Genomic DNA, 72,089 nt, shown 5'->3' with positions numbered 1-72,089 from the left:
ATGGTCATCTTGTTTGTTAGTAGAATTTCATGTACCATCACTTCAATATTGCACTGGTTGCATGTTCCTAACTGTAACAGTGCTTAAGATATTGCAATTATGTCTATAAAATGAGGTCACGTGACCATATAAAAGAACAAAAAAATATGAAAAAACATTCTAAAATCTTCTTTTAAAAAACGGCTTTTCGCCTGGACTTCCATATTTTGGAATTAAATACTATGTCATATGATCTTTCAAAGATATTCAGGGTTAGTTGATTTGTCGAAAATTATGCAAATGAGATGCAAAACAAAATTTCAAAAAATTCTAAAAAAAAAAGTCACGTGACCGCTAAAGTTTTTTTTGATGATATTTGTAGCCCTTGTCGCACTGCTACTATCATAAAAAAATTGGAGCACTCAGACCCTCAGAAAGGTGCGCAATTCGGCATTGAAAATTTCGCCTTTAATCCAAGATGGCGGCCTGGTCATGTGACCTATGTGTCTGAACTTAGGATATGCACCAGATCTCATACAGCTTTACCATTGTGGCAAGTATGGAACTGATCGGTCCAACGGTGTTGACATAAAGCGTGACCAAAAATTTAGGCGGAAGAATAATAATAATAAATATAGCTGCGTTGCAGCAATGTCGGGTTTCGAGCCCACTGACTTATTAGCAGCGTTCCAAAATCAGCATCATTGACAATAATATATTAAAGGAAATTGGATGGCCTTCATACTAAACATGTTACATGTTCCTGTCTGTAACAGTGCTTAAGGTATTACAATCTTGCATATATAATGATGTCACATGACCACATATGGTCATCACATTAGTTAATCACATCTCTTGTTCCGTAGATTCGATATTGCGATATTGAACAGGTTGCATGTTCCTGTCTGTAACAGTGCTTGAGTTATTACATTTATGAATATTTAATGATATCGCATGACCGTGTATGGTCATCAGATGTGTGAGTCATCTCTCTTGTGCAAGACCTTCAATATTGCACTGGTTGCATGTTTCTATCTGTAATAGTGCTTGACATATAAAATTTATGCATATTTGATGAGGTCACATGACCATATATGGTCATCACATTAGTTAGTCACATCTCTTGTCACCATAGCTTCGATATTGCACAGGTTGCATGTTCCCGTCTGTAACAGTGCTTGAGTTATTACATTTATGAATATTTAATGATGTCACATGACCGTGTACGGTCATCAGATGTGTGAGTCATCTCTCTTGTGCAAGACCTTCTATATTGCACAGGTTGCATGTCCCTAACTTTTACAGTGCTTGATATATTACATTTATGCATATTCAATGAGGTCACATGACCATATATAGTCATCTTGTTTGTTAGTAAAATTTCATGTACCATCACTTCAATATTGCACTGGTTGCATGTTCCCGTCTGTAACTGTGCTTGAGTTATTACATTTATGCATATTTGTTGAGGTCACATGACCATATATGGTCATCACATTAGTTATTGATGAAGTCACATGACCATATATGGTCATCACATTAGTTAGTCACATCTCTTGACCCATAGCTTCGATATTGCACAGGTTGCATGTCCCTATCTGTAACAGTGCTTGATATATTACATTTATGCATATTTAATGAGATCACATGACCATATATGGTCATCTTGTTTGTTAGTAGAATTTCATGTACCATCACTTCAATATTGCACTGGTTGCATGTTCCTAACTGTAACAGTGCTTAAGATATTGCAATTATGTCTATAAAATGAGGTCACGTGACCATATAAAAGAACAAAAAAAATATGAAAAAACATTCTAAAATCTTCTTTTAAAAAACGGCTTTTCGCCTGGACTTCCATATTTTGGAATTAAATACTATGTCATATGATCTTTCAAAGTTATTCAGGGTTAGTTGATTTGTCGAAAATTATGCAAATGAGATGCAAAACAAAATTTCAAAAAATTCTAAAAAAAAAAGTCACGTGACCGCTAAAGTTTTTTTTGATGATATTTGTAGCCCTTGTCGCACTGCTACTATCATAAAAAAATTGGAGCACTCAGACCCTCAGAAAGGTGCGCAATTCGGCATTGAAAATTTCGCCTTTAATCCAAGATGGCGGCCTGGTCATGTGACCTATGTGTCTGAACTTAGGATATGCACCAGATCTCATACAGCTTTACCATTGTGGCAAGTATGGAACTGATCGGTCCAACGGTGTTGACATAAAGCGTGACCAAAAATTTAGGCGGAAGAATAATAATAAATATAGCTGCGTTGCAGCAATGTCGGGTTTCGAGCCCACTGACTTATTAGCAGCGTTCCAAAATCAGCATCATTGACAATAATATATTAAAGGAAATTGCATGGCCTTCATACTAATCATGTTACATGTTCCTGTCTGTAACAATGCTTGAGGTATTACAATCTTGCATATTTAATGATGTCCCATGACCATATATGGTCATCGGATGTTTTTGTCAGCTCTGTTGTGCAATAACTTCAATATTGCATTGGTTGCATGTTCCTATTTGTAACAGTGCTTGAGATATAACATTTCTGCATATTTGATGAGGTGACATGACCATATATGGTCATCACATTAGTTAGTCACGTCTCTTGTTCCATAGATTCGAAATTGCACAGGTTGCATGTTCCCGTCTGTAACAGTGCTTGAGTTATTACATTTGTGCATATTTAATGATGTCACATGACCGTGTATGGGCATCAGATGTGTTAGTCACATATCTTGTCTCATAGCTTCGATATTGCACAGGTTGTGTGTTTTTATCTGTTACTGTGTTTCAAATATAACATTTATGCATATTTGATGAGGTCACATGACCATATATGGTCATCACATTAGTTAGTCACATCTCTTGTCTCATAGCTTCGATATTGCACAGGTTGCATGTCCCTATCTGTAACAGTACTTGATATATTACATTTATGCATATTTAATGAGATCACATGACCATATATGGTCATCTTGTTTGTTAGTAGAATTTCATGTACCATCACTTCAATATTGCACTGGTTGCATGTTTCTATCTGTAACAGTGCTTGAGATAATACAATTATGCATATTTAATGGAGTCACATGACCATATATGGTCATCACATTTGTTAGTCACATATCTTTGTCTAATAGCTTGAATATTGCACAGGTTACATGTATCTATCTGTAATTCTGCTTGAGATATTACAATTATGCATATTTACTGAAGTCACATGGCCATATATGGTCATCACATTTGTTAGTCACATATCTTTGTCTAATAGCTTGAATATTGCACAGGTTGCATGTCTCTATCTGTAATTCTGCTTGAGATATTACATTTATGCATATTTAATGAGATCACATGACCATATATGGTCATCTTGTTTGTTATTAGAATTTCATGTACCATCACTTCAATATTGCACTGGTTGCATGTTCCCGTCGGTAACTGTGCTTGAGTTATTACATTTTTGCATATTTGATGAAGTCACATGACCATATATGGTCATCACATTAGTTAGTCACATTTCGTGTCTTATAGCTTCGATATTGCACAGGTTGCATGTTCCCGTCTGTAACAGTGCTTGAGTGATTACATTTATGCATATTCAATGAGGTCACATGACCATATATGGTCATCTTGTTTGTTAGTAAAATTTCATGTACCATCACTTCAATATTGCACTGGTTGCATGTGCCTATCTGTAACAGTGCTTGAGATATTGCAATCATGTCTATAAAATGAGGTCACGTGACCATATAAAAGAACAAAAAAATATGGAAAAACATTCTAAAATCTTCTTATAAAAAACGGCTTATCGCCTGGACTCAATATTTTGGAATTAAATACTATGTCATATGATCTTTCAAAGTTATTCAGGGTTAGTTGATTTGTCGAATATTATGCAAATGAGATGCAAAACAAAATTTAAAAAAATTCTAAAAAAAAAAGTCACGTGACCGCTAAAGTTTTTTTTGATGAAATTTGTAGCCCTTGTCGCACTGCTACTGTCATAAAAAAATTGGGGCACTCAGACCCTCAGAAAGGTGCGCAATTCGGCATTGAAAATTTCGCCTTTAATCCAAGATGGCGGCCTGGTCATGTGACCTACGTGTCTGAACTTAGGATATGCACCAGATCTCATATAGCTTTACCATTGTGGCAAGTATTGAATTGATCGGTCCAACGGCGTTGACATAAAGCGTGACCAAAAATTTAGGCGGAAGAATAATAATAATAATAATAATAATAATAATAATAATAAACGGAACAATTACAAAAGGGTTTCGACCAAATGGGCTCGAAACCCTAATAAATATAGCTGCGTTGCAGCAATGTCGGGTTTCGAGCCCACTGACATATTAGCAGCATTCCAAAATCAGCATCATTGACAATAATATATTAAAGGAAATTGCATGGCCTTCATACTAAACATGTTACATGTTCCTGTCTGTAACAGCGCTTAAGGTATTATAATCTCGCATATTTAATTATGTCCCATGACCATATATGGTCATCTGATGTTTTTGTCAGCTCTGTTGTGCAATAACTTCAATATTGCATTGGTTGCATGTTCCTATCTGTAACAGTGCTTGAGATATAACATTTATGCATATTTGATGAGGTCACATGACCATATATGGTCATCGGATGTGTTAGTCACTTCTGTTGTGCAATAGCTTCAATATTGCACTGGTTGCATGTTCGTATCTGTAACAGTGCTTGAGATATAACATTTATGCATATTTGATGAGGTCACATGACCATATATGGTCATCGGATGTGTTAGTCACTTCTGTTGTGCAATAGCTTCAATATTGCACTGGTTGCATGTTCCTATCTGTAACAGTGCTTGAGTTATTACATTTATGCATATTTGATGAAATTACATGACCATATATGGTCATCACATTAGTTAGCCACATCTCTTGTCTCATAGCTTCGATATTGCATAGGTTGCATGTCTCTATCTGTGATTCTGCTTGAGATATTACAATTATGCATATTTAATGACGTCACATGACCATATACGGTCATCACATTAGTTACTCACATCTCATGTCCCACAGCTTCGATTTTGCACAGGTTGCATGTTCATGTCTGTAACAGTGCTTGAGATAATTCAATTATGCATATTTAATGAAGTCATATGACCATATATGGTCATCACATTAGTTAGCCACATCTCTTGACCCATACCTTCGATATTGCACAGGTTGCATGTCCCTAACTCTTGCAGTGCTTGATATATTACATTTATGCATATTCAATGAGGTCACATGACCATATATGGTCATCTTGTTTGTTAGTAAAATTTCATGTACCATCACTTCAATATTGCACTGGCTGCATGTTCCCGTCTGTAACTGTGCTTGAGTTATTACATTTATGCATATTTGATGAAGTCACATGACCATATATGGTCATCACATTAGTTAGTCACATCTCGTGTCTTATAGCTTCGATATTGCACAGGTTACATGTCCCTATCTGTAACAGTGCTTGATATATTACATTTATGCATATTTAATGAGATCACATGACCATATATGGTCATCTTGTTTGTTAGTAGAATTTCATGTACCATCACTTCAATATTGCACTGGTTGCATGTTCCTATCTGTAACAGTGCTTGAGATATTGCAATTATGTCTATAAAATGAGGTCACGTGACCATATAAAAGAACAAAAAAATATGAAAAAACATTCTAAAATCTTCTTACAAAAAACGGCTTTTCGCCTGGACTTCCATATTTTGGAATTAAATACTATGTCATATGATCTTTCAAAGTTATTCAGGGTTAGTTGATTTGTCGAAAATTATGCAAATGAGATGCAAAACAAAATTTCAAAAAATTCTAAAAAAAAAAGTCACGTGACCGCTAAAGTTTTTTTTGATGAAATTTGTAGCCCTTGTCCCACTGCTACTATCATAAAAAAATTGGAGCACTCAGACCCTCAGAAAGGTGCGCAATTCGGCAATGAAAATTTCGCATTTAATCCAAGATGGCGGCCTGGTCATGTGACCTATGTGTCTGAACTTAGGATATGCACCAGATCTCATACAGCTTTACCATTGTGGCAAGTATGAAACTGATCAGTCCAACGGTGTTGACATAAAGCGTGACCAAAAATTTAGGCGGAATAATAATAATAATAATAATAATAATAAATATAGCTGCGTTGCAGCAATGTCGGGTTTCGAGCCCACTGACTTATTAGCAGCGTTCCAAAATCAGCATCATTGACAATAATATATTAAAGGAAATTGCATGACCTTCATACTAAACATGTTACATTTTCCAGTCTATAACAGTGCTTAAGGTATTACAATCTTGCATATTTAATGATGTCCCACGACCATATATGGTCATCGGATGTTTTTGTCAGCTCTGTTGTGCAATAACTTCAATATTGCATTGGTTGCATGTTCCTATCTGTAACAGTGCTTGAGATATAACATTTATGCATATTTGATGAGGTCACATGATCATATATAGTCATCACAATAGTTAGTCACATCTCTTGTTCCATAGATTCGATATTGCACAGGTTGCATTTTTCTATCTGTAACAGTGCTTGAGTTATTACATTTTTGCATATTTGATGAGGTCACATGATCATATATAGTCATCAGATATGTCAGTCACCTCTGTTGTGCAATAACTTCAATATTGCACTGGTTGCGTGTTTCTATCTGTTACTGTGTTTCAAATATAACATTTATGCATATTTGATGAAGTCACATGACCATATATGGTCATCACATTAGTTAGTCACATCTCTTGACCCATACTTTCGATATTGCACAGGTTGCATGTCCCTAACTCTTACAGTGCTTGATATATTACATTTATGCATATTCAATGAGTTCACATGACCATATATGGTCATCTTGTTTGTTAGTAAAATTTCATGTACCATCACTTCAATATTGCACTGATTGCATGTTCCCGTCTGTAACTGCGCTTGAGTTATTACATTTATGCATATTTGATGAAGTCACATGACCATATATGGTCATCACATTAGTTAGTCACATCTCTTGTCTCATTGCTTCGATATTGCACAGGTTGCATTTTTCTATCTGTAACAGTGTTTGAGTTATTACACTTATGAATATTTAATGATGTCACATGACCGTGTATGGTCATCATATGTGTTAGTCATCTCTCTTGTGCAAGACCTTCAATATTGCACTAGTTGCATGTTCCTGTCTGTAACAGTGCTTGAGTTATTACATTTATGCATATTTGATGAGGTCACATGACCATATATGGTCATCACATTAGTTAGTCACATCTCTTGTTCCATAGCTTCGATATTGCACAGGTTGCATGTTCCCGTCTGTTATAGTGCTTGAGTTATTACATTTATGCATATTTGATTAGGTCACATGACAATATTTGGTCATCACATTAGTTAGTCACATCTCGTGTCTTATAGCTTCGATATTGCACAGGTTGCATGTCCCTATCTGTAACAGTGCTTGATATATTACATTTATGCATATTTAATGAGATCACATGACCATATATGGTCATCTTGTTTGTTAGTAGAATTTCATGTACCATCACTTCAATATTGCACTGGTTGCATGTTCCTATCTGTAACAGTGCTTGAGATATTGCAATTATGTCTATAAATTGAGGTCACGTGACCATATAAAAGAACAAAAAAATATGAAAAAACATTCTAAAATCTTCTTATAAAAAACGGCTTATCGCCTGTACTTCATATTTTGGAATTAAATACTATGTCATATGATCTTTCAAAGTTATTCAGGGTTAGTTGATTTGTCGAAAATTATGCAAATGAGATGCAAAACAAAATTTAAAAAAATTCTAAAAAAAAAAGTCACGTGACCGCTAAAGTTTTTTTTTATGAGATTTGTAGCCCTTGTCGCACTGCTACTATCATAAAAAAATTGGAGCACTCAGACCCTCAGAAAGGTGCGCAATTTGGCATTGAAAATTTCGCCTTTAATCCAAGATGGCGGCCTGGTCATGTGACCTATGTGTCTGAACTTAGGATATGCACCAGATCTCATATAGCTTTACCATTGTGGCAAGTATTGAATTGATCGGTCCAACGGCGTTGACATAAATCGTGACCAAAAATTTAGGCGGAAGAATAATAATAATAATAATAAATATAGCTGCGTTGCAGCAATGTCGGGTTTCGAGCCCACTGACTATTAGCAGCGTTCCAAAATCAGCATCATGACCATATATGGTCTTCTGTTGTGCAATAGCTTCAATATTGCACTGGTTGCATGTTCCTATCTGTAACAGTGCTTGAGTTATTACATTTATGCATATTTGATGAAATTACATGACCATATATGGTCATCACATTAGTTAGCCTCATCTCTTGTCTCATAGCTTCGATATTGCATATGTTGCATGTCTCTATCTGTGATTCTGCTTGAGATATTACAATTATGCATATTTAATGACGTCACATGACCATATACGGTCATCACATTAGTTACTAACATCTCATGTCCCACAGCTTCGATTTTGCACAGGTTGCATGTTCATGTCTGTAACAGTGCTTGAGATAATTCAATTATGCATATTTAATGAAGTCACATGACCATATATGGTCATCACATTAGTTAGCCACATCTTTTGACCCATACCTTCAACATTGCACAGGTTGCATGTCCCTAACTCTTGCAGTGCTTGATATATTACATTTATGCATATTCAATGAGGTCACATGACCATATATGGTCATCTTGTTTGTTAGTAAAATTTCATGTACCATCACTTCAATATTGCACTGGTTGCATGTTCCCGTCTGTAACTGTGCTTGAGTTATTACATTTATGCATATTTGATGAAGTCACATGACCATTTATGGTCATCACATTAGTTAGTCACATCTCGTGTCTTATAGCTTCGATATTGCACAGGTTGCATGTCCCTATCTGTAACAGTGCTTGATATATTACATTTATGCATATTTAATGAGATCACATGACCATATATGGTCATCTTGTTTGTTAGTAGAATTTCATGTACCATCACTTCAATATTGCACTGGTTGCATGTTCCTATCTGTAACAGTGCTTGAGATATTGCAATTATGTCTATAAAATGAGGTCACGTGACCATATAAAAGAACAAAAAAATATGAAAAAACATTCTAAAATCTTCTTATAAAAAACGGCTTTTCGCCTGGACTTCCATATTTTGGAATTAAATACTATGTCATATGATCTTTCAAAGTTATTCAGGGTTAGTTGATTTGTCGAAAATTATGCAAATGAGATGCAAAACAAAATTTAAAAAAATTCTAAAAAAAAAAGTCACGTGACCGCTAAAGTTTTTTTTGATGAAATTTGTAGCCCTTGTCGCACTGCTACTATCATAAAAAAATTGGAGCACTCAGACCCTCAGAAAGGTGCGCAATTCGGCATTGAAAATTTCGCCTTTAATCCAAGATGGCGGCCTGGTCATGTGACCTATGTGTCTGAACTTAGGATATGCACCAGATCTCATACAGCTTTACCATTGTGGCAAGTATGGAACTGATCGGTCCAACGGTGTTGACATAAAGCGTGACCAAAAATTTAGGCGGAAGAATAATAATAATAATAATAATAATAATAATAATAAACGGAACAATTACAAAAGGGTTTCGACCAAATGGGCTCGAAACCCTAATAATAAACGGAACAATTACAAAAGGGTTTCGACCAAATGGGCTCGAAACCCTAAATATAGCTGCGTTGCAGCAATGTCGGGTTTCGAGCCCACTGACTTATTAGCAGCGTTCCAAAATCAGCATCATTGACAATAATATATTAAAGGAAATTGGATGGCCTTCATACTAAACATGTTACATGTTCCTGTCTGTAACAGTGCTTAAGGTATTACAATCTTGCATATATAATGATGTCACATGACCACATATGGTCATCACATTAGTTAATCACATCTCTTGTTCCGTAGATTCGATATTGCGATATTGAACAGGTTGCATGTTCCTGTCTGTAACAGTGCTTGAGTTATTACATTTATGAATATTTAATGATATCGCATGACCGTGTATGGTCATCAGATGTGTGAGTCATCTCTCTTGTGCAAGACCTTCAATATTGCACTGGTTGCATGTTTCTATCTGTAATAGTGCTTGACATATAACATTTATGCATATTTGATGAGGTCACATGACCATATATGGTCATCACATTAGTTAGTCACATCTCTTGTCACCATAGCTTCGATATTGCACAGGTTGCATGTTCCCGTCTGTAACAGTGCTTGAGTTATTACATTTATGAATATTTAATGATGTCACATGACCGTGTACGGTCATCAGATGTGTGAGTCATCTCTCTTGTGCAAGACCTTCTATATTGCACAGGTTGCATGTCCCTAACTTTTACAGTGCTTGATATATTACATTTATGCATATTCAATGAGGTCACATGACCATATATAGTCATCTTGTTTGTTAGTAAAATTTCATGTACCATCACTTCAATATTGCACTGGTTGCATGTTCCCGTCTGTAACTGTGCTTGAGTTATTACATTTATGCATATTTGTTGAGGTCACATGACCATATATGGTCATCACATTAGTTATTCACATCTCTTGTCCCATAGTTTCGATATTGCACAGGTTGCATGTGACAGTGCTTGAGTTATTATATTTATGCATGTTTGATGAGGTCACATGACCATATATGGTCATCAGATATGGCTGTCATCTCTGTTGTGCAGTAACTTCAATATGGCATTGGTTGCATGTTCCTATCTGTAACAGTGCTGGAGTTATTACATTTATGCATATTTGATGAGGTCATATGACCATATATGGTCATCGGATATGTTAGTCACCTCTGTTGTGCAATAACTTCAATATTGCACTGGTTGTATGTTTCTATCTGTAACAGTGCTAGAGATGCATATTTGATGATGTCACATGACCATATATGGTCATCACATTAGTTAGTCACATCTCTTGTCTCATAGCTTCGATATTGCACAGGTTGCATGTTCCCGTCTGTTTACTGTGCTTGAGTTATTACATTTATGCATGTTCAATGAGGTCACATGACCATATATGGTCATCTTGTTTGTTAGTAAAATTTCATGTACCATCACTACAATATTGCACTGGTTGCATGTTCCCGTCTGTAACTGTGCTTGAGTTATTACATTTATGCATATTTGTTGAAGTCACATGACCATATATGGTCATCACATTAGTTACTCACATCTCATGTCCCATAGCTTCGATTTTGCACAGGTTGCATGTTCATGTCTGTAACAGTGCTTGAGTTATTTCATGTATGCATATTTGATGAAGTTACATGACCATATATGGTCATCACATTAGTTAGTCACATCTCTTGTCTCACAGCTTCGATATTGCACAGGTTGCATGTTTCTAACTGTAACAGTGCTTGAGATAATTCAATTATGCATATTTAATGAAGTCACATGACCATATATGGTCATCACATTAGTTAGTCACATCTCTTGACCCATACCTTCGATATTGCACAGGATGCATGTCCCTAACTCTTACAGTGCTTGATATATTACATTTAATCATATTCAATGAGGTCACATGACCATATATGGTCATCTTGTTTGTTAGTAAAATTTCATGTACCATCACTTCAATATTGCACTGGTTGCATGTTCCCGTCTGTAACTGTTCTTGAGTTATTACATTTATGCATATTTGATGAAGTCACATACCATATATGGTCATCACATTAGTTAGTCACATCTCGTGTCTTATAGCTTCGATATTGCACAGGTTGCATGTCGCTATCTGTAACAGTGCTTGATATATTACATTTATGCATATTTAATGAGATCACATGACCATATATGGTCATCTTGTTTGTTAGTAGAATTTCATGTACCATCACTTCAATATTGCACTGGTTGCATGTTCCTATCTGTAACAGTGCTTGAGATATTGCAATTATGTCTATAAAATGAGGTCACGTGACCATATAAAAGAACAAAAAAAATATGAAAAAACATTCTAAAATCTTCTTCTAAAAAACGGCTTATCGCCTGGACTTCATATTTTGGAATTAAATACTATGTCATATGATCTTTCAAAGTTATTCAGGGATAGTTGATTAGTCGAAAATTATGCAAATGAGATGCAAAAGAAAATTAAAAAAATTCTAGAAAAAAATTAGTCACGTGACCGCTAAAGTTTTTTTTGATGAAATTTGTAGCCCTTGTCGCACTGCTACTATCATAAAAAAATTGGAGCACTCAGACCCTCAGAAAGGTGCGCAATTCGGCATTGAAAATTTCGCCTTTAATCCAAGATGGCGGCCTGGTCATGTGACCTATGTGTCTGAACTTAGGATATGCACCAGATCTCATACAGCTTTACCATTGTGGCAAGTATGGAACTGATCGGTCCAACGGTGTTGACATAAAGCGTGACCAAAAATTTAGGCGGAAGAATAATAATAATAAATATAGCTGCGTTGCAGCAATGTTGGGTTTCGAGCCCACTGACTTATTAGCAGCGTTCCAAAATCAGCATCATTGACAATAATATATTAAAGGAAATTGCATGGCCTTCATACTAAACATGTTACATGTTCCTGTCTGTAACAGTGCTTAAGGTATTACAATCTTGCATATTTAATGATGTCTCATGACCATATATGGTCATCGGATGTTTTTGTCAGCTCTGTTGTGCAATAACTTCAATATTGCATTGGTTGCATGTTCCTATCTGTAACAGTGCTTGAGATATAACATTTGTGCATATTTGATGAGGTCACCTGACCATATATGGTCATCACATTAGTTAGTCACATCTCTTGTTCCATAGATTCGATATTGCACAGGTTGCATATTCCCGTTTGTAATAGTGCTTGACTTATTACATTTATGCTTATTTGATGAGTTCACATGACCATATATGGTCAACGGATATGTTAGTCACTTCTGTTGTGCAATAGCTTCAATATTGCACTGGTTGCATGTTCCTATCTGTAACAGTGCTTGAGATATAACATTTATGCATATTTGATAAGGTCACATGACCATATATGGTCATCACATTAGTTAGTCATATCTCTTGTCACATAGCTTCGATATTGCATAGGTTGCATGTGATTCTGCTTGAGATATTACAATTATGCATATTTAATGACGGCACATGACCATATACGGTCATCACATTAGTTACTCACATCTCATGTCCCATAGCTTCGATTTTGCACAGGTTGCATGTTTCTATCTGTAACAGTGCTTGAGATAATTCAATTATGCATATTTAATGAAGTCACATGACCATATATGGTCAACACATTAGTTAGTCACATCTCTTGACCCATACCTCCGATATTGCACAGGTTGCATGTAACTAACTCTTGCAGTGCTTCATATATTACATTTATGCATATTCAATGAGGTCACATGACCATATATAGTCATCTTGTTTGTTAGTAAAATTTCATGTACCATCACTTCAATATTGCACTGGTTGCATGTTCCCGTCTGTAACTGTGCTTGAGTTATTACATTTATGCATATTTGATGAAGTCACATGACCATATATGGTCATCACATTAGTTAGTCACATCTCGTGTCTTATAGCTTCGATATTGCACAGGTTGCATGTCCCTATCTGTAACAGTGCTTGATATATTACATTTATGCATATTTAATGAGATCACATGACCATATATGGTCATCTTGTTTGTTAGTAGAATTTCATGTACCATCACTTCAATATTGCACTGGTTGCGTGTTCCTATCTGTAACAGTGCTTGATATATTGCAATTATGTCTATAAAATGAGGTCACGTGACCATATAAAAGAACAAAAAATATGAAAAAACATTCTAAAATCTTCTTATAAAAAACGGCTTTTCGCCTGGACTTCCATATTTTGGAATTAAATACTATGTCATATGATCTTTCAAAGTTATTCAGGGTTAGTTGATTTGTCGAAAATTATGCAAATGAGATGCAAAACAAAATTTAAAAAAATTCATAAAAAAAAAGTCACGTGACCGCTAAAGTTTTTTTTGATGAAATTTGTAGCCCTTGTCGCACTGCTACTATCATAAAAAAATTGGAGCACTCAGACCCTCAGAAAGGTGCGCAATTCGGCATTGAAAATTTCGCCTTTAATCCAAGATGGCGGCCTGGTCATGTGACCTATGTGTCTGAACTTAGGATATGCACCAGATCTCATACTGCTTTACCATTGTGGCAAGTATGGAACTGATCGGTCCAACGGTGTTGACATAAAGCGTGACCAAAAATTTAGGCGGAAGAATAATAATAATAATAATAATAATAATAATAAACGGAACAATTACAAAAGGGTTTCGACCAAATGGGCTCGAAACCCTAAATATAGCTGCGTTGCAGCAATGTCGGGTTTCGAGCCCACTGACTTATTAGCAGCGTTCCAAAATCAGCATCATTGACAATAATATATTAAAGGAAATTGCTTGGCCTTCATACTAAACATGTTGCATGTTCCTGTCTGTAACAGTGCTTAATGTATTACAATCTTGCATATTTAATGATGTCCCATGACCATATATGGTCATCGGATGTTTTTGTCCGCTCTGTTGTGCAATAACTTCAATATTGCATTGGTTGCATTTTCCTATCTGTAACAGTGCTTGAGATATAACATTTATGCATATTTGATGAGGTCACATGACCATGTGTGGTCATCACATTAGTTAGTCACATCTCTTGTTCCATTGATTCGATATTGCACAGGTTGCATGTTCCCGTCTGTAACAGTGCTTGAGTTATTACATTTATGCATATTTAATGATGTCACATAACCATGTATGGGCATCAGATGTGTTAGTCACATATCTTGTCTCATAGCTTCGATATTGCACAGATTGCATGTTCCCGTCTGTAATAGTGCTTGAGTTATTACATTTATGCTTATTTGATGAGGTCACATGACCATATATGGTCATCGGATATGTTAGTGACTTCTGTTGTGCAATAGCTTCAATATTGCACTGGTTGCATGTTCCTATCTGTAACAGTGCTTGAGATATAACATTTATGCATATTTGATGAGGTCACATGACCATATATGGTCATCGGATGTGTTAGTCACTTCTGTTGTGCAATAGCTTCAATATTGCACTGATTGCATGTTCCTATCTGTAACAGTGCTTGAGTTATTACATTTATGCATATTTGATGAAATTACATGACCATATATGGTCATCACATTAGTTAGCCACATCTCTTGTCTTATAGCTTCGATATTGCATAGGTTGCATGTCTCTATCTGTGATTCTGCTTGAGATATTACAATTATGCATATTTAATGACGTCACATGACCATATACGGTCATCACATTAGTTACTCACATCTCATGTCCCACAGCTTCGATTTTGCACAGGTTGCATGTTCATGTCTGTAACAGTGCTTGAGTTATTACATGTATGCATATTTGATGAAGTTACATGACCATATATGGTCATCACATTAGTTAGTCACATCTCTTGTCTCATAGCTTCGATATTGCACAGGTTGCATGTTTCTATCTGTAACAGTGCTTGATATATTACATTTATGCATATTCAATGAGGTCACATGACCATATATGGTCATCTTGTTTGTTAGTAAAATTTCATGTACCATCACTTCAATATTGCACTAGTTGCATGTTCCCGTCTGTAACTGTGCTTGAGTTATTACATTTATGCATATTTAATGAGATCACATGACCATATATGGTCATCTTGTTTGTTAGTAGAATTTCATGTACCATCACTTCAATATTGCACTGGTTGCATGTTCCTATATGTAACAGTGCATGAGATATTGCAATTATGTCTAAAAAATGAGGTCACGTGACCATGTAAAAGAACAAAAAAATATGGAAAAACATTCTAAAATCTTCTTATAAAAAACGGCTTATCGCCTGGACTCAATATTTTGGAATTAAATACTATGTCATATGATCTTTCAAAGTTATTCAGTGTTAGTTGATTTGTCGAAAATTATGCAAATGAGATGCAAAACAAAATTTAAAAAAATTCTAAAAAAAAAAGTCACGTGACCGCTAAAGTTTTTTTTGATGAAATTTGTAGCCCTTGTCGCACTGCTACTATCATAAAAAAATTGGAGCACTCAGACCCTCAGAAAGGTGCGCAATTCGGCATTGAAAATTTCGCTTTTAATCTAAGATGGCGGCCTGGTCATGTGACCTATGTGTCTGAACTTAGGATATGCACCAGATCTCATACAGCTTTACCATTGTGGCAAGTATGGAACTGATCGGTCCAATGGTGTTGACATAAAGCGTGACCAAAAATTTAGGCGGAAGAATAATAATAATAAATATAGCTGCATAGCAGCAATCACCGGTTTTCAAGACCATGGCACATGGCCAAGTCATATGCAATGCATGGCCAGGTATGACTGTTTGCAATAGCCCTCAAAATTAACGTTGGTCCCATGTTTGTATATGTGATAGTGTCCGAGATATTATTGCCATGCATATGTAATGAGTTATATGACCATATATAGTCATCTTGTATGTTTGTCAATTCTTTTGTCCAATGTCTTCAATATAGCATTGGTTCCATGTTCCTGCCTGCAACAGTGCCTAAAATATTAGAGGCGTTCACATTTAATGAGTTCTATGACCATATATGGTCATCTCATATGTTGGACAATTTTCTTGTCCAATGTCTTCAGTATAGGTTTGGGTACATGTCCCTATCTTTAAAAGTGCTCGAAATATTATGGATATGCATATTTAATGAGTTTTATGACCATATATGGTAATCAAATATGTTGGTCAATCCTTTTGTTCAATGTCTTCTATATAGCATAGATTCCATGTTTGTGCTTGCAATAGTGCTCGAGATATTAGAGACATGCATATTTAATGAGTTGTATGACCATATAAGGTCATCGACTGTGTTGGTCAATTCTTTTGTCCAATGTCTTCAATATAACATTGGTTTCATGTTTGTGCTTGCAATAGTGCCTGAGATATTAGAGACATGCATATTTAATGAGTTGCATGACCATATATGGTCATCCAATATTTTGGTCAATTCTCTTGTCCAATACCTTCAATATAGGTTTGGGTACATGTCTCTATCTTTAAAAGTGCTGGAGATATATGGATATGCATATTTAATCAGTTTTATGACCATATATGGTCATCGAATAAGTTGGTCAATTCTATCGTCCTATGTCTTCAATATAGCGTTGGTTCCATGTTTGTACTTGCAATAATGCCTGAGATATTAGTGACACGCATATTTAATGAGTTCTATAACCATATATGGTCATCAACTATGTTGATCAATTCTTTTGTTCAATGTCTTCAATATAGCGTTAGTTCCATGTTTGTATGTGCAATAGTTCTCAATATATGTCAATTCAATGTGTATCGTATATGGGCCCTCCCCCCTTTCCCACAATGCAACATTGCTGACTATTTTATATAAAATGTGAAAAATATTCATAAATCAACTGCTCCAAAACTACTGGTCGCACTTGCATGAATCTTTGATTAATCTGTAGTATGTATGATGTTCTTCAAAATTATGGCGTGGAATTTTGATACGATCAAAATTATGCAAATGAGATGCAAAACAATATTTTAGAAAATTCTAGAAAAAATAGTCACATGACCGTTCAACTTTTTTTTCATGAAATACGTAGCTCTAGGGCCAATACTTCTTTTAAGCGAAAGTTTGAGACTCCTAGACCCTCAGAAAGGTGTTTAAATGAGCATGCCATTTTTGGCCTTAAATTCAAAATGGCCGCCGTACCACGTGACCAATATGCGTCATCTTAGGATATGCACTAGATCTCATCAGACTTTACAAACATGTGCAAACATTTTCAAGATATGTGCAACGGTGTTCGAATGGCGCTTAGCGAAAAATCTGGCGGAATAATAATAATAATAATAATAAAAAACATAACAATTACAAAAGGTTTCCAAGACATGTGTCTTGAAAACCTAATAATAATAAATATAGCTGCGTTGCAGCAATGTCGGGTTTCGAGCCCACTGACTTATTAGCAGCGTTCCAAAATCAGCATCATTGACAATAATATATTATAGGAAATTGCATGGCCTTCATACTAAACATGTTGCATGTTCCTATCTGTAACAGTGCTTGAGATATAACATTTATGCATATTTGATGAGGTCACATGACCATATATGGTCATCGGATGTGTTAGTCACTTCTGTTGTGCAATAGCTTCAATATTGCACTGGTTGCATGTTCCTATCTGTAACAGTGCTTGAGTTATTACATTTATGCATATTTGATGAAGTTACATGACCATATATGGACATCACATTAGTTAGTCATCTCTCTTGTCACATAGCTTCGATATTGCATAGGTTGCATGTCTCTATCTGTGATTCTGCTTGAGATATTACAATTATGCATATTTAATGACGGCACATGACCATATACGGTCATCACATTAGTTACTCACATCTCATGTCCCACAGCTTCGATATTGCACAGGTTGCATGTCCCTAACTCTTGCAGTGCTTGATATATTACATTTATGCATATTCAATGAGGTCACATGACCATATATGGTCATCTTGTTTGTTAGTAAAATTTCATGTACCATCACTTCCATATTGCACTGGTTGCATGTTCATGTCTGTAACAGTGCTTGAGTTATTACATGTATGCATATTTGATGATGTCACATGACCATATATGGTCATCACATTAGTTAGTCACATCTCTTGTCCCATAGCTTCGATATTGCACAGGTTGCATGTTCCCGTCTGTAACAGTGCTTGAGTTATTACATTTATGCATATTTGATGAGGTCACATGATCATATATAGTCATCACATTAGTTAATCACATCTCTTGACCCGTAGCTTCGATATTGCACAGGTTGCATGTCCCTAACTCTTACAGTGCTTGATATATTACATTTATGCATATTCAATGAGGCCACATGACCATATATGGTCATCTTGTTTGTTAGTAAAATTTCATGTACCATCACTTCAATATTGCACTGGTTGCATGTTCCTGTCTGTAACTGTGCTTGAGTTATTACATTTATGTATATTTGATGAAGTCACATGACCATATATGGTCATGACATTAGTTAGTCACATCTCGTGTCTTATAGCTTCGATATTGCACAGGTTGCATGTCCCTATCTGTAACAGTGCTTCATATATTACATTTATGCATATTTAATGAGATCACATGACCATATATGGTCATCTTGTTTGTTAGTAGAATTTCATGTACCATCACTTCAAAATTGCACTGGTTGCATGTTCCTATCTGTAACAGTGCTTGAGATATTGCAATTATGTCTATAAAATGAGGTCACGTGACCATATAAAAGAACAAAAAAAATATGAAAAAACATTCTAAAATCTTCTTATAAAAAACGTCTTATCGCCTGGACTCGATATTTTGGAATTAAATACTATGTCATATGATCTTTCAAAGTTATTCAGGGTTAGTTGATTTGTCGAAAATTATGCAAATGAGATGCAAAACAAAATTTAAAAAAATTCTAAAAAAAAAAGTCACGTGACCGCTAAAGTTTTTTTTGATGAGATTTGTAGCCCTTGTCGCACTGCTACTATCATAAAAAAATTGGAGCACTCAGACCCTCAGAAAGGTGCGCAATTCGGCATTGAAAATTTCGCCTTTAATCCAATATGGCGGCCTGGTCATGTGACCTACGTGTCTGAACTTAGGATATGCACCAGATCTCATATAGCTTTACCATTGTGGCAAGTATTGAATTGATCGGTCCAACGGCGTTGACATAAAGCGTGACCAAAAATTTAGGCGGAATCATAATAATAATAATAATAAATATAGCTGCATAGCAGCAATGACCGGTTTTCAAGACCATGGCACATGGCCAAGTCACATGCAATGCATGGCCATGTATAACTGTTTGCAATAGCCCTCAAAATTAACGTTGGTCCCATGTTTGTATATGTGATAGTGTCCGAGATATTATAGCCATGCATATTTAATGAGTTCCATGACCATATATAGTCATCAAGTATGTTTGTCAATTCTCTTGTTCAATGTCTTCAATGTAGCACTGGTTCCATGTTCCTACTTGCAACAGTGCCTAAGATATCAGAGACATGCATATTTAATACCATATATGGTCATCTACTATGTTGCTCAATTCTCTTGTCCAATGTCTTCAATATAGTGTTGGTTGCATATCTATACTTGCAATAGTGTCCGAGATTTTAGGGACAAGCATATTTAATGATTTCTATGACCATATATGGTTATTGATTGTGTTGGTCAATTCTCTTGTTCAATATCTACAATATAGTGTTGGTACTATGTTTGTACTTGCAATAGTGCATGAGATATTAGGGACTTGCATATTTAATGAGTTCTATGACCATATATGGTCATTTTATATGTTGGTCAATTTTTTTGTCCAATGCCTTCAATATAGGTTTGGGTACATGTTTATATCTTTAAAAGTGATCGAGATATTATGGATATGCATATTTAATGAGTTCTATGACCTTATATGGTCATCGAATATGTTGGTCAATTCTCTCGTCCAATGTCTTCAATATAGCTTTGGTTGCATGTTTGTACTTGCAATAGTGCCTGAGATATTAAAAACATGCATATTTAATGAGTTCTATGACCATATATGGTCATCCAATATGTTGGTCCATTCTTTTCTCCAATGTCTTCAATATAGCATTGGTTCCATGTTTGTACTTGCAATAGTGCCTGAGATATTAGAGACATGCATATTTAATGAGTTCTATGATCATATATGGTCATCAACTATGTTGATCAATTCTTTTGTTCAATGTCTTCAATATAGCATTGGTTCCATGTTTGTACTTGCAATAATGCCTGAGATATGAAAGACATGTATATTTAATGAGTTATATGACCATATATGGTCATCCAATGTTTTGGTACATTTTCTTGTCCAATGTCTTCAATACAGCGTTAGTTCCATGTTTGTACTTGCAATAGTGCCTGAGATATTAGAGACATGCATATTTAATGAGTTCTATAACCATATATGGTCATCAACTATGTTGATCAATTCTTTTGTTCAATGTCTTCAATATAGCATTGGTTCCATGTTTGTACTTGCAATAATGCCTGAGATATGAAAGACATGTATATTTAATGAGTTATATGACCATATATGGTCATCCAATGTTTTGGTACATTTTCTTGTCCAATGTCTTCAATACAACGTTAGTTCCATGTTTGTACTTGCAATAGTGCCTGAGATATTAGAGACATGCATATTTAATGAGTTGCATGACCATATATGGTCATCCAATATTTTGGTAAATTCTCTTGTCCAATGTCTTCAATATAGCGTTAGTTCCATTCTTGTATGTGCAATAGTTCTCAATATATGTCAATTCAATGTGTATCGTATATGGGCCCTCCCCCCTTTCCCATAATGCAACATTGCTGACTATTTAATATAAAATGTGAAAAATATTCATAAATCAACTGCTCCAAAACTACTGGTCGCACTTTCATGATTCTTTGATTAATCTGTAGTATGTATGATGTTCTTCAAAATGATGGCGTGGAATTTTGATACGATCAAAATTATGCAAATGAGATGCAAAACAATATTTTAGAAAATTCTAGAAAAAAAAGTCACATGACCGTTCAACTTTTTTTTCATGAAATACGTAGCTCTAGGGACAATGCTTCTTTTAAGCGAAAGTTTGAGACTCCTAGACCCTCAGAAAGGTGTTTAAATGAGCATGCCATTTTTCGCCTTAAATTCAAAATGGCCGCCGTACCACGTGACCAATATGCATCATCTTAGGATATGCACTAGATCTCATCATACTTAACAAACATGTGAAACAATTTTCCAGATATGTGCAACGGTGTTCGAATGGCGCTTAGCGAAAAAATCTGGCGGAATAATAATAAAAAACATAACGATTACAATAGGTTTCCAAGACATGTGTCTTGAAAACCTAATAAACGGAACAATTACAATAGGGTTTCGACCAAATGGGCTCGAAACCCTAATAATAAACGGAACAATTACAAAAGGGTTTCGACCAAATGGGCTCGAAACCCTAATAATAAAAAACATAACAATTACAAAAGGTTTCCAAGACATGTGTCTTGAAAACCTAATAAACGGAACAATTTCAATAGGGTTTCGACCAAATGGGCTCGAAACCCTAATAATAATAAACGGAACAATTACAAAAGGGTTTCGACCAAATGGGCTCGAAACCCTAATAATAAACGGAACAATTACAATAGGGTTTCGACCAAATGGGCTCGAAACCCTAATAAACGGAACAATTTCAATAGGGTTTCGACCAAATGGGCTCGAAACCCTAATAATTACGAGGTCTAGTGACATTATTGTGGCTGCCGCCCTCTAGTGGCAGATTTGAAATGTTTTTTCTTAGGATTTGAGGATGGTTTCTTCGAAACAAATAAACCTAATGGCCCCAACTTCTCGGTGGTGTGCCATTTCGCATAGAAAATACTTTTGTTTCATGATTTTGATGCATTTGATCTTTCCATGTGACTCGCCCTTTTGTTTCCATACGCATTATTGCCCTTTGATGATACACACAACATGACATATATGAAGTTTTCCGTTACGTCACTGTGAATTTCGAGTATTTTCGATTATCCCAAGGCTTTACAGGTCGCCAGTGAGGTAAATATGTGCCCATAATGTATCCGTTGCATTTATACTACTTTTTGTTATTTTGTTATCGAGAAATTTAGATGTTTTGAGTAGATCGGACAAACGATCACTTGTTACTATTATTCGACAATTCAAGCATATCGTTACTGTAAAATTAATTGTGTTGCTACTGGACGTTATTGTTATTTGTATTCATCTGCATTTTTCAGTTTTTACGGAGCTCAAGATTGTGAATACGATGTTCATGAATGTACTTGGTTTTACACTACAGATCGTTTGCTGTATTGTCTTAAGCAGACCTGCGCTGTTGCTATGAATAAATTACATCTCCAATATAAAAAACCCTTGAAGACTTTTCACTACACTACAAGTAAAGCTCTTGGCGATACGATTATTGCGAGATCTCCTGTTACTATTACTACGAATATATCTTCACGCGATATTATGCTTGTCGTTGATTGGTCGATGCGTCACAGTGGTAGTACCCGAACTCCGCACAGTTCGATAGGCGTTACTTATTCTCACTGCACACAGCATTCTACTTCCCATAACAGAGGTCTTTGCGCTATACGCAATAGCACCTCTGCCACAGGCAGCCTTCAATTGTGTGGTCAATCACCTCAATACGCACGGCCATTTTTCCGCGGTTGTTTTATTTGAAACCGAACTACATAAGGTGAAAAAAGCCATAGAACACAAAGGTTCTAGTAAGTTTATAAAGTTAGTCATTTATTGTACAATCTAATGCTTTGGCATCTAGGAAAGTATTGCACTTTTCTAACGCAAGTCATGTATATTTTAATCTAATTAACTGAACATTTTATTCGGAGTCAAGGCATGAAACGTCTTATTAAAGTGATTAAAGTAACGGACTGACTTACGCATAACTTTGTTAACCGACAGGGACTTGAAGTTCGAACATATTCGAATATGCAAATGAGTTCTATGCAAAGCTGCTTTGTGCAGTGATGATAAGTAACGCGTATCAAACTGTACCGAGTTCGTGCACAAAGCAGCTTTGCATAGAACTCATTTGCATATTCTCTTCTACATTTTATGCGGTGGTTTATTTTTATAACAAACCATTTTCTGATTCTGTATCGTCAATACAGGTCATATGGGATTATACATAATTACCATATCTCCCACGAATGACGATATATTTCCAAAGTTACATCAATACGTTTTGATATACTAAAACATGTGAACTGGATGAAAAGGTTTGAAACAAAACAAATCAAAGAAAGCTTGGCAAGAGCTCCCGTGTGCTGAAGGAATTGGAGGCCTGAAGTACAAATAAAGAATACTGTATTTAATAATTTCATTAAAATTTGATAAATTTGAGTGGTAAGTGTTACTGAATTTATCTTTGGAGCACCTATAAATTGATTAATTTATGCAAATTAGGTAATTAGTAAGCACGAAATTTAACATATGTACCAAGAGTTGAAGAGTACATGAGAAAATAGTGAAATTAAAATTGGCTAATTTATACGCTACATATGGAAGAATTCACTGAATGCCTCATTTCAAGCTCCGAGCCCTAATGGACATGGCTGGGTGGCAGAAGGAAACACAATAAAGATCTTGTGGATGACTCAGGATCCAGCACCAAAAGCATTGCTTCAGTTGGTTAGCTGCAAAACCTGAGAATTGTGACACACGGCGATGCTCATGCAAGAATACAGGATTTCCTTGCACAGATACATGTCGATGTTCAGCGACAGGCTGCATGAACTCTGAAGATACTGGCAGATACATTGAGCCTGAGCCTGAGCCTGAATCAGATGCTGCCAGTGAATATGACTAATGATGATTTAAAACACTTAAAGAACACCAATGATCCTTTAAAACACTGGACATGTATTAATCTAAGAAGGTTTTATAAGATTCTCCGTAACTAGTTTTGCAAAGTAACAGAACATAAAGTATTTGTACAATTTGCTGCAGTGCAGATGCACACTTTCTGTAGAGTTGTCAATACTGGTCTCGATATGTAAAACCAAGACGCATGATATAGTAAATAGTTTGCCTTGTTCATTTTGTGCTTAGTTCTGTGTGCAAATAATTTGTATAAATAAAGATGTTATTGTTTTCAAACCTGATTGCCATGTTCATAGTTGTCTTATTTGAAACACGTTACGATTATAGAAAATAAATTGAAAACCTTCAGAATAATATTGGGCAAAAATAGTGTTGTGAAGACCATATCTTCCTGAAAAAATAACAATCACGCAATATATACAATTTTCATTGAAAAAACAGCTTTGTTGGTAATTTATGAATATGCAAATTAGCTAATTTGCATATATGATATCATAAATAATTGGACAAATAATGTTGTGAAGACTATATCTTCCTGAAAAATAACAATCACGCAATATATACAATTTAGCTAATTAGCTAATATGTCATAAATAGTTGGGCCAATCCACGATCTACATTTTGGTACCAACTTTACATCTGTATCTTCATATATATTGAAAATGTAGAGCTTTCAATGATTTCGTAATATTTTCAGGTTACCATGGCAACATGTCAATTTTCACCACTTTTAGGGCATTTTCCGTTCTGGAAACAAGCATTTTTGAAAAAGTCAGAAAATTTTGCATTAGAAAAGTCCGTTTCCACAATGTTTGACGTGGGGTGCAGCTAAACTCAAAATTTTTGGCCTTAGCTTCCAGACTAGTAATATCCATTCTTATTCAATGTCATGTGACCGAGTCTCAACCAATCACAGCATGCGTAACAAACGTGAGATGGGATAAAGTGCTATATTCTGCGGACCAAACAATTTAAAATACGCTCTTCTAGTGACGAAGCGGCAGAATCTGCCGATACCCAAATGACAAACTGCTAGACATCAATCGATCGTCATAAATCAAATATTAATGTAGCATAGCACACATTTGTAACCCTGGCTAACAATGTAATTACATTGATCAGATTGGCACATTTGTTTTCTTGACCACAAAACATCCGGGTATCGTACAACGAACAATAAAATACTAGTGACGATATTCTCACTGAAATCGTGTTAATTTCAGAACACAAATGCCCGTGTTCATTTGTTGAACTTTGAATGTACAAAGTTTGTGCAGAGTAATGTAAATTAGCCACTCATGTTTCACCCACGGGTTTCGGTGCGCATTCCTCAGAATTTCACAGGAAAGTTGAAAAGTGTTACGCCAGTCCACGGTCGAGAATGTTGCGTATGTGATATACCAGAAGAATCAATAAACACGAAACCACAGTGTTGTTATTACTGACGCAAACATTTAAAGGGATATTATATCAGGCACATCACAAACGTTTTCGACATAATTGTTTGCATCCTCGAAAAATCCCTGTATGTGGTTTCTTCAGACAGCTTGTGTTTCACCTGTACTGTAGTTAATCCAAACAGAAAACAGTAAATTTGTTTATTTACATTAATTATATAATGAATGTTTGTTCGGGTGGGCATGCAAGATTTAGACATAATATGAAAAATTTGTTATTTGGTCCCATTGCACGTTCAATAATTTTCACGTAAAGACCAATTATTCTGGCGTTTGTTTAATCATTCATACACATAGCTTAAACATTGAGGTCTATATACATTCAAACAGACAATCTTAATTGTTATCCATATTACAAGTTAACATAACATTAGAAAGAGAAATCAGACACACACGATATATAGTAAAATCACACTTATATTGACCTAAAACTAATGTATGTATATGATTTTCATAATAATACGGACGGAAAAAACAATTATTTCAAAATTAGTCAATGCAAACATAAAAGTATAATTATGTTTTTTAATTAAATTAAATACACATTGATTCGATACATATAGTCTATTTTGGTTTACATTACTAGTATGATTACTGGGTGTATGTGTTATATCAAACGATTGTAGTATTCCCCCAGTCTCTATATGTCCTAAAGAAATCAATGAATTCATTGTTCCACGACGATGTTTGCTTCAATTACTATAGTATCATTTTTACAGTAACCATTATTGGGGTCAAGGACTGTCTGAAAAATAAATCAAAAATGATTTCTTTACCTTATGTACAAGAAAGATATGACTTGATACAAAGAATATCAAGCAGCATATATTTCAAAAGCAAAGTAAACCAGTTATTATGAATGACAGTATTTTACCCAACTTATTAACTGCCATTCACTATGAAAGTGAATATAGTAAACACAAATTAAAAATAGAAGCGTCTGCACAGCACAGTTGTCTTTCGAGGCATGCATTAGAGGGAAAAACGTAATACAACATTGTTATTTTTATTTATTTTGCAACTCGTATTGAAATCACACATTACACAAAGAATATATACAACTACTAAAACACATTGTAGCAGCACCAAGCAGCACTGCTTGTAAGGTACGGGTAATAATGATGTACAATTTTAAATCATTGCTGAGTTTATTCCATCGCTTGATATCTTTATGTGTAGTTGAGTGTTTAAGCAGCGACGTTCGTATATTCCAACTCGTTCATAACAGTATGAATTGACTTACCTCCAAATCGATAAAGTTTGGATAACCATACCCACTAGGTGTTTCAAACAAACGTGTTAGTTCTGCATATAGAAAACAAAATAAACAATATTATGCTCAACCAAGCAAGTGTATTTATGTATTAAATTGTATCCATCAACATTAAATGTCCGAATCAACCCGATTCATGTGAAATGTACAGTGTGATATATGCATACATGTTAGAAGCCTGTAACATTCATCCTCAACTGTTTTAACTGACCTGTATTATTTTAGATTTGCGGGCACAATCATTGCTCAGACGTTGTTAGGTTCAACAATGTTATTTCTGAATTTCGACTACTATATTCATTATATTCCACTTCTGGTATTTAATTTTGATCAGACTACATTGACTATACGATCAAATTTCAGTAGCTGTGCACATACTAATACACAACATATCACTCAATCAATCAATATGTATGGTAAATGTGCAAATACATTACAATACTAAATGTTGTATTGTCATGTAATGTGACATTGTTGAATGAAACATCTAATAATGACATAATGAGCTTCGGTACTAGTTTGCTGGTCACTTACTCTTAGCACGATGAGATCTGTGCTGCTTCCAGTTGAGGAGCTGCAACTGTGCTGTCACGTTACTAGGCCTGAAATATATTTGAATTTGTTAATATTTACTATAAAGTAGTTACATCGTTGTCCAAAATTATATAGCGTCTTTATTCAGCTACAAATAAATTCAATATAAGGGCGAAATATGCATATGGTGTCATAGTGTTATCATTATAAATATATAATATCTACTCACACGAATTTAGTCTTGTTTATACGATGAGAATAATTCCAGTTTGAGGCCTCGTAACTTGGTCTGTAAATATGAAAATAAAAGTATTATACGACCAATGAAATGAGTTAGAATAGTATGTATACTTCTGTCAATAAATTGGAAATAGAATAAATACTCACGTGGACTCACTACAATCGTCAGCATACAAATATATGGCCAAATCTTTTGCGTCACTATTTTCTATATCATTCTTTAGAGCTGATATCTTCCTATACAATAATTTCCAAAAAGGTGTAAACAGTAATATATAAAATTGCATGAACTCGGCTTTAGAGGTGGATTCCCATTTTGTATTATATAGAGAACACGTCCCACTGACTATTGGTACCATGAAAAATGATAAATTCAGTTGGTATGGCAACAAATCGTGACATATTTGAATCCCCCAATGAAATGCTCGGTTATTGGCAAGGCGGAAATCTTGCGAATCCCCTAGATGTTGCATTTACACATTTTACTAAAAAAAGATAAAGGCTTCAAACAAAATGTTTCCCAAAATACAACTTTAATAAATATATATATATATATATATATATATATATATATATATATATATATATATATATATACTCACCATGAAATATTCTTAGCAATGACAGGGGGACTATATACTCTACTAGTCATGTTGCTGAAGTTAGGGATTGTCAGTTGCAATTGAGCTTCGGATTGACTTCCATCTATTCACAACATTCAGAATCAAGAGAACATTAATTTAAAAGAAATTATACTTAGTATGCAAGTACAGCTTCAGGATAAACAAAAACATAACAATATTGTGTTAGGTATATAACACTGTTGTTTCAACATTTCAAACGGTTCCAGAGATCAACATAGAAAATGGCCATATCCGTATACGATCGACACAAAAAACAATTCGTTTATGTTTTTAATGAAATATTAATAAATTACACGATTTAAACTGCTACTAGAAGTTTCTATAGACTGATGGAATATCATTGAAACGTTCTCAAATGACGTCATTGTGCACTACCTTCGTTGAATAAAAATATATTTTTAGAGCAAATGGGTCTGTTGTGTTGATGGTAAACAATTTTACAAACCAACAGATAACTGTTTTGTCCAGGTTGATCAATAAAGTCTTTGAAAGGCCTGTTTTATATTCTGTGAATAGATTGCTTTACAAAGTCGTATGTAAATAAAACTGAAATAAACGCGAAATTTTCACGGATTAGGGAGGTATGTCGGAAACTACATTTAATCAAAAATTAAACAGGGAGGGGTAAGAACCAGTTTGCCAGTTTTGGGAGTTGCTAATGCGCATGCGTGGCAGACCGTGTTCTCAGGTGCGAACTTTTGTCAATATCACCCTAATTGAGTCTAATCGAATAAAAGCACGTGTATATGCCTTCCATGAGTATTCTATTATACCAATGCGTACCTACAGTATCAAAAGTTAAGTCGGGTCCAGCCAATTTTATTCTTTTAAATCTCATTCACTATTTCACAATGTATCTACTATTATTGCGTATTGTATGAGCATTTATCTCTGTTTGTGTGTTTACTAAAAAAAAAACTCACCAGATACAACTTGAATGTTGAAGGGAGATCGTGCAATATGAGAGTCGCCAATATAGATATTGAGTTTGTACTTCCCGTCCTTCTGTCCCGGGATCGTGAGAGTATGAAAACCATTACCACCATACACCACAGTCAGTGGAGTAGATGTGTAATCTGGATTATCCAATCTGGCGCTCACTTCTTCACCGTTAAACGGTACTACGCGATTTCTATCACGGTCTTTTGTGTTGATGGTAACAGTATATTGTGTATCATCTTTGGAATCTCTCTTGGAATCGTGGTACTAACAACCCTTTTAATAATACCCATATAGTTGAAATTCGCACCTTCTTTTTTGGCGTGGAATTTCACAAACGTGTCTCTGCGATTGTGCTTTGTGCCACTGTCAATCAATTCATTAACTCTGAACATCAATTTTTGACATTCTAAGATGATCTCATCTGCATCACCATATTTCAAGAGCATATCCACAAAATTACGCGTGGATGCAATATTCTTCTCTGAAATCTCATATCGATCAAGTTCACATTCCAGTTGTTTCGTCACTTTGTCGTGTTCCTTTTCAACGTCTCTAATAGTTTCTCTTCATTTTCCCGTATCTTCGCGACTATGTCTTCCGCCTGTTTTTTTTTATCTTAGCAACCTCAGCTTCGTATAACTCTGTAACTGTCAGCAGTTCCTCAGTTAAAGACTGGACTGAATGATTCGACTCGTCCTGTTTCTCTTCAAGAATTCTCATCGGTTGCTCTAACTTATCAATGAATGATTTGGCAAAATCTTCCCGACACATCAACTTATGCCCAGAATGGGATTCAGTTGCACAATCATCACATACAGGAACAAGCTTACAAGTAGAACAGTATCCCTCCACAGGTCGTTCTTTGTGGCCTTTTTCATAGCAATGAATGCTCTGGCTGGGTGGTTTGAGTTGGTCACACGTGTCTTTTCTATGGAAAGCCGTACGGGACCCTGCTGCGTCGATATAAATTGCATGGTAAAACATATAGCTTCAAAATTTAGCTGCTTTTTCAACAAAAGTGCGATTTCCGATGTCTACGTTTACAAATCGTAGTAGCAATCAGCGCCAAACTTATTCACAGTCGTCGCTAATTAATTAGTAGTTGTCGCAAAGCGAGTTGTAGTAGTCGCGATTTAACGGGTGATGATTTGTAGAAGTCACACGTATTTGTCGCTGACGCAGTTCCTTAATTTATAGACGACGACACTTCATTTTCCAAGTTGTCGAAGCAAACAAGTCCCCCTAGTAGACGACGCAACTTGCACTTTTCAAGATGTCGACGCAAAACGAGTCCCCCTAGTAGACTTTGCATTTTTCATTCCAAGTTGACGCAGACACACTTTTTTTCTAGTAGACGACGACGCATATAGCATTCTCAAGTTGACGCAGACGCATTTTTTCTAGTAGACGACGACGCACATTGCATTTTCAAGTTGACGCAGACCGTTTTTCTGGTAGACGACGACACAAAATGTACAGTGCATTTTCAAGTTCGACATCACGAGAATAGGTCTGTCGAGAATAAGTAAATGACAAAAACCTGGAAGTATAGTCATCGATTGACCTGATCTGAGTTGGTCATGTTCAATACTGTATGTTATTAATCGGTTTTAGTATTGCTCCCAGGCAAACGAGCACAATCAAGTATTGACTGGTATTCTGTTCATAGTTCCACCAAATATCGCTGAAATATCCATTGTACACACTAAAATATCTCGTCACCCGTTAGTCCCCCCCCCCCAAAAAAAACCTATGTTGCCCACAAGTCGGAAAATTGAAAAATTGGGTCGGTCGGTCGGATTTTTTTTTTAAACTTAATTCTGTCAACGGGGGGGGGGGGGTTATCCCCGACACCCCCCCAGATCCGCCACTGGTACGTACACACGATGGCATTACTGCGATACTGACAGCGCTAAAACGTGCAAAAGCCGTCGTTTTGTTTGTGATGTAAGCGGGTGAGAGTTTTAATATAAAATGTCAAGTTTTGTAAATTCAATTAAAAATTTGTGCATTTCATTTATTAAAAATAATATTTACTACAACAAACGTATTGTTTTTGTCAATAATGTTTTTATTTAATTAAGAAAATACTTGGCGTGGCGATATTTTTAATATTGTGCACCAACTATCCTTCGAATCGCAAATGTCAAAATGGCCTGAAATGCAAAAGACGTGTTTGCTCTTCAGACTTCATAGTTCATAGTATTCGGAACATGTCAGAGAAATACAGATCAACCCGAGGTTCAAAGTCGCCACTTATCCCCCTGGGAACCCTGGGGATCAAACAACGGTCCGGTGTCATGATATGTAATCGACAAAGCATGTTAATTATGAACATATGGCAATTGACCCTGTACACACAGGAAGTCCTCATTATGCAAATTATGTGACCTTGTTTACTTATAGTTATTTGGGGTTGAATAAATCAGTTCTTAGAAGTAGTAGCTAGAGACAGTGTTTTTGTCAATTACTAAACATAACATCCGGGATCGTTAATTTTTAGAGGAAACACTTTTACTGCTTAAAATGGTGAGTTTTTACTTACTCACTTTTGGGCCTATTAAAAAAAAAAAAAGAAAACGCGACCCGATATTTTATTATTTCATATTTTTCGTTCGGTCGCTGAGGGCAACAAAACAATTTTTGTTGCCTTATGTGTTTTCGTGTAGACCACGCAAAATGGGACAATGTTTATCGCTACTGGTTATTTGTGTTGCCTTTTTCTTATAACTTAAGGGGTTGGTAATTTTAAATCATGGGTGGTTGCTGAACATTTTCATGAAACAAATAATTTACAAGTTAGACACAGGGAAAGAAAATGCATGAAAGAAGGAAATTCAAGATAAATAAAAATGTACATATAAAACAATATGAAAAGAGTATTGCATTGGTCACACGCTTCCATCTCCCTATATTGTTCTGCTATTTAATATACACCTGAGCTGAAAGCTGGTGTTTCATAATTTTTTGCTATAGTTTTCAGCTCACCTGGGTCTGACCATTCTATTTATTCATTGTTTTAATGTCTATCAAATGATATTATTGAGAATCTAGCGGGCTATTTTATTATGGTGAATCCACATGAAAAAATGCACAATGATCTCTTAACCATGTATATTAACTACCCTGCCATCGGCAGTTCCTGGCCGCTAGTACGACGTCAAACTACTAGGACCTGAACAAATTAAACTAATAATGACTTTATGTCTTTTTATATGGCGAACATGTAAATAAACACATATGTTCCAGGCGCCCTACCCCCTTCAGCCCGCAAACAAAAAATTGACAAACCCAGCCCACGTCAACAGTAGCGCCCCTTACCGAATTTCTGGATCCGCCAGTCTATATACGTAAGTGATCTCAAATTGTAGTGCAGCTATATTCATAAAAATAATTATTTTTATATTGATGCCATTTACTATTGGTAACTTTTCATTATAATTGAGAAGATAAGTATGATAGAAACTTGAGAAGGGGAAATAGTAAATTATATTCTCACTCATTTGTGTGCTAAATTTCTGTTTTAATGCAGTTTTTTATATAGTTTAAAACTGTGTTAGTGAACATCTCTATACTATATAAAGCCTAACTAGTTATAGTGAAACCTTTAGGCAGTTTCAAGACATAACGTGTGATCATGGAGGTGGTGGTATGATCAACTTATAAAAAACCTATCTTACGTGGTTACTCACGAATATTTTTGCAGATTCTTATTTGCTCAGTGACCTAAATAATTAGCATGCCACTGACAAAACAACCTTTAAATTTCCTCAAGTCACATTTCTTTTATTTATGACAAATATACGAGTTGGAGATCCATATACAAATATCAACCTCCAATAGTCTTCCATATCAAGACTGTTTCATTGGGCGGTTGCTACTATACACAGGTTTTATTTTATATAAATATTATTTCTGACTTGGTTTTTCTTAAAATTTTCTCTGCGAAGATTATCATCCGCACCCTAACTCAAATTTGAAAAATACACTGTGCGTTGTCGTTTACCAGGAAACGCGTCTGCGTCAACTTGAAAATGCAATTTGCGTCGTCGTCTACTTGGAAATGCAATGTGCGTCAACTTGAGAATGTGTAGTGCGTCTGCGTCAACTTGAAAATGCTAATGTGCGTCGTCGACTACTAGCAAAAAATGCGTCTGCGTCAACTTGAAATGAAAAAAGGAAAGTCACCTAGGGGGACTCGTTTTGCGTCGACAACTTGAAAAGTGCAAGTTGCGTCGTCTACTAGGGGGACTTGTTTGCTTCGACAACTTGGAAAATGAAGTGTCGTCGTCTATAAATTAAGGAACTGCGTTAACTACACTCGACAACTACTAATTAATTAGCGACGACTGTGAATAAGTTTTGTGCTGATTGCTACTACTACAATTGGTAAACGTAGACATCGAAAATCGCACTTTTGTTGAAGAAGCAGCATAATTTTGAAGCTATATGTTTTACCATGCAATTTATATTGACGCAGCAGGGTCCCGTACGGCTTTCCATACTTTTCTGTATTCAGTTGTCGAGATCAAACGATGACCTTTAGTTAACCTAACATTAGAGTGACCTTTACTGCATGTATGACATAAATTCATCGAGCAGTCGAGACATCGGTTGACGTACGAGTTGTCTTCACACGCATCACACGGCGCGTCGGGAACGCCCGCTTGGTACTCATCGGAGCCTGAAGTTTTGAAAAACTCGACAACTCCGTTGATAAAGCAGTTCCCACCCACGTCCGCCACAGTGTCTCCAGCTGATCCTGTTAGTGGCACAACGGCGCGACACTGCGGGCAAACCAATTCACCTCTTTTCTCAACCAGCGTCAGCAGACATTTCTCGCAGTAAGAGTGTAGGCATGGTAACGTCTTGGCATTGGTGTAATAATCAAGGCATAGGCTACACGTCAAGAACTCCTTCCCAATCTTGAGTAATCCACTACTGTTAAGTGCTGTCGCCATGGCTGGTTTCACCGCAATACTGAACATGGAAATAAGTCACATGACGTAAATACGTGGTAGCCATGATGACCCAATTCCAAATAATAATTGCGTCATTCATTCTCTTGAAACTGTGGTATTCATAGAATTGTTGACACCCCGTTTTACGTGCACGTATTTCTTATATGTTCATATGTAATTCACAGTTAGAAATTTATAAAGTAACTTTATTTTCTGCTGCAACATATGTTTTATTTGTCTTTATTTGAAGATTCATTTATATTCATTGATAACGTATGAAGTTTTCTAAGATGTATGTAAATTAATTTACTTTTGTACTCTTAGACTAATAAGTAAGGGATGGATAATAATAATGATAATAATAATTACGAGATATCGTGTTTTAATACAAAATCTCGTGACATTATTGTGGAGGCCGCCCTCTAGTGGCAGATTTGAATTGTTCTTTCTTAGAATTTGGGGAAGGTCTCGCGAAACAGACCGAATAGTTTCACCTTCTTGGTGGTGTGTCATTTCGCATAGAAAATAGTTCTTTTGTTCTTTTTGGGTTTTATACATTTGTAGACTCCTTGTTGTGTTTGGGGTTATGTATTGATAGTTATCATTATTTTGTGATGCATTTTGGACACTTTTACTCTGTACTTATTTTCCATATGACTCGCCCTTTTGTATCCATGCGCACTTGTGATTGATGTTTGTACTACTGTCATAAAATGTTATCAAAGGTTGTCATGTAAGAAAACAAACAACATAATTATCGAATCTGCTTTTAAAGAAAGTAGTGGGTTTAAATACGATCCTTGGTATAAATTTGTCCAAAAACTTCTACAAATTACAAATATGACAAACACGAATACTAATCAGGCAATTTTTTGCAATCTGTTTAAAGAAAGGTTAAACCAAATGTACTCAACAAATGTGGAAAGTCAGTTGAACAAAACAGGTCATAATAAACTAAGTACATATCAAACATTCAAAAATAATTATAAATTTGAAAATTACCTGGATGATATAAAAAAACACAGAGTATAACACGGAGTAGCATTAACCAAATTTCGTATTTCATCCCACTTCTTGCCAATTGAAATAGGCCGTCACAGGGGGATAAATAAAATTGACAGGGTATATGTAACAAGTGTGACTATAATGATGTGGGCGATGCAAAACATTACTTTTTTCATTGTGAACATAACATTTTTTTTCAAAAACTCACCTGATTATCAAACCTCACCAAATGGAGAATTGTTAATTATTTTTTGCTAAAGTGTAGACAAACTTGTTTGTAGTATTTAACTAATTTTGTTTTTCAGATTTTAAAATTATTTTAGATTAGTTATGTTACTTTATGTTTCTTATATTGGACTTTACTCAAGCATTGTTTTTGTGTACGTTCCAAATAAAATATCCTATCCTGTTCTACCTTATTGCCGTTAGATGATACGTACAAGACATGGAAGCTGTTTTCCGTTACGTCACTGTGAATTTCGAATATTTTCGATTGTCCCTAGGCTTTACAGGTCGCCAGTGAGGTAAATATGTGCCCATAGTGTATCCGTTGCATTTATACTATTTTTGCCTTTTTGTTCACGATTTACTTTGTTATCAAGAAATTTGGATGTTTTGAAAAGATCGGACAAACAATTTTTTGTTACTATTATTCAGGGGCGTCGATCATGGGGGGACAGGGGGGACACGTCCCCCCCCCCCACTTTCTGAAGGGTGGGGGACACACTATCAACTGTCCCCTCCACTTTCCTGACTTACCCAAATATCAATAATAGGCTTATATCAAAGCCTGCGTTTGTGTAAGGCCTTTGGTTCTGTGTACATGTACTGTATTCTTAATGATCAACAATGAAAATCCCCAAGTATGCACCAAATGACTTCATTTTGGTTGCATTTTTCAAAAATTTCTAATTTCTGAGTGGGACACATCCCTCCTCGGGATTACACCCCTATGTTCCGACATCCCTATAGACACCCCTATGTTCCGACATTCCTATATTCCGACAACCCTATATCCGACAACCCTATGTTGAGATGCTAATAGGTTCTGACACATACGAAATTTTAGAAACGTTTTTAACATTTCACTGCGTTTTTATCTCTTTACTATAAGAAAAAATATCATTAATCTTCTTCAAATATTATTCTACGTCCACCTTTTGTAACACAATGTTACATTTCTTTACATTAAAAAATAACTATGCCGGATTTTAATACTTGCCACTCTTCTGGCCATGGGCTTTTATGGAGATGTTTTTGTGATCATCGTCGGCAATATTCCCAGACGCGATGTATCCTATCAAGCTTCAGACGCAAAATATATATATTTTTAATTATTGCCAAACGTTCAGATCAACAATAAACTATGTACCTGACAGTCTTCATGTGGACCCCTGACAACTTGTACTCGGGGAGACCCAAATTACATTGTTTAGTACTTTTATGTTCGACGATCATCCAATAAATTCTGAGCCGGCCAGATATACAAAATAAATCTACTGGTCATTCAAATTAGCTAGACATTCAAATCATGTCTATGATAAAATTAATTAGATATAACATATTCATGTATTTGAAAATAAGTCTTTTTATGCTTTCTCAATATTTTATTTACTTATTTATTTATTTATTTATTTATTCAAGAGAACGCTATTACACTGCCAATAAATTACATATAGATAAAAATGGAATTCAAATATATGGCGAGACGTTGCCTGACCTAAGATTTACATAAGTAAATTAAACATATGTAGCAAAGAAGATTGGGTAATTTACACAAACCTAAAATACAAAATCGACGACTGCACAATGGAGCGAATAGGCAGTTTCAAATACATCTGCAGAACACGAAGAATATTGACAAAGAAATAATGTAAAGTATAAATACGGGATATACATGTTTTGGCAGATATAAGGATAAGTATTTAAATTGTGCATTATACCAACTGTAATTTATGAGTGTAACATATGGGAATATTTTCAGAATAAAGAGTAATATCAGAACAATGCAATGGAACAACGAAGAATAGAATAGAATAGTGCTTTCTGACTTCCTTAAGGAAATCTGTCTAATATGGACCTTAACCTTGAACGATGAATTATGCATCAAATTTGCAAGTAGTAGAAACTTGTGCAATATCCTCGCATTAGAGGATGCCGGCCTATTGTACATTTGAATTATCGGATAAATATCTGATAATTCTTGATGTTTTAGATTGATATTAGACAGGGTCTACAGCTGGGTGATGGTTTAATTTATTTAAACATGGATTCTCTGAGACCTATCAATGTCTTAGATTGATAGGAAAACGTATAACGTGTGGAGGTAAACAAGGAAAGTTGGCCGAAAACACACAATATAAGAATGGAAGGAGATAGTGTGAAACCTTTGTATTTTTTGGCAATCTCAAAAACTTATGCAAACACTACGGAATGCTAAATGCAGTGCCTATTCATCTCTCGCATAATAAATAAATAAATAAATAAATAAATAAATAAATAAATAAATAAATAAATAAATAAATAAATAAATAAATAAATAAATAAATAAATAAATAAATAAATAAATAAATAAATAAATAAATAAATAAATAAATAAATAAATAAATAAATAAATAAATAAATAAATAAATAAATAAATAAATAAATAAATAAATAAATAAATAAATAAATAAATAAATAAATAAATAAATAAATAAATAAATAAATAAATAAATAAATGATTTTAATTAATATGTAGATAAACTTGGAAAGGTACTACCGGATGTAAACGGCAACCTTGCAATTCCGCGACTGATGAATATCGAAGTACAACTTTCATAAAAAAGGTAAAATAATTCCCCGATAATCATCGATCTAAAACTTCGATAGTTAGGCAATCGGAGGATTTAAGGTTGGAACCACATCCAACAGACACGGATATTGTCAAATAATTGTCGTCAGGGTCGTAGCCAGCACCTTTGAATAGGGGGTTCGAAAACAACAATAATATATTTTATGTGAATTTTAGAATATTCAAAAAGTGTCATTGAACTTGAATTGTTATATGCTCGGTTTTAAATTCAATTGGTTTACTAAGTGTTACGTTTGTAAGTTATTTCACATAACATCTTTGAACTTTTTTACCATTTTAGAGAAGGGAGCCATTCCCCACCCACAGACACCCACACCCTAGATCCACTACGGCAAAATGTTGTACAAAAGAAAGACAAGACTGTACGTATCTTAGCATTATTGTCTAAGCATTTTACGGTAGAATGCTACTCACGAGTTTTTTCGCTCTTTGCAAATGTTAGCGCACATAAAAGTGACACGATGTCATGTCGAAATCTGTCTACAATTATTCATTTTAGTGTTAGTCAATTTTGTATTATGTAATTTTATTTCTGTACAGGGCCTCAGTTCATCGTACAAAATGTAATGGGTAGAAAAGTGCATAGCACGTTTAAAAAACAATACAACATCCATGTATACACATGGTACTAAGTTAAGCTGGATTCATATTCATCTCGTTCCTTGAAAACTTTAAAAAGAAAACGGGACTTATAATCCGTGCGTCTGTGCGTCCGTGCGTCCGTCCAGAGTCATATCTCAGAATCCCTTTGACTTTGCATGTGCCTAGTACTTTATGTGGGACATATGCACATGCAGTGGTTTAGCGATTCGATTCAAAATGGCCGACTGGAAGCCATCTTATTTTTTGAAAATGTTGTATTTTGGACATGCTTTGTCAGTTTTCATTCAAACTTGGTACATAGATTATACATGTTAGGATACATGTCCATGACGATTTATTTCGCAATTGGATCAAAGATAGTCGACTGGTAGGCATGTTTGTTTTTTTATGCAGTATCTTGGACGTGCGCTGTCAGTTTTCATTCAAATTTGGCACATACATGTACTTTATACATGTTAGGATGCATGTCCATGACAATTTGTTTCAAAATCTGGTCAAGGATGGCCGATTGACAGCCATCTGACTTTTTGGCCTTACTACTTTATTTCCACAATTTATGTACCATTTTCATTCGTATTTGGCACATACATCATACATATCAGTGTGTTTCATAATCAGATCAAAGATGGCAGAATAACGGCTGTTTTTATTTTTGGCCATATTACTACTACACGGAACACGTGTTTTGATGTAAATAAACAATCTGTTGTATACGCCACTTGGAACTCAAGTTTCAAGGACACGCTCGCGACAACCCCTCCGCTTTAATATGACGAGCTCAAAGAGAACTTTCAAAAATTTAACGGGGACTGTGTCATTTTCAATGACTTGTTGATATATAGTGTGACAGTTTGTGTAGCGACGAAGTAAGCCCAGACTGTCAGTGTTTGCATAATTGCATAGGGTTATTGACAAAAGATCAGCCCTTAGATCATTATAAAATGGACATATAAAAACAAAGTGAATGTCATTTTCCACCATGCTAAATTCAAATGTATCACTGCAAAAACTAAAAATTTAGTGATCTAACTGTGTTTTTGCGTGTCTACCTAATTCAACATTGTTTATAGCCAAAACAGCGAACACTCGTCAGTATATATTTTAGTCTATAATTGCTTGCCAATAAATCTCCCATGTTATAATAATACTACTTTGATTTTTTCCGAAAGTGCACAGCCTAGATGATTGTGAAATTGAGGCATGCCATTCTTGCTGACAACATTTTTTTTATTCTTTGAGTAAATATCTCTAATAAATTTACAGTATCTCCAACTTGTGTTTCAAACCAGACAATGCCGAAACCATATTTGAACAGAAGATTTTTATGTGGATTTACCAAGTAAGTCTGCCGGTCTTGTCTAATCGTTTAAGCATGATATAACATGTTTTGGGGTTCCAGCTATTTTTTACTTCAAGTAATTTTAACCAATATGAGATACAACGCTTGAAATAACCACAGCATAATGACAGCCTTCCACATTCGTTCAACATCGCTACATTGTTTGTACAACTATTAACGCTAAGTAGATATCTGCAAAATGTTGTCTGTACCCTCTCGATTTCCGAATTTTCGTACCCCCATATCGCTACCATAAGAAATAGCTGGCACAATGATTGCATCAAACAAATTAAATGCATTAACCAATGGTATACCATGAAGTTTCTTACAGTATGCAAATTTTTTGGTTCACTGTAAATCTGTTTTTAGAGGGAAGTAAAATAATATGCATATAGTGACAGTTTAGCAGCGATTTCTACAGACTTCAATGACTACATCTCCCTTTTATGAACCCACTGAAAATAAAGAAAATGTTTTAAGACATAAAAAAAACGTGTAAAAAAATATGTTTGAAAAATAAGATTCATCGCATAGTTTCAGTATTGAAGCAACACTGTGAGGGAAATTGTTGGCTGCAATAAGCTCTTCGACCTATACAACTCGTGATAATGAATCTTAGCTGTACACTGTTGTCCAATAACACAGGCTACACGTACTAATACAATGAGTTGACTACATTTGGCTGATACACTTGGAACAAAACAGTAGATATGCCATGAAAACTAATGAGCCATTACATTATTGTTTCAATGTTGTTTTAATATTGCTTGAACGCGATATTTATTACACCATCGCGGAATCACGGAATAACAACTTTATTTTGATTTGCTGCTGTTGAACTGAGACGGCGTAACTTCACGATTGAGATTTAAAGCTCATTGCCACCAAAATGCTCATTACTATGCAATTTTGGCTGAGCCTGACAGTTACCCCACTGAGTCAAGTGATGATAATTATTTTAATTAATACTGTTTGTTTTACTATGTTCTAATTAACGATCATAAATCTATTCACAAATATAGGGGGTTCGGTCGAATAGATTTACGGGCCTTGTCGAAATATGTGAATGATACAATGGGCAACATTGTTTGATAATTCTCTGATAATTATCCTATAACATTATGCAAGATCCCGCCTTCACGGACTTTCGAGCATCATGGCCGGACTACACTACAGTTGGATTTCCAGTATTAACCCACAGGACATCCTGGTTATATCAAGGTAGTAAAAGGTCACGCACGGCTAGTCAGATTAAGTTTGACACAAGTATACTGTGTGTCGGAACATAGGGGTGTTGCCCCGGAACATAGTGGTGTCGGAACATAGAGTTGTCGGAACATAGGGCAGTCGCCCCTTCCTTCTCAGACACCTCCCTGTTCGCGCAAGCGCGGACATTGGCCGCTTACGCGGACACAAAAGTGTCCCCCTCACTTTTCAGAATGGATCGACGCCCCTGCTATTATTCGACATTTCAAGCATATCGTTAACTGTAAAATTAATTGTGTTGCTACTGGACGTTATTATTATTTGTATTTATCTGTATTTTTCAGTTTTTACGGAGCTTAAAATTGTGAATACGATGTTCATGAATGTACTTGGTTTTACACACTGTCAGTTTGCATCGGTATCGCTTGGTGTATATGGTCACAGTCAGCTGGCGCAAGCGTGATAATAAAATAAATGCGATATTTACTATATGGGGGCCGCCATCTTGAATGCGGCATAAAACTAAATAACGATATTTACTATAAGGGGGTCGCCATCTTGAATGCGGCATAAAACTAAATTAGAGTCTCTTATTTAGTTTTATGCCGCTTTCAATATGGCGGTCCTCATATAGCCTCGCCAGCCAATGGACGCGGGGCTCTTTAGCAACGGCGCAAACGTATCGTGTCCAGCCATTGGTTGGCCACAAATCAAAATACGCGTTGTATTTGGCTCTTTTGGTGTTCTAGCCGCAAGGATCTCTGGGAAGGAGAATGGGCGGTACTCGAACTCCGCACAGTTCGATGCGCATTACTTATCATCACTGCACAAAGCAGTTTTGCTTAGAACTCATTTGCATATTCGAATTACAAGACCATGTCGGTTAACAAAGTTATGCGAAAGCCACTCGGTTACTTAAATCACTGTAATAAGACGTTTCATGCCCTGACTTCGAATAAAATGTTCAGTTTATTTGATTAAAAAATACATGACTTTCATTAGAAAAGTGCAAGTGCGGAAGCATTAGATGTACAATAAATGACTAACTTTATAAACTTACTAGAACCTTTGTGTTCTATTGCTGTTAGACGCGGAAAATCGAATCCGAAACGGAACCCAATTTCAATGAAATTAGTTTTGAATGTTTCTTTCCCATTCTGTCCGCGATAAAATGGTTCATATTAACGTTTTTACTTAAGTCTGACATTAATAAAAAGGTTGGATGCGACATACGTTTTTTTCCACTTTTGTATCACATTTTTGTAACAACTACAGGAAAATGGCGGTGCGTAGTGAGGTGACTGACCCCAAAATTGAAGGCTGCCTGTGTAAAGCGCAAAGACCTATGAGAAGGACATTGGTGGCAGAGATACTGGCCGCAAGGGTCTCTGGGAAGGAGAATGTATTATGAGATATCGTGTTATTATTAAAATCTCGTGATATTATAACGAGATCTCATGCTAAAATATTTTTGTCGTTCAATGTCCCCAATGAGCTTTCATAGAATAATGATTCATTGGTCGTACATCTGTCACCGTAACGCCGTAAGCTACAGCATGCCACAATTTGCGGTATTGCACTGGTTATTTTCATATTACCATATTAGAAAACGCGAGTTCCAAATATGGAACGATTACGCGCGTAAGCGTCCTCTAATAATAAAAAAAAAACTAAATCTGTTCTAAACGTTTTGGATTTCGGCATTCCCATATATTCCTGGGAGGAAAAGATAGATAATAATTATAACTCAGACAGTACGCGATCCTCCACTTGCGCCGGTCGATACTCCCGCTCACAGTCAGCTGGCGCATACGTGATAATAAATAAATACGATATTTACTATATGGGGGCCGCCATCTTGAATGACGCATAAAATTAAATAAGTTGTGATCGGAAATAAGGCCTGTCTACCTGTCCCAGATAGGCAGATTTTAGCTGTGACAAGTAAACGTAAAATTGTTTTCACTAACTAATGCGGTAGTCCTAAGTGCTAATGACCAGGAAATTGCTTTCAGAGTTTTAAGACTTATAAAAATGATGAGCCAACAATGAATAAAACGTTTTATATGTTGGATTTGAAAATAGTGTAAAATATTCAGGGCTGAGTCAATGATTCCACAAGGTGAATCCAACTGCAGAAAAAGGAAATTTACCTTTCTGTATTGAGAATGACATTACTGCATTCGTTACGGTACCTGATGCATAATACATATATCTTTGCAAAAGATGTGACCTACAAATGGTAAATAGCAGATTACCTGATGACTAAGCTAGTAAGAATCAATTATGTCTAAGCCCCAAATTCCAAATGTTTCAATAATATTTTCCAGCCATAATTTCGAAACAAATGTACAAGTTCTGCATATATAAGGTGGGAAAAACACATACGGACCACAGCCAACAATAAGATCACGTTACGTTATTGCATGTGACATATACTTATTAAACCTAAGATATGATACCATCAGACAATAAGCAGATTGGGAAATCGAATTATTTAAAGGGCGGCAGTCGTCGTGTAGCGTCCTGTTCGATATGGGACTCATAGCGACGTACACAACGCGTGTGAAATAGATTGTTTATTTACATGAAATACGAACACGCGCTGCGCGACGACCACCGCGCTTTAAACTTTGTAGTCTCCTTGGCATATAGTACTAGTGTAATTACTGATATATGTGGATTTTCTACATATCCATATTCCATATTGATGACAGGGCCTTGTGATCATCGTTCACCACCACGCCCAACACTCGCAATTTGCCCGAATCTCTTACAATGAGTTGTATAATAATATTAAGATTGTCCGGGAAACAAAATTCGGAATTTGAGAAATAACGCCAATTTTAGGGGCAATGGGAGACTTTTAAATAATATTGTAATTTATAGACACCCCCATGTACGTTGTAAAACGAACGCCCCCTTAATTAGTGAGCCATAAACATTCAAGGTTCCACGTGACTGTACTGTTCATCAAGGGGTTTTAATTACCATGTTATTGGAGTTGTCAGTTTGTTTGCATTTCACTAATAGCATACTTTCTCCAGTTTTTGCTTATTTCCGTCTAGATCAATTGGAGAATTTTTATATGGATTGTTTGTTTCAGTCTTAATTTACGATCATTGACGTGAAACTTTTAACCGTCTTAATATGAATCCAAGTTTGAAGAAGAATAGATAAAACGTTTTTAGTTATTACACCACAAGGAAACTGACTACGAGGGGGTCAAAAACGATAACAGACATTTTTGCCAAGGACAAGATAAAAAAGCGTTCTAACAGTCGAAATATCCCTGTTGTTTTGTAGAGTGTCTTCCTCAAAACAAAGTTGATAATGGACTGTAACTATTTGCCATGGTTATTAGTGTTAAAGATATTGTCACAAAATGAACAAATCTGACTGGTCCAACCAAGGTACCTACACACCAATAGAGATGGTAGTTTTCAGGAAGAGACCGAAAATACAATTGTTGATGGACGGCGGACAATCACCTATATTAACAGCTCCACTCTGTCATTTATTAATTATTAATTATTAATCAGTATGCAAATTAGGTAATTAATATGAATGGATTTTTATTCAAAACTAATAAGGTCTACGCAATGTCACAGACCATACGACATACGAAGTGTCTGAGTAAATGAGCTTCAAGAAGAAATTAAAAATGTAATTGTTGACGGACGTATAATAACAATAATAATATAATAAAACAGTATAATTGTTAAAAACAATTTAAATGTAGTAAATAAAACTCCGGAGAAAATGCGATGATAACAGTTTTTAATCCAATTTTCAGGAAGTATAATTCACACTAATCATTTTCATGGAAGAATTATTTTAAATCATATCAAACTGTATATTTTATGTTACGTTAATTGTGGTCATGTGACTGCTGAGTAAATAATTCCTTTAGTATATATTCAAGTGAGTACTGTGAAGAAATTAAAAATGTAACCACAATTTGTTATTGAAAAATGTAGAATAAAACATGACAAACATAACAGTCAGGGCGATTTTGAATATTACATGCATTTTAACCAGAAAATGTTGTTCAGATAATGAAATCTTTAGAATGTGTGAATTCAGCACACAAATCGCTATGACTGTTATGATCATTTATATTACATCTCTAATCTCTGGAAAAAGTAGAAAGATCTGCTCAGTGCCTGCTGAGCAATACCGTGACTCATTTGACTAATCATTTTGATGTCAGAATTGAAAACAAAGATATACACTAATTTGCATATGAATAGTGGGGTTGCTGCTGAAATCCTCTGTTACTAATGTTTTGACGCCCAGTAAATTGTAGATTTACAAACATCTAAAGATGTTCTAAGTGGTTAGTAGGAGTTTTGATTTTATGTAGACTTAGAACGTCGGGGCTTTTTTCCCAAATATATATAAACCGCCTTAGTTAGTTAGTTTTCGCATTCACGCTAAAATGATGAAATATATAAAATAAAAAAAACTCTTGGTGGTGTCTTTGCGCATTCACAGATCAACACAAACAAACCATGTACATTATACAACATATTTTCATTAACAACAGTTAAACCTGTCTCAGTTCATCTCAATACTGCAGAATAGTGAATAGTATTACCCTTGGATAAGTGAACCAACGGCGACATGTTTAAGCACACTAATTTGCCGTCGGCAAGAACGCAGTTATAATAAAAAGACTACTTGTTTATTAATTGTAATTGCACTACTCACACCGTGCAGTTTGTAACTACATGTAATACTAAAACTTAAAAATTGCGCCCTCTATCGGTGATTACATACTATCGCCAGAGGGCGCAGCTTTCGTGAAGGAAATATTTTAATACACACATTATTAAAAACACAACAGCTATTATATTCGTATTAGAAATATTTGAAGACATGAATAATACATGCTCACTAAAATTCGGCTAAATGTTTTTATTTTTTTGTTAATGACGAACTGAATAACGTCGACAGTCCCATCTGAGTTTATACAAACGCCTGCTAGCTGGGCTCTGATGGCGTAGATCACGGATCTGGAAATAAAAAAAAATAGTTGTTTACAACCGATATTCCTAGTATTGTAACTCTGTTGATTATTAATTCATATAACACAACAGAACTACTTGTAGTAGCCGCTATTTGTGTTATATTGTAGACTAAACGAATTAAAGTTGCAACTAGGGAAGACCTCGTAAGAAATATCCGGGCATTTTCACCGCCTGGCAACCCTCGCGGTGAAAACAATGGCCCAGAACTCGCAGAAAACGGTACTTTGGGATGGTTGTTGAGAGTCCCCTGAACAGTGTAACAAGATTGGCCCTACGTGTGTAACATATATAAATTTGATTGTTCAGGATTACTTCAAAGTTGAGTTTGTGTTGTTTTCTCGAATTTTCACCGGCTCAACCAGCGTTCCACAGCAGCGCGCACAGAGCCCATGAAATGCATGTACAGTGTGGCCTGGCGCGTCGTAGCAACGTGGAACGTCTTGTGACGTAGCTCCGCCCCGAGGATACTAGTATTAGAAAACAAGATGGTGACTGTTGAGTTTCATCAACGGCTTGTGAAATAGAGAATTAATCCGACATGTAATCATGCAACACAACATTATGAAGATATTTCACCCGCGCTTCTATCCAATGTGCACTCGTGCAAGATCGATAACATTGTTACGCTTGTTTACTCCAGTGACTTACGAACAATTTGTGTTTGTGATTTCGTTATCACGAGAAACAGCCTTTCAGTGTACTCCAGTGCGAGTGTATTCCAAACGCAACATAGCCCACCCGATGTCTATGTTCTCATATACAAGCTTTTAAAATATGTACATATTGCCAACGTTACATGCGCGATATATTATATTTATATCAATAACTGCCACTTGTGATGAATCAAATATAACAGGGATTTTAAAAAACATGGAATTATTTTGTTCATGAATAATTCATTTTGCCTGCAGAACGTGAAAAACTGTAGAATTCGATCAATAATTACTCGAAAATTGAAAATAATTACATAACTACATAATATTAATTATAATATTGCCACCCAAGGATAATATTATTTCTTCCATTCTCAGGGCCGCCCAGAGATATATTTGGTATAGTATACGTAAATTCGACAAATTGCCGTGTAGAGCTAAGTACTTATATTCCAAATTAATCGAAAGCTTACCGGCTTTTGGTGGTTCAAATCTTTTTCGAAGACACCAGCGCCATCAACGTCATTTGCTCCTACCACACTGCTATCTGTGCAAAGGAAAATACAAAATATACCTTAGAAAAGATAGTATGCAACTTTCTGTATGTGCAATCTGCGTCATAATCCCCATTACAGTTTAATCCAATCAATGCATGCAACCTTAGAGCACATATAAGAGTCTGAGATACAACTGATGAATTCAAAGCGGGGGAGTAGTCACCTGCGCATGTGTCAGAGGGCCATAGCGTGTCTTTGTTTACAAACAAGCTTGGGACTCAATTCCCGCGCGTGCGCAGGTGACGACCCTACCGTTTTAATGCCTTTAGAAGTTGTTACCTTTTACGCCTTTTTTAAAATCTAAATAATATAAATTATAGTGTGTCAATATTCATATCACACTATATTGATTTTAAAATGATGAATTATGCGCTCATGGTATATTAATACAAAGATTGATGGGTCAATGTTTTTAGTTTTAGGCAATATTGTTGACTTTTCGTTCCCTGACCCCTTTTTGTTACCTTTTTACCGTCACTGGATTAAAAACTGTTACCATCGCAATTTTCACGGAGTTGACAAATTTTATTTAGCTGCACTTTGCATATTTATTTGATGCTGTTACAGGACATGACGTAATTTTATGTCGTAATTGTGAATTTATCATAGACTGTCGACAGTCCCTCTGGCCTTACGTGTGTGTGTGTGTTTTTTTTATTATTAATATTAATCAAACGCCGTAGGCGTTTGCGAAATGCCGAAGGCATTTCAAGCGAGGGCCGTAAGGCCCGAGAGACTGTTATAGCCTGCTGCGCCACCACTCGCCACTGTAGAGAAATTCTCCTGTAGCGTACCATCATGATTGACAGGCAGAGTGATGTCATAAAAATGCTAACCAATCACAAGTCACGCAGTCCCAGGTCAACAGGAAGTAAAAAAATTTGAGCCACCAGACGATGCAATAGTTTATAAACTTCGTTCAGTGCACTGCTTTGAAGATGGCTTGTGACGATGCAGTTTCGCTGGCGTTGAAGAAACTTGGGTATGAAAGTATTCGACCAATCCAGCGACAAGTCATTGATGGCTATTTGCAGAAGAAAGATGTTTTTCTCACAGCGCCGACTGGCAGTGGCAAGTCGCTGACTTATGAAATGGCGCCATTCCTGCTGGACAGTATCGGTGACTTGTAGTTCTGGATAATACTTGGCAGAAAACGATCTATACTCGGCGAGACGATCAAAGTCATGCGTGACATAAAAAAAAACCGCGATTTGACCTTTGCATAACAGTTTAACTCCGCCCATATGCAAATTATTACTACGTCATCGAGATGCATGCATAATTAATAGCAAGGCCAGTCCTGCAGGCTATAACAGTCTCTCGGGCCTTACGGCCCTCGCTTGAAATGCCTTCGGCATTTCGCAAACGCCTACGGCGTTTGATTAATATTAATAAAAAAACACACACACGTAAGGCCAGAGGGACTGTCGACAGTCTAAATTTATCACTAAGGCTCCATGAAACAAAGCGGTATCATGATAGTACTCACAGTTACATGCCTTTTTTTCTAAACTGACGCATTTATTTAGTGAAATACAGGTCGACCATAACCTAAAAAACTGTGGCCCAGACAAGCACTATTATAGTTAACGCGTTCAAATCTGACGTGTGCCTTATCACACCACAAGCAGGAGACATGGTATCCTCCCACTTGAACGGCACTCGAGTATAATGTGTTGGGTTGTCGAATACATTTAATGAGGTAACTGACTATTTGTAGAGCTGCGCTTGCATTTTTGCGTTCATTTGGGATCATGTACATGTACAAAAAAATGAAGAACTTTGATACATTAAACAGTAACACAAACTTATATGATCCGTGGTACATCGTGGCCATTCCAGGATGTAAACTCGTTATTACAATTAAACTTTAAATACAACATTAGTATATATGGCCCATTTTATATGATATTTCAATCGTGTGTATGTGACGCAAAACGTAATATATTGCCAAATATTTTGATTTCAATTATTTCTATGGGATACCAAATTTAGCATTTTTGGCAAATTTTTAATTCATTATAAGTATCAGTGTGTTTAAATTTCCGTGAATTAACATTATGGCATTTTACGTCTGTAAAATAACGGCCAAATAAATACGTGGAAACAATAATTACCAAGGACCTGGCGTAGAATTGGAAATTACTCCAAATAAACAAATGTCCAATTCGGGAACAGGATAATAGTATATTTGGTTATTGATGAATTAGTAGGGCGCAACCAGACGATCTGGCTTAGCAAGTGCGTCGTGTTTCTCTCAGGAAGTTGACGCGGGTTGTGCACAAAAGAAGCCACTCATCCAACCATTGGATGGCGGCACATCGTTTATGTGGTGTTTACAAAGGACGTGGAGATGATCCGTGGTACATCGTGACCAATAATAATAAAATGATCGGTTGTCCAACTGTGGGCGTATCTTTTATTTCTGTGCTAAATGTGCAATACCAAAGTCCCGCCATTTACTTTTCATGGTTGTTCGACCATAGTCGTCTGCACCAGTATCGCGAGTTCTTTAGTTTACTATGTTGGTTAAACCGCGCAAATTCATTTTACTGCCACTTTACAGCGGTTTTCACACAGACACCAGTTAATTCCGTTATCCAATGGCTGAAGCAATTTCACATCTACCAGACACGCCCCAAACAGATGACAAGATTTTACAGGATCGGCCAATGCGCATGCGTATAAAACAGTTGGTACTAATATTCTAATTTCTTAATAACTTATTTTGCACTCATACAATGCAAAATACATATTTGATTAGGTTGGTTGGCCATCAAGTACCATCCTATGGCACCCAATTCATATATCACCAATACCATAGTAGAGAGTTATGTTAACAGCGATTCAAAAATAAGACTAATATATTAAATTTGTATTTAATTAATTGTAAGGATGATATTACATTGTGAAATGGCCACGATGTACCACGGATCTTATATACACATGTCTGGAGACAAAATATAAAACAAAATCAAAGTTTACAGATTTCGAACCTTGCCTTGCTACCTTCAATACAAATCAAATAATTAATTATGTCTAAATTTAAAACAAGTTACCACAGTTTAACAATTGAGAAAGGGAGACATACCCGGCCAAAGACACTCCCAGAAAATGGAAATTGTAAAAAATTGTTCGCTAAATGAGATTGAAATTGAAGTACACTTTTTACTTTAAAGCGGGAGGGTCGTCACCTGCGCACGCGCGGGAATTGAGTCCCAAGCGACGATAACACACGTTAAAAAACGCAAAGGCTCATGAGTAGACGCTTGTTTTGTAAACAATGACACGCTATGGCCATATTACGCATGCACAGGCTACGACTCCCCCGCTTTAATGAGGACAAAATGTTTATAAATTACATGTCAGCTTCGGCGCAAGACAGCAGCGTCTACCAACTCACAATTGACAACCTCCTTTCAATATACATGTTCCATTTGCATCTGTTCATTCTGTTTAGATCCTAATTTGGTACTGTTGTCAACTTTAAAACCGGGCAAATCAGTCGACAGGTTGAACATTAACTGTACTTCCATGTGTCAGTGTTAGTTATACCCCAGGGAAGGCAAATGATATAGTCACTGGTTGCTTCGGTCCCAGTTTATATAAATCAAAGATGTTACGCTGATAGTAAGCATAGATACATCGCCCGCCTACACAGTGTTGTTCCGTTCGGACATTCTTCCCTCCACAACAGTGGAGTGCTTTGCCGGAACATTCACCTTGAAAATTCAAGATGGCATAGATAGGACACGTGAATGTTCCGTATAATCAAACAAATTACCCCTTTCCACTAAATCGCAAATTACTCACCTTTTCTGGGGAAACACTGACGTTTTAGTTTTTTTCCAAAACCCACAGTTTATTACTATACTACACACGAGAGATGACCCTCGCAATGTCATATAGTACAAATTCACAAAAAAATGTGTTTTTCAGGTCAAAATAGTTATTCCCCTCTATATGTGGGCAAATACACCCGTTAACCAACGAAGTGCCATTCCTTATTATACGCACCTTCAGGGTGTTCGGAAAACTGTGCTGTAGAGCTTCCAGCTATATGCGTTACCTTGTTGCGTGGCTCCGTCATACTAGCAGTAACCGTATTGACTGATTCGCCTGGGTTTCCCAAATCCTCTTCCGCGCCGAATCCCTCATTAGGCGACTCACACGCAGGTGTACTTATTCGAGGGATTGTCCCATTGCAACTCGTAGTTGTTCCATGAGAACATTCTAAGATTTCCAAACTGGGTCTAGACTTCACGCAGTCGTCTTGTTCGGTGTGTTTATCGGTGGCAAGGTCAAGTTGATCCACATAGGACAAGGTTTTCTGGAATTTTGAAACTATTTCACCGTTATTGAAGTACTCTTGTAGCACATTCATCAAACTGCGTGTACTGGAAATATCTTTTCCCTTTCTTGCATACCGATGAAATTCGCTTTCCAAATATCTTGATTTTAATTCCTTTTCCTTCTTCAAATCTTGCAATAGCCTATCACTGTTTTTCTCCATCTTTTCCATGTTTTCTGCAACGTGTCTCGTCACACTGGTGGCTTCAGCTTGGTAAAGTTCCTCCATAGCAACCAGCTCACACGTGACCGACTCGGAAGACTTCTGACATTCTTTCTCCTTTTCTTGTAATTTTCTCATAACTCTATGCATGACGTCACCCGAGCATAGGTGATTACGCCGAGGAGCTCGATAATCGATTGGGACATTGCATGAAGCACAGCGTGACTTGTGTAGTTCGTCTACGTGACTCACTGAGTGCGTTCCGAGTCTGTGTATGGCCTGTGTTTGTTTGTATCCGTACTTGGGAACCGTGGTCGCAGGAACGATTTTATGAGCCGTGCAGCACGATTCACGCAGGTTCAATCCACAATCAACACACAGTTGCTTAAATGCTTTTCTATGATAAGCGCTACATGAAGTAGGTCCTTCAATGGCACTGGCATGGTCTTCCGCAAAATCATAACGACCGTTTGTTGACGACGCCGCCCCAAGGTTGCAGACATGGTAATCGAGAGGAACAATATGGGCTCGACACTCGGGGCATTTCATATCTCCTGTTGTCTTCGAAAGATTAGTAAGACACTTTGTACAGTAAGCTAGTCGACATGACAACGTATCAACATGTCTGCTATGGTCATAAGTTACGGCATTCATGATGTCAAACACAAGGTTGCAGATGCAATGTATATTGTCGAAATGGGAACGGTTTCACGATAAAATCACGAAGAAAATGGCGTGTCGAGTCCAGAGAACGGGGACTTTTGTCGCAGACATGCACGCCATTTTTCGCAGAATATTTCAACAGTCACGCTTTAAAAATAGTATTCTAGTTTTTATGGTGACTAACTAATTCGTAGAATGCCCCGCCCCCTGTTTCCGTGAATGCGCTTGTCGGGGTACCTAACTACCTTGCATGTATATTGTCCCTGGCGGAGCTGTCATTCTGTACAAAGGCGGCAAATGTTATTGGCAAGGAGAACAGTGAATTATACATGGAGGTGGATAAAAAAAAGACTATATTTCGTAATATTTGTCTGATAATATATTTTGCTACTTCCTGTACTTACAATGTAGAGGTACTAGTATTTCTAACCAGCCCTCTACTGTCATGAATTTGTTTTTGCGTATCTGTTAACCGACTTAATTAACTGATTATTAGCGAATTGCTGTGTTATGTCTGTCATCGTGTAGGCCTATTTGAAGTTTTGGACGGAACTTGGCTCAGTGGTTTGGAACTAATTACAAGATACCGTCGCTATTCTGACATCCGTAGTTATTAATGTAGTGAACGATTAATCAAAAGATATGACGTATTCAGTACTTAGTGTGATTGGCTTTATGATTGAAGTTTACGCCTTAGAGTCTTTTACTGTTTTGTAATTGGTTAGAGTTTTGAAAATGAATAAAGAGAGTTTGAGTTGGTCTTGGCGAATACTCCACGACAGACGCAGTCCGAGAGAGTCCAGGGGCGAGCCTTGAGGCAGTCCAGTCTTGGGCTAGTCTTGGGTCAGCCTTGCGAGAGTCTTGGGGATTTTTTCCCCAGGGCGCTGTGTCTTATAGAGTGCTCGATTGACCGACTAAGACGAGAGCTGAAACGTATTTCGTTGTGTGTGCCTTATTTGACTGTAAAGTATAAGTGACTTTCCCGATCCCGTACCTCAAGGGGACGCGATAGAGAGACGAGACGAGATTCCCCCGACAGTGTGGAGAACCCGAGAGAAAGAGATTTTACCCCTGATACTACTATCGAGTTGACTTTTACTTTTATTAAACACATAAAATTCCCCAGGGGGAATTAAAATGATTACATTTACACTAAAGAAAACTAGACTAATAATACAAAACACTAAGACTAAAGTAGTGATGAAAAAATAATAATAATCGAAATAAAAGAAATAAAAAAAACATGAATAGTAATATATCCCCAATAGCAAAAATGAAGGTAGAAGAAACCATTGTTAAAAAGTAATAATAATAATGCGTTAATACATTAAGGTTTAAAAATCTTGGAGGTGTAACAGCACCCCACCCCCACCCCCAAGTCTCTGATGGGGTTGACAATTGAAACACATTTCTTCAGTTGTTTTATTGATTTAAAAAAAAAAAAGCATTTGCTTCCATCTAGTATGTGGATCTTTCACATAAGCTAAGCCACAATGGAGTCAATGGAAAATTTTATAACATTTTAAAAGCTATTTCTACTAATTTGGTAGGATGTGTGAAAGTTAAAAATGGTTTGACCAATACTTTCCCAATCGAGAAATGCATCAGACATTTTTACATAAATGATATTAAAGAACAAATAAATTCCTCGCACAATGACCCACCAACTCTTGTTAACAAAAATGGCTTCCATGTCTATTGTATACAACAAGGAGGTAATACCTTCATGTATAGACATAACTTGCTTTTACTCCTAGAGATATAGACATAACTTGCTTTTACTCCTAGAGATAAAAACTGGGCTACAAAATGCTATCAACGCCCTGCAATCATACTGTAAGAAATGGAAGTTGGAAATTAATATTACTAATCAAAAGTAATAATCTTATGTAATCATGTATCCCATTGCAAATTCATCTAAAGATGCTTGATGCAGTGCCAGCAATTAAACCAGTCCTTCTGTGCTGTGCAGAAATTAGGTGATATAGTTAAACACACAAAGGATTTGTGTAATTTTCCAGCTCCAATGGAAAAACTCCACATCAAATTTTTGCTGAAAGTAATTAGCAGGGCTCCCAATCTAGCTTGTTTACTTGAACTAGGGAGATATCCTCTTGTTGTAGAAAGCACAAATGATATTGAATCGCAATAAAGAGTATGCCACAAAATACACAGATGAGTGAAGCATATAAACTTGGTTTGAATATGCACAATTAAGGTACACAAAATTGGGTATATACCAGTAGTGTAACTCAAATATTAGATGAGATAAAACTCAATATTTGGAAAAACAATAAATTAAAATACAGTGAAGCCTTAAACTTTAAGTTCAATGCCAGAAAAGATGTAAAGAGTTTATGCACAATATTGACAAATGCATAAACCACATAAATAAACTCAGAACTTACAGAAAATTTAAAACAGACTTTTCACTAAAGAAATACTAAATAGTAAAAAAAAATCGCCATATCACTTGAAACTGAGGATAAGTGTCCATTACAGATTGAAATGGGAAGGTACAATGATGTACCAATCTCTGATAGAACATGAAAATAAGCAACACTTCTTTTCATGCCAGTTATACACTAAGGAAAGAGAAAGTTTGTTCAGAAAACACAATGATGTTGCGAAACACATTTATCACCGTTTTAATATCCGTGAAAATTTAATTAAAAGTGAAATGCTTAAATCAGCTGCTCCAAAAAATACAAATTAGCCAGTTTTTCCATTTTTAGAAATTTGAGCATCTTGTTTGATTTTTCCCTGTATTAATAGTGTTAGTTGTTTTTTTATGTCTTTGGAATTTATTACTTTTCATCAAAACCACAAATATGGGGCACTATAGTAATACAGATCTATCCTATTCTAATGTATTCTACATCACTATGCATGGATGCAATACATCTTTAGGTGTCACCACTTGAAATCATGGGGGTGGAAGAATGTGACAGTGCCTTTTTTTTTGCGGTGCTTATCTGTGTTTTTTCTTTATTGTGCCAACAGTTTTTCCCTGTATTTTTTTTCTCTCAGTATCTAGTTTTCATTTTTTTGAAAAAGACAAATCTTCAAGGCACTCCAAGGATTTCAAATTGTCAACCCTTAAGCCCATGATTGAAATCCACCGACTTGGGGAAGACAGAAATCCAAAATACAAATTATATATATTATATATTATCAAGCTACAGCTGCATGTACATATAATTTGTCAACATCTAGAGGTATTTTAATTGTAACAAGAAAACCATCTGTGATGGCAGATTCCCCGGTAACCTGGCATATAGGTATGCATTCAAGCTTTAGGCAGACGAGTCAATATTGCAAGACCATTTTGTACAACACAACAGAAGTGTAGATATATATATATATAATAAAGGACTACACTGCCCATTTTTCTGTGCAGCTTGTTTCTTGAATGTACATTGCATGTCCAAACTTGACTGCCATGTATTCACTAGCAAATACATTGCAAGAACTACCGGTAACTTTGTTCTTGCAGGACATTCTCTGAAAGACTTTCATAGTATGGGACATTATCTAGATAATACTATGCCCTTTGGGCATTGTCTAGTTATTGCCTGCCTACTTTGTCAATTTTACAAGACCTTGACTATCTGACTTATTTGTAGAATATACCAATTTTGAAAGTTAGGGTAGTTGACAAAACTCTTGCTAGGGTTCAAACTAGCAACTCCAAGTTCAAAGGTAAACATCTCGTCTTTCGATCTACCAGGAATTTGATTGCAAGGTTGCACGTGAAGCCAATGGTTAATTTGTTGTATGGGAAAGGGGGGGTGTAGCGTTTTGTATGGCTCATTTTCAAAATTTTGCTCGGCGACACAAGATGAAAAAGTCCTATTTCATGATTGACATTGTTTAGTAAGTTTCCAGGGTGATGATAGTTTTCCATTACCGTATATACAATGATGGGTTATCTCCCATAATGCATTACATACATGTGCAGTAACATTCTCAGTAGTGCAAAATTTAAATTTGGCTTGAACTGCCTTAATTTAGAGTACTAATGGACAGAAAAAACAAACCATTTCATGTATTAAATATCAATTTTAATGATACAATGGTTTCACTTTTATTAATTGAACTTATAACATATCTCCCGAGAATTTATAAGATGTTCATCTATTCTCTACAGAAGTGATTAATCAACTTTCAATAACCAGACTATACATTTTAACAGCAAACTGAGAAAAAGAACACATTTAATTGGACAAGCACACGTTTATCAATGTATAGATCAAATCTTTCCAGCAAATGTGCCAGCTTCCCTTTGTTCATCCCAAGATTCTACCTGTAATAAAAAACACAAAAATTCAATGATAATAACATGGCATATGAAAGTGGAAGAAAATTGATTTATTCAGCTCAAATACAGCCTGTGTCAGGACAAACTACAAAGCAATGTCTCAGGTTTCTGCTTGCCTAACTTAAGATAGAAGCCTACTCATGAATGCAAATATCCAGAATTTATTCTTTTTCCAATAAATTGTACTTTCAGGCAATATAACGATATTGACTTAAAAAAAGTTGGGGTCACCAGCTTAATTTTTGAGAAAATTACGGTTGTATTTCAGTGGATAGTGACTATTTTGGCAGTATTATAACGCTTTTACCATAAGTTCATATGGATATTAGAGATATTATGCCATATCTCAAATTGTAGGCTGGGCTGAAATACTATATATTGTGAATGATGGGGTACTTTTTGTTGTCTTCAATTATTTGAAAAAATATGGGTTTTACACAAATTGTCTAAAAATGCAAATTTTGTGCTCTATGGAATTGTTCTAAAAATATATTAGGACATGTTTCTTAAAATATGTCATTGTAACACACATAATAATGCTATTTCATGGTGCCATGGGACAATAGCTTCATGATTTTACATAATAAACCAATGAAAATTGTGATGCAATTTATGACCAACTTACTCAAAAATTATGAGTGGGCTTCTAACCTAAGTACTGATTGCTAATTAATATTCACCAGATAATTAATATTCATGATTGTAATTCTATTCATTGCACTTTAGCAACATTAACTTAACTTTTGTTTTAATCAAGCATTTTGCTGACAAATTAATCTGGTTTCATAAAATACACATCTTGAGATTTTGAACTCTGATCTCAGCAGCCATTTTTTTAAAGCATGTTGTGTGTTGTGGATACAAGAGTGTTAACCGTTGTTATGGAATGCTAGTAAATCTCATTCACAGTGCAGAATAATTATTCCTTGGAGGGATTTCATTTGAAGAACAAGTCATGAATCCAAAAATATTGTCCCTGACGTGGTATGACCACGCTTTTTTCTGAAGTCAACAAATCCTTCACAGAATTTAAATGTTATAATAAACATTTATTCTGTTAATTTATTGATGTATTACCTTCCATTATAATGCTATATGGCACATTTCAAAGTCCAGTTTGTTTGTTGGCAGAATATCAATTGGATTGAGATTAAAAATGCACTAGGCTGATGCTTAAGTATGATTTTGAACAGTGGAGGGGGGCCTCCTCACCCACAACTATAATCCTAACCTTGCCCCTCCAGTGCCCCCCCCCCCCCATTTTATTTGTATATGCTCTTCAGGACATGTAAAGTTATCTGGAGGGGTATATACAATAAGCCATATTCCGTTCACTGCGAGATCTCTCGTGGCCAAGCTTTACGTCCTTGGCAACCAGTTTCGATAACCAACAATAGTGTTGGCAACTTTTTGTTGTGGTCGCAAATTCTGAGTGCCGGACACCATCTAATTCTGTGAGCAGACCCACGATTCACAACATAGTTAGACATATGAATGGATGGATACATCGACATAAAACAGGATCTGAGGTGAAATAACAAGCTATGAAATTGTGCATGTACTTTGTAATTAACAGTACAAATGGTTAAAATTTATTTCAAACAAATACTACCGGTACTTGTATGTATGCTCTAAATCAGTGTTTCGAGTTTATAATCTGTATTTCCAATCAAAACACATGTAAATGACCAAATACAATTAATTGTATACTGAATATGACTTATTGTGACAACACACTCCTATCATTTACATGACATATGCTACTCATCAAGAAAATATGGCAACTGGCTATTATTTTGTCGCAGGCTGATTAGGGCATACTACGTACTTGCTATATTAGAAGCGCATCTCCAATAGAAGCATATATAAATGATTAATTGAATTTATTGTATACTGCATCATTTGAATATGATTTATGACCATGTAAAGATCTGAGCTCATTATGTTCAGATTCATTTTCTGTAACCTGTTAGTGAAGTTGTTAACATAACAAACAATGTATGTTAGAGAATATACAACTTTGTTAAACAAGTTCTAATAAGATGTGCTTCTAACTGTAAAATACTTTATTTTTGCTTGGAATTTATTTGTGCTATTTTCACTGAAAGGCTGATTCAATGATAATAAAATCCAGCAAATATATCTGTTTTCATATACTTTACATTTAACTCATCAAAACTCAGTTAAAACAAACTCCATACAAAATACACAAAAAGTGTTTTCAGCAACAATTAAACCCAGCTAAAGTACAGTATTTTACAGTAAAGGAAACACAGTACATGTGATTTGGGCAGAGGGCAGAGGCTGTCAATTTGGCTGTCTTGCAAATAAGACAGTTACCTACCCATTTATTAGGACATAGAGATCTATAAACTTTCTTGAAGTAAGTGCATGGTTCATAATCTTCTCCCTTTACTTTCTGACATCTATAGAAATCTACATAGTTTTGCCAACAGTTCTTTGTTTGGTTCTGGTTTGGAAATCTAGCATCAAATGGTGCAGTCTTGTATTCAGATCTATCAGTCATGATAATAAACTGAAAAAATCAGGAAAAGAATATATTTTGTGAGAACGTATAGCAGGATAATACAATTTTAACTCAAATTATATTATACAGTGTATCAGTGCCATGAGTACATTTTGTAAGTCCAAATGAGTGTATCAGTTCCATGAATACATTTTGCAAGTCCATATTTCAACATAGAATGCTACTTGTGTGGTTTTGATATGTGATAGGTTTTGGTGCAATAATCTACAATACGTTAACTATTTTTGTTTTGTCAACCTGAACAATTTTTAGATAATGAGATGTTTCCTTGCCATAGCAAACAATTGGTGAATGTCTTAAAAATAACAAAACTAGAAACTGTGACCCCCATATCTTAATCTTTTGCACATATCTTAAAGAAAATGAAAGTATTTTCACTTTTGATTAGCAATTTTTCTTCAACTACATATCTGTGTACACAAATCTATACATGCATGCACTCCATATAAAGAGAGAGATCGGTGCTTTCTTGAGACTTTGAACATTACATCTATCAACTATTAGCAGTTGCGTTTAAAATTTTATTTGAATACTAGTATTTCACATAAACAACCTTTGGATGTTAGATCTTGCTTTTTTTTTACTTCAAAATAAATGGCTCTACACAGTTGACTATTGTACAGGGCAAAGATGAGGGCAAAGATGAGAGCAAGACCAACTAATTTGCATGGTAGTATTTATAGGCCAAACAAGGAAATCACCTTGATTGTGTTACATTATTTGTCTAAGCTAAATTGGATTAGCGTTTATAATACATGTGGTCAGATGCCAAAACAGGTGACTGTTCTGTCCTGTTACATTACAAAGTCAGGTAGGGCAATGAGGCAATTATTTCCCATAGCCTCTGTAAAATTCAGGCTCTGTAATGTCTATAGAAAACTTCAGGCTTGGCTTCCACAATGGCCACTGATCAACAATGACAAAGGTACGATAATTATTACATCAGTTTGACAGCTCCATTAGTTCTTAAACTAATAATAATTTTTACAACACATCAGAGAAGATGCATTGCACCGACATAGACAGACGAAACATGGTTTCAACTATCTTTTTCATCCATGTTTATATTATACTCCATTTATTTCATCTTTGCTTTTCAGCAATTGGTATCAGCACTTTTTTTCTGTTATTTTTCAGATTCCAGAGAAAGATAACCTGTGAGTGATTCAAACATTTTTCAAGAAATCTACCCCATGTGCCGAGCCAAGCCAATTCAACAAAACTACTTGTATGACTTCCTATAGCTTGTAGCAGACATGTGTTGAAAAGCTATCCATTGAATTTTATGTCAAAATCACTGTCAACAAAATTATAACTAAGACTAAAAAATGCACTTGAAATTTTTTTTCTAGCAACAGTTGACTTTATTCATTCTGAATGGATTATACAGTACAACTGAAAAGAACGTTGATTCCAATTGAATTTTCAGTGTATTTTGTTAATAACTAGATAGTGTTTTAATGAAAAATGTTTTTGTTTAAATATAGTTTTTATTACACCTCAAACAAGTTGTTTTACTTGCGTGGAAACTCAATATTTACTGACAAGTGATTTTACAACAGGAAAAATGTTCTTTCAAGATTCCAAATTAAATTTTATTGGAAGCCTGCTTGGCTACAAGTCTGAAGAGCTGGTTATACTGTCACTGTGGTAATATTAGTTTATTTGTTAGTTTATTGCATTTAGTAGGTACCATGCACTAAGTGTGAATACAAATAAATATTGCTCAATTTGTGTAGGACATCTATAGCTGTGAACAAACTTGGTTTGCATGAAAGACTGATAAATTACACCACACGATACAGTGTAGAATGAGGGGAATGTTTGTTAAAGAATATTTTGTGGATCCAAATCAACCTTTAATGCATGTATTCAAAAAGCAAATGCATTATTAAATAAATGGTAAACGTTGAATATATTCTCAATACGAAAAAAAAAAAAAAAGTGTCGCTGCATTATTTTTCAATTTTTCCTAGGATGAAAAGCACAACAGTTTTTGTTTTGACTATTTTATTATGTTATCAGGGTTCTCCCCAGGGCATTAAGGAGTATGGGTTTCCCCAAGTGTTTAATTTTGGATCATAAACAATAGAGCCAATTTGGCATAACAATGAATGCAATAAAAATGATTAACATATCATACTGTAAATTATCCAATGCTTTATGCTGTTTTTCTGGGGTGACCAATTATAGTCGCGTAAATCCATCAACACTAATCATTATCAATATCGTGTACAACTTGGAGTTGTTTTCTTTCTTTTCCACTGAATGTGACATAATAGTCTACTTGCTTTCTCCATTTAATTTGGGAAATGACATGAGCCAAAGGTGACCAATGAGCACAACTGATAAAAGCATTACGTTGCACATGACCAGTTTGTTACAAATCTGAATTTACTACACAAACAAAGTAAAATTAATTCAACAGTTATCAATAGAGATCTCTAACTTCTCTGTTCAAAGAGAGATTATTGCAGTTGCATTTACGCTCTTCAAGACCAACTTAGGACCCACTCTTTTTTAGGACCTTGCTTTCCTACTTTCTTAATCGCCCAAGACACAGAAAAGCTAGTTATCACTCCATCAATTCAATTTTTTGAGATTTTAATGGAATTGAACAATAGTTGCCAGAAAACATGGATAACAAAACGCAAGTTTCACACCTGGGATTCCTATTCACAGAATATTATTATTAATCGTCTTGGGCAGCAACAGCTTGCGCCAAACTTCACCAATTTCTCTTAAATTCAAGGGTGTTGAAATCTCTAATGTAAACGTGAATGCAACTGTTTTACTAGTATATGTCACTAGTCTCGTGTTTTGTTTGCAAAATCACAAAGCCAATGGGACAAAGGGTCAATCTGAAAAACGAAAGAATTCATCAAAGTCAACAACAGAGTTAGAAGTAGTACATAAAGACAACTTCTCACAAGGTCAAAATAGTAACATAAACACATTTATTTTACCATGTTTTAAAACACGACTTTGAAATGTGTTTTCTAAGTCACCCAACTGAAACAGTCAATAAATTCATTTTACAACCTCTTCATACGAGTCGTCCGTGAAGCTAGCGAACGAAACCATTGTACACTCAGTAATATGCACGTAGTACATTTTAACAAGCATTTGGTTTTCGCACACGTTACATGTTCCCTGTAAGTTCCAGGTGAGCTCCAATATGATATTACAGATATTCTGAATGTCGAAAGCATTACTTACTCGTGTTTCGCTCGTAATACGTGCAAATCGTGTACCGGCAAATAAAATGGCTACCTTCCTAGAGGGTCAACTGCATTGAGAAATGAAATGACCCCAAATGAACTTGAGGGCGCGCTCACTTTTTATGACCTATGGTTGTAACAATTTATACTGTGGAGCTTCACGTACATATAACCTGTAGGTCCGTGACTAATGACGGCCAAGTGAATTTCTAATATTTTCTGGAATCTAACATTTTGGTTTTTGACGTAATTTCAATTTATGAATTTGCGGTATGTAATAACAATTTAGATTTTAGTTGTGATTTTCGAAGTTATACCTGCGGTGGCGACATTTAGTTTTCAACAATAGTATTTTGAAATGAACGACGAAAATCAAAATTCTATTTTCAATTTGGGACGTTTCATTTTATTGAATCGCCAGGGGGGGGGGGCTTTTCGGTTATTTGCACATTTCCAGTCGGGCAAAAAAACAAAATGTTAGATTCCAGAAAATATTAGAAATTCACTTGGCCGTCATTAGCTTGTAACATCTGTAATTGCAGTATGTTTAGGATGAAATTCATGACATTTGTTACTGTAATTCCACAGGCATCTCTATGTCTATAGAAAAAACATTCAATGTTTTGTTTTTTGTACCTCCCTAACCTTCAAAGCTTGATCAATGAGCTTTTGTTTTTTGTTATTTATTTCTGAAATAAAATGAGATCTACTTAGGCTTTCAGCTTGGCTTTCGCAAAAGTAGACTAAAAAATCATTCTTTAAAATCGGGTCGTCCTTTCATCCGTGATGACGTCACGGCGATTGTTCTGATCATGGAGGTTCTGATTGGCCAACGGCAGTTTTCAAATTTATAAACAATTATGTTTATAACCCGTAAATTTTGTAAAGAGCTTTTCTGAAAACACTGTAACAATATGCCCCAAAACATCTTAAAGATAAAGCAATAAAATATTGCCATTTCATGCCTTCTCCATCTAACAGCACCATGCAGTGAACCATGGTAGGTGCATATTGGAAACTGTGGAAATTAAGTATTCAGGGAATATATATTTTTAAATATAATGTAATATCTTTTTAAGGTTAAAGCGGGGAGTAGTCACCTGCGCATGCGTCAGATGGCCATAGCGTGTCATTGTTTACAAACAAGCGTCTACCCATGAGCCTTTGCGTTTTTAGCGTATGTTGTTATCGTCGCTTGGGACTCAATTCCCGCGCGTGCGCAGGTGACGACACTCCCGCTTTAAGTTTATTTGTTATATGTATCTATAACACAACAGCCGTGAGTTCATGTCGAACACGACGCATCGCGACGGCCGGTTTACACTAAATTGTTAGTCCAGGCCTTAAATAAAATTTTCTTTTTGTTTGTTTGTAGGTAAATAGTTTCAAATACTGCTTTCTCCAAGTACCGGCCTAGTCGTCGCGCTGCGCATGCGCGACATTTGTGTTGATAAACATTGATTTTCCCACAATCCAATGCGCTCTTTTAATTGAAATCACAAGTATGAGGTTTGACCTGGGCGCGACTTACACTAATTACCACCAGTGACTCATTCGATACCTTCCAATCACCTGAAAATACCCAATTAAAGCTTGGTAATGTCTCAGTTTGTACTCGTTGATCTGCGCAACAGACAAAGTCGCCATCTTTGTTTATATTAGACCCATATATCTCGCGCATGCGTGGCGCGACGACTACCGCCCTTTAACATTGATACACAGTTGATTAAGATTATCTAACTTGGACTGGTTTCTGTCCGTGGTTTTTGCCTCAAACGGGAAAGTCAAAACCGCCCACGAACACTAAACACTTGCGTTTAGGGTAAGGGAAAGCTAGAGTATGAATCTGAAAAATTATTGTTAGTCCCTGTTTGTGATTGGTTCTAACCTGTGTGGTATCGTGAAGTGGCTCCGTCAGAGAGAATCTTCTTTCGCGCAAGTGACCCCAGGAACCAGCGAAGTTGCTGAGTTTGCCGTTGGTGTCGATTTCGGGAACCCCGGAATCGTACATACTCAGTTAGTCGATGTTTTGAGAATGCTTTCTAGCGAATTGGTGATTATAATATTGTAACAAGTTGCAATTCCACTGTGTTTAATTTTAGTCAAATTTGGTGTTGCATTCATATTTTGAATCGTTGGTTTGTCAAGGAAACGATACACTTATAAAGTTTAGATTAATATACAGCATTTCGGTGAAATAAGCAACAAATAGAAGCAAGTTATTTAATTACGCTTAATAATACATGTTTATGGCTGTTATATATGGCACATTTTCTGTGCTTGGAAAGCCTGGTAGACACCCACTTAAACTTTAAAATCATACACACTGTATGCAATACTAGCTCAGTACTGAAATTCAGTACTCCAAAATCAACAAAATTGAAAATCTAAACAAACAGTTGAATATAATAAGCTAACTAATGGAAACAGGAAAGAATAAACAAAGAACTTATGAATTAAAAAATATGGTTAAATCGAAAAAAAAATGAGTCAACAAACAAACTATATATACACCTACGGACATTCTGAAAGACACTTACACTAGAATAGAAAAGAAACATGAATCCCGTGTTCACAACAACTCAATAAACATGGCGCCCTCTACGATATTTCTATATCTCAGAAGTAATTCGTCTATAGAGGGCGCAAATATTTTTGAAAAGGTATAGTAACGTACTACAAGTCAGACTACTAGTACTATGTTTGGCAATGTCGTACTAGTATAATCGAGTTCCAAGTTTATTTCACCAACAACAGTCAGTACTGGCCAATAACAGTGGTTTGTTGGTTACCTTAAACATAAATGTTGTATCACAAAAACAACAATAATAGCAACATATTTATAAAATAACAGATTCGAGAAAACTATAGACTCATGGTACAGGAATCACAATCCAAATTTGAATTATAAAAATTGGCTATTCTATGTAAAACTCCATTCTTAGTGGTCTTAACACGAGCTGGTGAAATATAAAAAACAGCTATGTGGCTAAAATGTTGTGGCACATTTTCGAAATAAAAGAGACAAATCTTTACAACAGTCGACCATGATACACTTTTAAAGACCATATCAAAGTATTTTCTTCGAGCTGCAAGTATTGATGGGGGTGGTGGATTGACGAACATTTCAACGACTGAGGGCAGTATTGCATTAGCTAACTAAATACGTAACAGACGTATGGATAGACTTACAGTTGTACAGATAACGTGGCATGGTACTTTAGTGTCCAGTCCAGTCTGTCTACAAAAAAAGTACAGAAATTGTGCTTGACCATATCAATTCTCATACTATGTGTTAGACCTACACTGCTCCAAATTGTACTACCATATTTCAACTTGCTACGAACATAGCTAATGTATAGCAAATTCAATGTATCTATGTTTTTGTTTGTTTTTGCTTTTGTGTATATATTGTGACAGTTCGGTTTCATAAACCAAATCGTACGGTCGATTTGAGGAACTGATTATTGTATTACCATGACTACGAAAATTCAGTTTACTGTCAAGCACGATACACCGAGATCATTGTGTTCGGAAACCTTTTCTAATATCATTATCCAGTTCACTATATAACAATGACTTCTTAACTTTCAAATTAAATTGACTGGTTACATATCGATAAGTTCAGTTTAAAGAGCAGTAGTCGTCGCGCCAGGCATGCGCGAAATATATGGGTCTCATATAAACAAAGATGGCGACTTTGCCTGATGCGCAGCTCAACGAGTACAAACTGAGACGTTTCCAAGCTTTAATTAGGTATTTTTTAGGTGATTTGTAGGTATCGAATGAGTCACTGGCGGTATTTATTTAAATCACTCGTAGGATACAGCAAGTGGCAATATTGCGGTAGATCCTCATAATATCCGCAAACAGGAGTGAATTCGATTCTAACTCATCGGTGACGTCATTGTGTATAGGATGAAAAGCTGGGTGTCCAGCAGTTTTCCCTGTGGGTCACCTGATGGAACACCTGACAATTCAAAACACGATCCACCAATAACAACACGTCACACTTGTATTCATAGGCAGAAAGTAAACCGGCATTATATTAGCTACAGATAACTTGCAAACCGGCATTGTAAATCAGACCTTGCACCCTGATTAATACATTGACCAAAAGTGTACAAGGGTGGAATTCGAACCCACAACATAATTGTGGCAGAAATAACCACTAACAACTAAGCTATTACGGATTGTAATATGATTATGATTATGATTATGATTCCAGGAAATATACATTAGAATTGTCATTTCGATTGTCACGTGGTTGTTTTGAATCAATTTATTAACAAATGACAAAACATACAATACATCTTTTGCATTTATGTATAATTGTTTGTACTAAGGGAATCACCAGTTAATCTGGCCTGGGGGTGCCGGGCAATTCTAAGGGGGGGGGCCTTTCCATTTTCTGTATATGAAAAGGGGGAGCTAACAATTTTTCCAAGAGTAAAGGAGGGGGGGTTATAATTTTCTGGGTTTATTCACATATATTGTATAGACGACGACTGCTGTGATGAACATACTGCAATGAGAAAAAGTTATTGTTTGTTTGTTTTATTGCACAACAATAACTTAATCAAATTAGTATAAAACATGAAACTTCATTTGTAAACAACAGTATAAACCTCTGTAAATAGCATAAAAAAACTTACTGCACTTTCCACTGTATGAAGAAAAACAAACCTTTTAAACAAGTTTGTGAAAAGCAAACACACTAATATAACACAAAATATAAAGATAAAATATATTTATATAGTGTAATATTTTGTATGTAAATAAATAAAATATATATAAAAAAGTTTTCATATTTTTTAATAAAACACAACTTTCTGAGGAACTGTAGATATTGAACCTAGGCATCTATTTTTGATCCTCTCCATTCCTATCAATCTCTATCCTCATCGCAAAGAATGTCAGTATCGGCACTATCACCAGGATCATTAGAACCACTTTCACCATCCTCATAACTCTCTTCACTGGAACTATCAGACAGGCACTCATATTTTAACTTCAGTTCTTCATACTTCATCATCTGCTGCTTAGCTGCAGCACAGAAGACATTGCGATGAATGAGGTATTGCAAATATACTGCATCCATCTTTGACAACTTCAAATTGGCTTCAGTTTGATCTGAGATTTCAAAATCTACTGAACCATGTATACCATCGGGGAAACATCTTTGTACAACCTCAGTGGATGTTATCCTTTCTAACAAAGCTGTAACTCCTCTTGCAAAACGAACTCGTTTTCGCTTCTTCACTTTTCTCCTGTTTTCTTTTCTTAACCAAGTCAGTGTTTTATCAAGATCTGCTATGAACTCAGTAGATTGACTGCAGTTCACTCACCATGCTGTCATTGTAAGCCGTCTGTTCAATAGCCCACTGTTTTAGGCGTCTTCCGTAACTGGTAAATAAGTCAGAGTAACTTTCCCCAACCAGTGACAAACAGTGAGAGGCCGTACCACTTCTTAAGCGTGCATGAGACCCCATGTGTGAATAGTAATAGTGAAAGAAGACAGCCAGATGATTGGCAGCCGCGTTTCAAGATCACGCAGAATTTCAAAAATGGGCTTTCATCTTTGGAGAATACTGAGAGCATCAAAGAATTTTCCTCTAAGTATGCAGTGGAAGAGCAATATGTCATAGACTATTTACAACACCTTACCACACTAAAGCAAATGAAAACCATTAGGGAAAAAGGTAGAAAGAAACAACAACAAAAGAAGCAGGAAAAAAGTCATAGTGATTATGACTGGATTTCTTTGGTGTTGAATGGGACACTAAAAACATTGACAGCAGCTGAGTTGGATAAGTACCTGGACCATAATAAGCTACCAAAAAAAGGGAACAAACAAGACAAAATGAAAGCAATTACCAGTGATGTAATCAGAAAATCATATAAAGATCAAGCAAAAACACATAAAATCACTGAACATTTACAAACTGTAAACACCAGAATGTACAACACTGACGAAACTGACTCAGAGGACTCTGATGGTGATGATCTCGTTGACAGTGCAGAGGAAATAGAGACTGATAACTTAATAGTTCAGATAGTTCCTTAAACTGTAGTGATGAGGTCAGGGAGTAGAGCTGGAACCTGGAAGCATGCAACGATTCATTAATGTAAATCTTTATTGTTTAAAAAAAATCATGGGGGGGGTGTTACCGTATTTTGTTGTTTTCTAAGGGGGGACAGCCTAATTTTTAATATACACCTAGGGGGGGACTTGTGATTATTTAACAATAACATGTGAAATTCACCGGCACCCCCTCGGTCAAATTAACTGGTGATTCCCTAACCTACGCTCAGCGCCGAGCACAAGTCTAAGTTCGAAACACTCGCTCGAAATGTGTGTTTATAAAGCCGGACTTTTGGTTAAAATCACGTAAACTGCAATCGGACTTATTGTTGCTCCCTGTGAACTGAATTCTGGGAAGCACACTGCTGACGATGTCTCGGTACATATTACTTGTGTGGTATAAAAAGTCCCGGGACAATTTATATAACAGTACTGGCACTTGACTTGGTCATAGTTATTTCGTTCGTTTATGGTTCAAGAAACGAACTGGTAAAATAAAATTCTGGGCCCATCCCTGACGTCACGTGTGGGGATTTCCGGCGCTTGTAAAATAAAATTTCACGACTTTCTCGTGTTGATAGTGCTCGACCTTTAACAGACGAAGTAGAGAGAGTAAAATAAGTAAACACAGTTTCCAGTCTAGTTTATGTATGCTGCCCTCAACGGCACATGTCTGAAACTTAGTAGGACACGGCGACCGCATGCTTGACATGACGTCTGCATGGGACTGAATTCACTGGTTCCAGGCATCCCCTTATTTGGCTTGGTGCGCCATGACACATGAGACGGGAACCAGCCAAGGCACTGAACAACAATTTCAGTTATTATCATTTTATGATTCAGGGCGTTATAAATCGCATAAATTTCCGACAGTCTGCTTCTTGACGGAGAGAGCATTTAATTTTTCCATCGTATGCGGCTTAAAATGGCATTCCATACAGTATATTACACACCACCGTGGTGCAACTGTATTATTGAAAGGTTTCCTCCGCCTACAATTTATCCATGTGTTGGAATCGCGGGGAATGGTGTTACTAGCATTCTTGCAAAATACCTGGAAAAAGGGAAAAAAGTCTTTGCATGTTTCATTGACTTTGAAAAAAACCTTTGATTCAGTTTGGCATCAAGGCTTGTTTCACAAACTTGCACAAAACGGTATCACAGGAAAATTCTGTACTATCATCAGGTCAATGTATTCAGAATCTCTGAGTTGTGTCAAAACCAAAAGTGGTCTCACCAGTGCATTCCCAGTAAAAAGAGGCATCAGACAGAGCGATGGACTATTAAAGCCCTCTTCTGTTCAACATTTATGTAAATGATATTAAAAATGAAATAGAGCAGTCCAATAATGGCCCCCTCCCCCTTCTCTAACAGTCAGCTAGCTATCCTGTATGTTATATGCAGATGACCTGCTTTTGTTCTCCGTTTCTGAATCCGGGCTGCAAAACGCTGTAAACTCACTAGGAATCTAGTGCAAAAAATGGAAATTAGAAATCAATACTACAAATCAAAAATCATGATATTTAATAAAATGGGTAAACACATTAAAAAACACAAATTTTGCATTGACAAACAATAATTAGCAATAGACCCAATATATTCATACCTAGGCATCAAACTGAGTGCTTCGGGTAAATTGTACAAAGCACAGGAAAATCTCACAAACAGAGCTATGAAAGCACGTTTCAAGTTAAAACAACAATTATTTTCTGAAACAAACATCCCAATTAAAATATATCTCAAAACATTTTACTCTGTAATTAAACCAGTGTTGCTGTACTGCTGTGAAATATGGTCAAATGAAAATATCAATATGCAAATTTTGTTCAACTTCAATTTGCCAATGGGAAAATTACACAATAAATTTTGCAAATTTCTGTTAAAAGTTAACTGCAAAGCATCAAATATAGCTTGCCTTTTGGAATCAGGAAGGTACCCTCTAGCCTTCTCAAGCATTGCACAGACAATGAAATATTTCTTAGAAACCATGCAACACTTTAATCTATGAGGCCTTCAGACTATGTAAAGATATGGACTCAAAAGGGTTAAAAAATTGGGTGTATTTAATATTACAAGTATGGACCATATGTTGGATACTATGATAGCAGATAAAAACAGACAATTAATACACCCCTTGAGAGCAATCTAAAATCTATGTTCTAAAATCATTTTAAAGAGACGTTATATAACGATTACAAAGGTAAAAATCGCAAAAATAAGCTAAGAACATATATAATGATAAAACATAATTTTTATTTTGAAAAATACCTGGAAGATGTAAAAAAAAACATCGCATAGATCTGCTATAACTAAGCTACCCGGGATCAGTGCGCACACATTGCAGATTGAGGCAGGAAGATACATCAACCAAACAGTAGCAGAGAGAAAATGCCACTACTGTCAGGAAAAACAAATAGAAGATGAAAGCCATTTTCTATTAAAATGTTCTCTCTATGCTGATTTAAGAAACAAGTTCCTTCATACCACAAAGGTTAATACAACAATTGACAATTCTGATATTGAAAACGCTGTAGACATACTAAAAACAAAAGATAAACAATCACTAATTCATTTGGCAATACATGTATGAGTGCTTCAATTTAGGAAGTGACACTCATAAACACAGCTGCCTTATAATATTTATAATTGACACGCCTACATGTCAGGTTATACCCCACGCCTACACACGCGAATTCTTCTATAATGTTGTATCCACGTTATTGTCAGTCAGCAAAAAAAGTTCCTTTCACATCAAATAATTCTTTCATATTTGCGATTTTATTTTACAATTAGTGGGATTTTCGGTCAATTTTACACTAACTTTTAAATTTCATAAACAGTGTCGATACGTAGCGCTCATTTTTACACTTCCAGTCGGCCGATTACACCCAACCATTCTGTAGACGGGGACTTCTCTGGTGCATGGACTCACAAACAC

General features: G+C 35.8%; 3 protein-coding genes across 4 annotated transcripts; all 3 read right to left on the bottom strand.

Annotated features, from left to right (window-relative positions):
- Positions 1 to 26,355: 26,355 nt before the first annotated feature.
- Positions 26,356 to 30,834, bottom strand: LOC144348019 (ubiquitin carboxyl-terminal hydrolase 7-like). 2 transcript variants are annotated; one of them, XM_085502939.1, is made up of 7 exons: positions 29,571 to 30,834; positions 28,606 to 28,708; positions 28,151 to 28,240; positions 27,993 to 28,052; positions 27,764 to 27,831; positions 27,200 to 27,261; positions 26,356 to 26,701 (listed from the first exon to the last, which is right to left on the bottom strand). In XM_085502939.1, the coding sequence occupies exons 2-7, from the start codon at positions 28,653 to 28,655 to the stop codon at positions 26,624 to 26,626; spliced, it is 408 nt and encodes a 135-aa protein (XP_085359065.1). In that variant the 5' UTR covers positions 28,656 to 28,708; positions 29,571 to 30,834; the 3' UTR covers positions 26,356 to 26,623. The 2 variants fall into 2 exon arrangements, with proteins under 2 accessions (XP_085359065.1, XP_077863648.2); XM_078007522.2 differs by lacking the exons at positions 28,606 to 28,708; positions 29,571 to 30,834 and having other exon boundaries at positions 28,151 to 28,411.
- Positions 30,835 to 46,388: 15,554 nt separating this feature from the next.
- On the bottom strand, positions 46,389 to 53,106 carry LOC100372663 (uncharacterized). The gene is made up of 3 exons (XM_002733234.4): positions 51,818 to 53,106; positions 47,717 to 47,790; positions 46,389 to 46,575 (listed from the first exon to the last, which is right to left on the bottom strand). Exons 1-3 carry the CDS (start codon positions 52,965 to 52,967, stop codon positions 46,489 to 46,491), a joined length of 1,311 nt encoding a protein of 436 aa, XP_002733280.2. The 5' UTR covers positions 52,968 to 53,106; the 3' UTR covers positions 46,389 to 46,488.
- Positions 53,107 to 57,018: 3,912 nt separating this feature from the next.
- LOC102805462 (cytochrome c oxidase subunit 6B1-like) lies at positions 57,019 to 63,152 on the bottom strand. Its single transcript, XM_085502938.1, has 3 exons — positions 63,065 to 63,152; positions 59,642 to 59,833; positions 57,019 to 57,282 (listed from the first exon to the last, which is right to left on the bottom strand). The coding sequence occupies exons 2-3, from the start codon at positions 59,822 to 59,824 to the stop codon at positions 57,229 to 57,231; spliced, it is 237 nt and encodes a 78-aa protein (XP_085359064.1). The 5' UTR covers positions 59,825 to 59,833; positions 63,065 to 63,152; the 3' UTR covers positions 57,019 to 57,228.
- Positions 63,153 to 72,089: the final 8,937 nt, after the last annotated feature.

The sequence above is a fragment of the Saccoglossus kowalevskii genome, chromosome 8, assembly GCF_978046115.1.
Source record: "Saccoglossus kowalevskii chromosome 8, keSacKowa6.1, whole genome shotgun sequence".
Lineage (NCBI taxonomy): Eukaryota > Metazoa > Hemichordata > Enteropneusta > Harrimaniidae > Saccoglossus > Saccoglossus kowalevskii.
The sequence above is the reverse complement of the archived record's forward strand: the minus strand, read 5'-3'. Positions and strand labels throughout refer to the sequence as shown.

Excerpts from the sequence above, each read along its gene's own strand:
- LOC144348019 (XM_078007522.2), bottom strand. The coding sequence starts at position 28,362 with ATGGTACCAATAGTCAGTGGGACGTGTTCTCTATATAATACAAAATGG. Across the intron at positions 28,053-28,150 it reads GACGATTGTAGTGAGTCCAC|ACCAAGTTACGAGGCCTCAA; the intron begins GTGAGTATTTAT and ends TCATATTTACAG. Across the intron at positions 27,832-27,992 it reads ATAAACAAGACTAAATTCGT|GCCTAGTAACGTGACAGCAC; the intron begins GTGAGTAGATAT and ends AATATATTTCAG.
- LOC100372663 (XM_002733234.4), bottom strand. The coding sequence starts at position 52,967 with ATGAATGCCGTAACTTATGACCATAGCAGACATGTTGATACGTTGTCA. Across the intron at positions 47,791-51,817 it reads GTTTTCCGAACACCCTGAAG|ATAGCAGTGTGGTAGGAGCA; the intron begins GTGCGTATAATA and ends TCCTTTGCACAG. Across the intron at positions 46,576-47,716 it reads ATTTGAACCACCAAAAGCCG|ATCCGTGATCTACGCCATCA; the intron begins GTAAGCTTTCGA and ends TTTTATTTCCAG.
- LOC102805462 (XM_085502938.1), bottom strand. The coding sequence starts at position 59,824 with ATGACTGATAGATCTGAATACAAGACTGCACCATTTGATGCTAGATTT. Across the intron at positions 57,283-59,641 it reads CTCTATGTCCTAATAAATGG|GTAGAATCTTGGGATGAACA; the intron begins GTAGGTAACTGT and ends TTTTTATTACAG.